The 71,370-nt window shown below is 22.6% G+C and overlaps 6 protein-coding genes across 7 annotated transcripts; 4 read left to right on the top strand and 2 right to left on the bottom strand.

Annotated features, from left to right (window-relative positions):
* The first annotated feature begins 7,889 nt into the window (after positions 1–7,889).
* LOC105361715 (homeodomain-only protein) lies at positions 7,890–8,712 on the top strand. Its single transcript, XM_011498966.1, has 3 exons — positions 7,890–7,959; positions 8,120–8,300; positions 8,617–8,712. Exons 2-3 carry the CDS (start codon positions 8,124–8,126, stop codon positions 8,710–8,712), a joined length of 273 nt encoding a protein of 90 aa, XP_011497268.1. The 5' UTR covers positions 7,890–7,959; positions 8,120–8,123.
* A 6,305-nt stretch (positions 8,713–15,017) lies between these two features.
* On the top strand, positions 15,018–24,852 carry RpII140 (RNA polymerase II subunit RpII140). 2 transcript variants are annotated; one of them, XM_011498785.1, is made up of 13 exons: positions 15,018–15,180; positions 15,545–15,943; positions 16,029–16,183; positions 16,245–16,403; positions 16,924–17,335; positions 18,744–19,011; positions 19,483–19,830; positions 20,906–21,097; positions 21,494–21,716; positions 22,062–22,523; positions 22,841–23,030; positions 23,553–23,964; positions 24,503–24,852. In XM_011498785.1, the coding sequence occupies exons 1-13, from the start codon at positions 15,162–15,164 to the stop codon at positions 24,786–24,788; spliced, it is 3,525 nt and encodes a 1,174-aa protein (XP_011497087.1). In that variant the 5' UTR covers positions 15,018–15,161; the 3' UTR covers positions 24,789–24,852. The 2 variants fall into 2 exon arrangements, with proteins under 2 accessions (XP_011497087.1, XP_011497086.1); XM_011498784.1 differs by having other exon boundaries at positions 19,465–19,830.
* A 450-nt stretch (positions 24,853–25,302) lies between these two features.
* Positions 25,303–27,582, bottom strand: LOC105361562 (E3 ubiquitin-protein ligase TM129). The gene is made up of 6 exons (XM_011498783.1): positions 27,293–27,582; positions 26,688–26,934; positions 26,424–26,613; positions 26,154–26,348; positions 25,875–26,017; positions 25,303–25,433 (listed from the first exon to the last, which is right to left on the bottom strand). Exons 1-6 carry the CDS (start codon positions 27,495–27,497, stop codon positions 25,310–25,312), a joined length of 1,104 nt encoding a protein of 367 aa, XP_011497085.1. The 5' UTR covers positions 27,498–27,582; the 3' UTR covers positions 25,303–25,309.
* Positions 27,583–32,236: 4,654 nt separating this feature from the next.
* kra (basic leucine zipper and W2 domain-containing protein kra) lies at positions 32,237–36,551 on the top strand. The gene is made up of 8 exons (XM_011498781.1): positions 32,237–32,584; positions 33,051–33,122; positions 33,399–33,679; positions 34,675–34,979; positions 35,067–35,310; positions 35,601–35,820; positions 36,055–36,213; positions 36,503–36,551. The coding sequence occupies exons 2-7, from the start codon at positions 33,062–33,064 to the stop codon at positions 36,201–36,203; spliced, it is 1,260 nt and encodes a 419-aa protein (XP_011497083.1). The 5' UTR covers positions 32,237–32,584; positions 33,051–33,061; the 3' UTR covers positions 36,204–36,213; positions 36,503–36,551.
* A 191-nt stretch (positions 36,552–36,742) lies between these two features.
* SerRS-m (Seryl-tRNA synthetase, mitochondrial) lies at positions 36,743–39,037 on the bottom strand. The gene is made up of 5 exons (XM_011498965.1): positions 38,954–39,037; positions 38,145–38,872; positions 37,738–37,905; positions 37,105–37,398; positions 36,743–36,749 (listed from the first exon to the last, which is right to left on the bottom strand). The coding sequence occupies exons 1-5, from the start codon at positions 39,017–39,019 to the stop codon at positions 36,743–36,745; spliced, it is 1,263 nt and encodes a 420-aa protein (XP_011497267.1). The 5' UTR covers positions 39,020–39,037.
* Positions 39,038–40,575: 1,538 nt separating this feature from the next.
* Positions 40,576–53,308, top strand: LOC105361560 (tumor protein D54). The gene is made up of 6 exons (XM_011498780.1): positions 40,576–40,949; positions 47,794–47,924; positions 48,233–48,381; positions 49,267–49,326; positions 51,116–51,278; positions 52,924–53,308. Exons 1-6 carry the CDS (start codon positions 40,928–40,930, stop codon positions 53,059–53,061), a joined length of 663 nt encoding a protein of 220 aa, XP_011497082.1. The 5' UTR covers positions 40,576–40,927; the 3' UTR covers positions 53,062–53,308.
* The last annotated feature ends 18,062 nt before the right edge of the window (positions 53,309–71,370 follow it).

Below are 71,370 nucleotides of genomic sequence, written 5' to 3'. Positions count from 1 at the left end.
CATATCTTTATTGTATTATTATAATATCCCTTCCACTTGTGACCTGTCATCGCTACCACACAACACTCGTGGTCTCTGAGTTGTCAACGGCATCAAATTGTAACCGTCCAACCGGCCTTGATAAAACAAGTCGGAACGACGAGTTGCATTTTGTACAGTACAATAATAGGTATTTCACTTAAAAAATGTTGTGACAATTTGTTAATAAATGGGAAAATATTAAATAAAACATTTATTATATATATTTCCAATCTATAAACAAACTAAAAATATATCGATTACTACATATTCATTAATAACACTACATATATATTTTTTTAGATTTTAGATTTTTATAGATTAATTTTTATCGGTTTAAAAACGTAATATTCATCTTTGGCATTTTTTTCAATATTTCTAGATTTTTGCTTTCAACTATTATGTATTTTTGAGATGAGTTAAATAATTTTTTAATATCATGTGAACATTTTTATTCCAATAAAGAATGTAGTATAGTAAAAAATTAGGTATTATATCAATCATTTTTTAATTATAATGCAATAATCATATTTTCTCTATTCATACACATGTTTATAATTCATTTTAATTTTTGTATATTTATCATGTATATTATAATGTATTTTCCGCTAGGTAATTGTCTGGGATCAGAGTAAAAACCTCCTTAGATGTTGGGTGGAGTTGTTGCTGGCAATTGGACGGGACAATGCCATTATTCAATACTACATGCAGTGTTTCTTTCCTTTATTAAATATAATAATGTAATAAATAGGTAATGTTACGGATTGCAGGAGTTTTTAAGCAGAATAAAAAGTGGGAGAGGTATGAGCGCGCGAGCATTTGTTTTGTAAAAACTGACTAACGAATTCAAAGAATGCTTATAACAGAAAACTCGAATATACTACTATAATTCTAAAAGTAATAAAAAATGAACTCTACGAGTCTATGCCCTGTTAACGTCACGACAAATATCGGCATAGCAACGGCCACCGATGCACTATCGGCGCAGCTAGTTTGTACGAGAAAATTTAAGAAGCTGCGCATGATGCTCTCGACCTCTTACTAGTTCAATCAAGCAATCATCAAGATCAAATCGCTGTCCTACAAGTCAAACACTACTTACATAAAGATCACCTCCAATACACAACGATCTATCTCCACACACGTAAGCTACGCTATTACACACGTTCTTACGAATCACTAACACATGGCTCCATGAACTAAGTAAGCAGCAATACCTAAACCACGGCATCATTGCCATTCATCAGTGACGTCACACACCAACGCCACCACCCAGGCCTCTCCAGCTTATCGGTAGCGGCAACGGCGGCGTCAATACTCACCTTTCACACCGCGAAACTCTTCACCGCATCATCATCCTTTATCAGCGCACCTCCCACTACCACTACGAGTCCTAACTACGCGTAGGAGAATCTCGCGCCACACTCAAGAATACACTTATAAGATTATCATCACTTATATTACCTGAAGAAACTCTCACCTCAATGGACCACTGATTATTTATTATATTATTATTTTCAATAAAGGGAAAACCAATTCATACAAAGGCAGTATTGAATTATTGCATTGTCCATTCCACTTGCCAGCAAGCCTCCCACACACCATCATAGGGAAGCTGTTAGTCTGATTCCATACAGGTAATAATCATAAAATGTGAGAATGAAGGTGTGAGCGAATAATTAGAGGAAGTTTCTTCAATAGAGTTACGTGCTGAGGAGAGTGTATGTACTTTCCGTGATGTGACAGGTGATTATTTCCCTTCCGAGAAGTGCCGCTGTAGTAGTATGCATATGAGCCGCTGCTGTTGTACCGCTGCTGCCTAAGTGAGACTGGGTTGATCCTGCCTTTTTGTCGGTGCGTAAGAGCTGCTGCTGTTGCACGGAAGCTTTCTAAAGGGGGACCACTGCTGCTATCTTAGGGTCGGTGTAATCCGCTAATATATGTAGTATGATTCGATAATTTCACTCTTGATTAAGTTAGCACTATCGCGTTATTCGTTAAGTTTGATTAGCGGATTCTGAAGTGTGCATCACTATTTTATAGTCGAATTGCTGGCTGGTTGAGCAATTATGTACGTGTGTATCTACAGTGAGTGATGACTGTAGAAAGAAGCTTGAAGACTGAATAGTGAGCTGCTGTGTTATTGCGTAATGATTATTACGCTAAGGTAAGTCAAAGACTGACTGGCGCGTGGCACGCGCAGTCCTTAAGTTTCTCGTAGTAATTTTTAGGCGCCGGTAGAGATCGAGTGTCTGTTACTATGCCGGTATTTGTTGTGACGTCAATAAGCATAGTTTTTGTGAGTTTCATTGTTATAATTCTTCGAAATTCTAGTCCTATATTCGGGTTTTCGGTGTAGCAATATTATTCGAGTTCGTTAGCTAGTGTTTATAAACAATGGTTCGCGCGCTTATACCTCTCCCACTTTTGTATTCCGCTTTCAACTGTTCAATCCGTAACAGTAATTAATAATTTTAGATTTATGTTTCATTAATTTACATAAATCTATATAAAAAAATAATAATAATTTAATTATTTTAGAATTACTTTATATTAATGCATTTAAATAGATTTTAATTTTCAATGCATTGAAAAATATTCACAATTAAATATTTTTTTTATAAATTAAAATAATAGAAAAATTTACTTTTCTTTATTATAAAAAAATTATTATGAATAATCATTACGTCATGATAAATAAATGATCGTGAAAATTCTGTTACGTGCAAAAAATTGAGAATATCATCAAGTTCATTGAACATCATAGATATGGATTATCATTAATATATACAAAGTCTGTAAAGAAGTCTATATTTTTCGAGAAATTAAACATATAACCTTCAATGATAGCGGACAAAAATTTTATTTATCAGTTTTATAAAATAGAATCATATTTAGAAAGTTATGTATTTGATTTTTACGTATTAACAAATTGATTTACTTATCAAACTATATCCACTATGGATCAAAGTATATTTATTAAATTAAAAATGATTTTAAATAATTGCATTATTACTTTATGAGAATTAATTCAATATTTGAAATTTCAATTTATTACTTCAATAGAAATATTATGTTTTCATTGTATATACAATTGTTTAAAAGATCGATGAACAATTAATTGGAATTATAATTCACACTTATAATAATTTGTTGTAATAATATTTAAATCTAATTGAAATAATAATCATAAGGCACAGTATTTGTAATATTCGAAGGATGGTACGAAAATAGATTATATTAATGAGAATAAATTTTTTGCCATTTATTTGAAAGTAGCAGTTGGTAGTAAGTACTGTAGATCGTGTAATTTTTTTATAGATTATGAAAGAATTTAAAAATTTAGTTTGATCAAATTATAATGGACATTTGAATGAAACCTTATAAATAAATGCACTGAAGTCCAAATTTACGCTTTATGAAATTTCGTTAATTACTATAAATCGTTCGAGCGTTTTTGTAGATCAAGTTTACAATAAAACTTGGCTTTCATTCAACAAAACTTTTCCGGCAATATATCTATGTCTCGAAGAGACGATTCGTGTTGCGTAGTTTGCGCTTCATTAGCGTGACTTTATATTTCCTTCAGACCATTCATTTGTAAAACCTCGTTCTGTCATTACTTATCATTGAAAAGCGACTTTTTAAATATTAATTGTACTTTATAAAACAGTCAACTTTAGAAAAGAGAAGAATCAACAAGTTGCCACTGTCGCGTCTGCTTTATTTCAGCTGATATTTTTAATTTTGATTCATGTAAGTCTCCTTTAAAACTCTTCATTTTATTTTAGCTTATATTCAAAATCGACAACAATTATATTATAATGACTAAGTAATAAATTTAAACATTTTATCATCATGACAAAGTTGTAGAAAAATAAAAAAAGTGTTAATAAGTGTTAAGTTAATAATTCGAAGGGCAAAATTTTTAAATATTTATAATTATAAAATTTTTTTTTCTTTTTTCTTTTAAGTCTTATAATAACTTATGTTAAAAACATGTACATAAACTTTTTATCGATTAACATTTAATATTTGTTAAAATTTATTGTATAAGTTATATTTGTCTATATAAAATATATTTTTTAAAAATTTATTTATAGTATATCGCAATATTACATGGAATACATTTTAATACTTGTAAAACTCATTTTTTATTTTTATTATGTATTTTAGTAGTTTATATTAAATTTTGCTACAATGTAGAATAAGTTGGTAATATTATCTTAAAAATACTTATGTCTATTATTTTTTTCAAAAATATATTATTTAAAATGTTCAATAGATCTATCAAAATAGAAGTTTATGACAAATTTAAAATATTTATATAATTTAATAACAGTATAGCTTATGAAAAATATTGGCAACTATGTACGTACTTACTAAATATTATTTCTATTTATTAAATGTAATTGTTAAGTAAATAATTTAAATTCTAAAAAATTGTGTTTTGCATTCTAAGTACATGAAATAGAAAATGTTACTCTCTTTAGAAATTAATTTATATTATATAATACAAATATTTTTCATTGACAAATTTTTATGTAATCAACATTATTAGTCTTATATCGATTTTTTTATTTGATATCTTACATTTACTACTTGTATTATATCAGTTTAATATTTAATATAATTGCATGTAAAGACAATGTATTACTTTAAAGTATTAGATTTCATATAATTTATTCAAAATATAAAATTATTTATTATAAGACCAATAGTAAAATAATAATCACAACATTGAAGTATATTCAAATGATTAAATAAAATAATTGTTAATTTAATTTAATTTTATTTGTTATTAAAATTTCTCTTTAAAATTACGTTTCAAACTATTTTATAATTATGGAAAATTATAACTATTTTATAAAAATATCAAATTACTATTTAATAAATTATTTTATGTATTTTATTAATTTAATCATTTTTTCTGTATTTTCCTTATTTAATAATTTTTCTATGTATTTTCTTAATTTTATCATATTTTTATATATTTTCTAAATTTAATTATTTATTATATATTTTTTAAAAAGTTTTTGTGTATTTTAAAGTGATTTAAAACGTATAAATAATTTTAATTGTAGACTTTTAAAAAATTACAAATTATACAGCCTTTAAATCTATAAAAGCAAAAAATGTTTAATGTATATATATATTTTTTACATATTATGTTTATAATCTAATATTTTGATTCTTCTTTATATTTGGATTTATTTGTCAGATATTTAAAAATATTTCATTTATTTTTATTATTCAATTTTTATTTACATTTGTATAGTAGTTAAAATCCAATGCTTTAGAAGCATTTAGTCTGGTAATTTTTTAAATTGGTAAACTAGTATTTTAGTTAATACAGTTTATAATCAAAATAATTCTAGTTTAACCTTAAAAATTCGAAGTATAAGTAAAAAAATTGTAAGTACTTACAAACTTTTTACAATATTTCAAAGTCAAAAATTGAAAAAAAATTATTAATAATTATTATAGTATATATAGTATATTATAATAATTATTGATAAATTATTATTAATAATTCAATTATTTCCGAAAGTTAGTTCTTATATTGAGAATTATTGTTTGTTGTTTAACATGAATTCATTTATAATCAATTTATCAGATTTTACACAATTTCAAATTTGTTCGTCCCTTTTATTAATTAAAATAAATTATAATTATAACTAAATTTATAAGAAATAGGAACTATTATTTAAGTATAGTTTGCATTTAACATAAAAGATTAATTTTGTAATTAATTTAAAAATAAAATTTCTTGTATTATTTAATTGTAAAAAAATCACATAAATTTACATATATAATCTCTTCCTGTCCACATGATTTACATTTTGATACTAGTCACAAGATACGTGCATGTTTTCGCACTGGTGAATGATATTTGTAAAACATTACCAATTTTATTTCTCAAGTTTAGGTCAATGTCAAGTTAATATTAAATACTAAGAGTAACCAATATCATTGAGACTATTATTTATTTTGGGACATTTTATAATGGTGTTTATTATAAACACTAATGTGTGTAGCTTAATATTAAAATGATTTATTGACAATTTAAATTAAATTTATTTTGAAATGAAAAATAAATTAAAAAAAACTGATTAAAATAAATTTATTTATTTATAAATATGTCGGTTTATCGAATTAACTAATATTTATATGAAAATAGTTTTTATGTTTAATTTAATATTATACTAGTTAATTAATATATATGCAATAGCATGCACTCATTCATTAAATAATAACAGTAATAACTTAATTTAATTGGAAAAATATAAAATATAATTATTAAATCACTACTTTAAATAAATTTATGAATAAATTAAAAATAAAATTTTATTATATAATTTTATTTCGTAATTAATTTTATCTACTTAATTAAAATATTATCTTATACCCGACAATACAATGATAATTTATTACATATATATTGTGTTTTGTGTTTAAAAATACGATTTCTGCAATAAAACTACAGTTATTTATTTAAAATGTTAAGATAAAATATAAGAATTTTAATGTATGTCAAAGGGACAAAATTCAAACTTAATAAAAAATCAAAACAGTTTGATATATGAATACTTTAATTAATATATGATTGGATTATTATCCATTATATTACCTATACATATATTACATAATACAAACTTAAAAAATCATGAATTATGTTTTGAAGAAGCATTAACAATATTTTGAGAACTGCTACGTTGAATTCTATAATATTACATAACAATAGTTAGAAATCAATTTCGTATATTATATTGGCCATGTCTTCTAGATAATTTTTTATATCATACTGGGAATATATTTTAATGGCTAATAATAATTGATATTGTAAAACAATTATTGAAAATTTAAGAGGTTCGATATAAACAATTTTGACATATTAAATAGATTTGAATTATAAGTTTTAGAAATATATTATAATAATACGAAATAAATAAAAATGATAAAATTAAAGATTATTATAACATAATAATCTTACATTGATATAGTATATTGTACATGTTCGGGATTGAAACAGTTGAAAGCGGAATTCAAAAGTGGGAGAGGTATAAGCTCCCGGACATTTATGTTTATAAAAACAATGTAGCGAATTCGGGCAATTTCCTACGCTGAAAACTCGAATATACGATAGTTTGGCATAGCAACAGGCACCGGTGCGCTGCCGGCGTCGCAAGCTTCTACAAAAATATTTGAGCAGCGCTTGATGCGCGGCCGTGTGCTAGTAAGAATTACGCAGTCATCACGATGGGCTCTCTATTCCTTCATCAAGCATCCAAACTACAGTTATCATTCATTGTAGCTATACAAGTATTTAATCATCAAGTAACGAGCAATCTAATAACCAATAGTGATAGCTACAACGATCAAAATACATTAAACTTATATTCAAGAAGCGCTAGTGCAAGCATAAATCAAGAGTGAATTTAATGAAAGTATAACTCAAACACATATCAACGTATCTCAACATAGATACACAGCAACGGCTAAACAGTGGCAGCTCTCACGCTCACGTAAGCAGAACGCTAAGTGGCTACGCACGTTCCTTCGATCACACCGACGACTAAAGCAGCATCGTCCCAATCGGCCCTTCAGTACGCGCTGGCTACACAGCGACACTTCTCATGAAAGGAAGGAATCACGCCTCACACTATTGAGAGTACACACACTCTCATCAGCACGTAAAACAATTGAAGAAACTTCATACATAAGTCACTCATACTCTCCATTCATACACTTCTATAACCATTAATTATTATTATATTATTGTATTTAATAAAGAAAGACCAAAAAATACTGTGTATAGAATTGAATAATTGCATTTGCCTCCTCCACTTGCCAGCAACACCTCCATTCAACGTCACAATGAGGTTTTAAGTCTGATCCCAGATAGTACACCATTCGACAAATTTCTCTAACTAATAAAAAGTTATTTAATAAAAATATTAATAAATAAGATTTATTATCGACTTTAAAAAAATTTTTTTAAATCGTGTTTATTTACGAAATTAACAGTATTGGTTAAATCTACTTCAAAGTTAAATTAAATGTAATGTACATATAACAATTTAGTTTTCATTACTCGTAGGCAGATGATAAACTCAATGTTACCGCAAAAGTTGTCGAAAACTGAATGCCGGATCATTCATGTCACCGCAAATCAAGAAACTGTTTTGCAGGAACAGTTCAATAAGTGGCCAAAAAATCCTCATAAAGCGGATGTCGTACTTCTAGCAGCTGAAACAGGATTATCGGAAGAAAATGTACAGGTAGATAAATTTTAAATTCCTTATAAACTATAAATAATGTCCAGATAATATTATATTGATTAAATACAATAAACGCTTTACATGTTTCTCAAATGAAACGTTAATTTTCTGAAAAGAATTTAGTTAATATTTAAAAATTATTTAAGTACACAACAAACAAAAATTATGTTTATAATTTCAATGTATTTTGTTATAAAATACTGATTTTAAGATTTATTTTCTTTTAATTATTTATTTGGTATTTTCTATCAACATATATATAATAACTTTATTTAAATTGCCTTAATATTAAAAATACTAAAAAATATTGTTACAGGTTTGGTATTCATTAAAACTAGCACACCTAAGAAAAGAACAAGGATTAGGTGGTGGTTTTAGACTAAACTGTAATTACCAATTATTAAACTTGTAATACATTTTGTAATACATTATTTAATAAGTTTCTAAAATCTATTCTTTGTATTAAAAAAATGTGAATGTGTTACCAATATGCAGTATATTTACTTTTATTTCTATAGTTCACAAAATTAAGTATTTTGTAAAAGAATTGTTATTTTAAATGGAATAATCATTAGATCAATAAAATAAAATAATAATAACTAATAGCTAAATATTATTATTAATTCATAAAAATTTTAAACAGAATATTTGTTATTTATGATTTTTATTGATTTTATAATACATCATGATTTTGTCATGTAAAATGTAGATAATACTATCTTAATGCAAATGCATTAGTCTAGTCATTTATAGTATGGAAAATAAATGGATGAAACGTTGTAATGAAATGTTGAGAAGTTTTGTGATTAAATATTAAAATTCCTAATTAAGTATGTAATCATAAATAATGTAAACAATATGTATGTATTTACAAAGTTAAAAAATATTTATTTTTAAGTTTCCAAATTTAATAAAACTTTTCAACAATTAATATGTGTGGGTGTATTTGTAAATATATCTTTATACATAAATATATTTTTATTATGTTATTTCTCAATAATACATAAAATAATGTAATTCTCAAAATTATAGAAAATTGTATGGAAATAATTTAATATAAACGATGCTTATCTTTATCAATAACATTGATAATTAAAATTTTGTATTTTTAAGTTAGTAAAAATATTAAATAAGAATTAACACATAGAATGTTTACTACGAAGTTTCTATAATTATTAATACTTTATTAAAAAATTTATAATGAATTTACTAAATTTATAAAATTATTTGTATGTTTATTCTTTTGTTCTGAATAAAAAACACATTTTTAAACAAGCGTTTATTTTATTTCTTATATTATTAAGATGTATTACTAAAATTGATTTTATAAATCAATGAATTATGTGATTAATTATAATGTATGAATAAATCAGCATCTTACGATAAATAATTTGAAGGAAGTTAAAAAAACACAAGCCTCTTAACTCCTTCAATATCTATATTGTATTCTATATTGTAATAATTACACAGAAATGTAGGCTCTTATTTGATTATTTATATTTCATGAATTTTTTATTTCTCTATTTTTTCTCTTTGTTGGAAACACAGATTTACTTACTTTTGGTAACATTAAATATGGTTTGCAATTTAGATACAATTATCGTGTGCAAATAATTTATGCTTATAATTGAGTTATAATAATAAGACAATATTAAACTATGTTTAGAAAAAATAAACGCTTTTATGATAATTCCATTAATTTAAACAATGTCAATATTATAAATATGTTAAAAGAAATTATTTAATTGTATACATATTTTATTATGTATAATATGAAACTTGATTTCAGATAATAATTTTATGAAAGGGGAATGCTTATATAATTCATTGAAGAAGTATTGTACATCTGAATTTTTTATTAAATATCAAATATTTCTTTTTTAATTGTTTAAAATATATTTTATTTTTAACTCAAAATAATTGATTTTTGTTGAACTATCAAAATTTGTACATTTTACATCATTTTTAAATTCTTGACTACTAACTTTTGAAAAATATAGTTGCAAAATTATTTTTTTCAAGTTAAACATATACAAAATAATGAGAATTTTAATTTGTAAAACGTATTATTTTAAAATCAATTTAGATCAATCTTGTTATTCTCTTTTACTTTTCCATTACAAGTTTTTAAATATTTGAATACCAGTAGATATAGTTACATCCTGACAAATTTTGCATACTTCAATTATATAATATATTCTAAAATTCTAAAGGCATTGATTTAAATTAAAGCAAGAAAGAAAAAAAATTAATATTTTTTATTTTTATGAATTCTTAAAAATATAATATGAATTTATTGTGCTTGAAATTTAATTTTTTGAGCTTGCATTTTTGCAAAAAATGTAATATGTTTGAGTTTTGATGCCTCAATGAGGGCGAGTATGATGAAAACCGGAAATTCGGAATAAGGATACTACGATTATTAATACTGCATACCTGGATAAATCACTGGAAGTCCGAACCTACTACAAGTAGATTTTTAAATTCCGATACAACGAGGTTTAATAACATTATTGTAATCAGAATGTACTATCTATATGTTGTTTTTATAAATGCAAGATCTATATATAAGGTAGGTTATTGTTAATTCCAAAAAAGTAAGGGAAAAAGGAAACAAAAGCGTATTGAAAAACAGCACTGCGATCACGGCTATGGTGCATAATCAATTAACAATCTTTGTCAAAAACTTAGTCTTAGAACTAGTTCCGACCCAATAGCCTTATTGTTTTGCTATGTAATACTTCATTTGGATTACATAATTTTGTTGATATCCTGATATAAATTTTTAGTGATTTGGTTTAATTCATATTGATTGAATTTATAAATTTACTATAAAATTTATTAGTATGTATTCAAGTATAATATTCATTTATATTTTGTATAATTTATGAATTCATTTTATTTAATATTTGATGTTTTACATTTCTTTTTATTTTTATATCACATAGAAGTTTATACATTCGATTTTGTTCTTGATAGAAGAATTTTATTTAACATACTTAAAATTTGATAATTTAGAGCGCGACTTTAATTTAATCAACCCCTCACTTATTATAATTTGGAGTAATCACCAATTCTAAATATTTTATATTTTACAATATTGTAATTTATTTTAATAGTTTATTCCTTTTTTATTATTTTATCGTGATCATAATGTTGCATTTGGATCTGAAGCTTCTTTTGTAGTTAAAAGAATTTTTATTATCATTTTTTTGTTTCAAGAATTATATAATTTTCTGTACTATTTCTTATCTTGAAGTGCGTTATTTTTAAATATTTAATTGTACTTTATCATTGTACTGTTAATTACAATATTATTTTATTTAAATTTAAATTATGAGTAATCAATAAGATTTCATTAAAAAGCCTGCAATTCTATTTATTCTACTTAATATTTATTTACAACTTTAATTGGATATTTTATAGAAAAATATAATAAATTAAAAACAAAACTATTATTTTAGAATTCAAAAAAGTTTCTATATCTATTTGAATAACTAAATGTTATTTGTATTATACGCTCTAATTTTTAAAAATATTTATAGTTAATAGTTTAATAATGTTTCTTCTAAAACTCAATTATGTATCTAAAAATTGTTATTTTTTCAATTACTTCGGAAAAGTTTTTAGTAAATGGAACTATTTTATAATTCCAAATAATAAGTAGGTTTTTACTAAAATAAATTAAAAAAAAATTAGTAATATAAATTTTTCCAATTATATTTTTATTTTAAGACCTATAATATATTATATAAAAGTTATATATTGTATTAATGACTAGATTATAATAAATCAGTATTTAAATATGTAATTAATATCCGAAGTAATCATATTTCGTAATAGAAATAATTATGATATATTAAGAATAATTTAAAAATTGATAAATTTATCAGTTCATGTATCGTTTCTGTTATTGCTGTTATTTTGAAATCATTACTATCATTTCAATTTTTCAGAATTATCAAATAGTATTTAATTAAAAATATTTACAATTTTGAGTATAATGTCTTTACTTAATTTATTGAGTGTAAAATTCTAAGATAGAAATAATTATTGAATTATTGAATTGAATTTCGTTATATAGTTATAATAAGATGATTAATATGGAAGAAATATAAAATAGAATTAGTTTTCTTATTATTAATATTATTTTTACTTATTTAAATAATGTTATGTACATTTTTTAATTATGTTTTCTATTAATATTGTAGATATAAAACAAATTCAACGTCAATCTTAATCATCTGTTTTGTTCATACTTTATTGTACTATATTATCATTATAAGTGACAATCATTTAATCAAATTATTAAAGAAGTAATATTACCGATATTTAGTATAGCTACAAAAATCTATTATAAATATAATATAATTCTAAAAAGAAAAATCATGTTTCTGTTTCTGTCTTCCATCATGAAAAAAGCATGTTTATTAATAGTTATAAGTATAGTTTTATAGAAATATATATTACGGTATTTATGTTAATATTTGTTCTAGTCCATTGCAAAAAATAAAAATATTTATTAATAAGAATAATTTAAAGTACTTTTAACAATATCATAAAAATATTTGTGAATAAAAATACTCTAACCACATCTTGTAGCATTACAAAAAATGTAAATTAAGTTTTTTTTATTACATTGATAAATTATAAAGTATAAATAAAATAAATTTTTATGTAGTAATGAATTGAATAGTTTAATATCACAAAATATAATCACAATATAAACAATTACCAATGTATATAATAAATCTTATTTAACTATAATAAACGTATATAAGGGTATAGTTAAATGAAATTCATGAACACAAATATAACAATCTAACTTTTTGATATTAATTATAGTATGTTGTTCGGTTTTAAAGGGTTAACTTATGGCTCGAACTACCAATTCACTAGTTCAGTGGATTAGTCTCTCGGCAGGATAATTTTAAAGGAAATCAATAACGGACAAGGCTGAAAAATATAATATATTTATTTAAAAACAAGGTTAATGATTGTAAACAATTATTATAATATTGCACTGTTGTGTAGAAATAAATAATTCTGTTGGATTATTCAAAAGATGTGTTCTTGTGATTTTTATGCTATAAGCTATACTTGATGAGTTGTTAGATCTTAAATGGAATTTATTATGTAATCGATTATGTTTTTGATTATGTACAAGGGACAGCAGTAGAATCTAGTCACAGGAAAAACAATTAGAAGTAGTATTTCTAATTCGTGGAGGATTTGATAATCCGTATCTGTAGAGTCTATTAGTCGATCTGTGTTGGTCTTGTGTAACCAATGTGTGTGAACCACAGTGACTCTTGCGTCAGCTGTTCAGGGCCTGCACGGTTCCGAAGTGTTCTTCGGGAGAGCGCTAGTGTGCCCTGTTTGTGCTAGCGGGCCTGTACGATGTCGAACGGTTAGTTCGAGAGAGCGTAAGTGTGCCCTGTGTGTGCTAGCGGGCCTGTACGATGTCGAGGGATCAGTTCGAGAGAGCGTAAGTGTGCCCTGTGTGTGCTAGCGGGCCTGTACGATGTCGAGTGGTTAGTTCGAGAGAGCGTAAGGTGTGCCCTGTTGTGCTAGCGGGCCTGTACGATGTCGAGGGATCAGTTCGAGAGAGCGTAAGTGTGCCCGATCGACAATAGCGAGAGATGTGACTTGTTTATTTATTAATATAAAGATGTACCTGGTGAACTGCAGGTTGGATGGATTCGATGCTGTGTATGTAATGTTTCCCTTGATTACAATTCCATTGGCTTCACTGTAATCACTTATTAAAAGATTGCTGATTATCTTTTCTATTCACGCGGGTACTCTTTGCTATGCTGCTGAAAATATGGCCACGCGGCGTCTTTACAGTATACTTGCACTGACCGGCAGTTACGCTTGATGGAGAGCGAAGTGAACTTTACGAGTGAGCTTATGTTGTCGAAAATGTGGCCACGCGGCGTCTTTACAGTATACTATGCACTGACCAGCAGTTATGCTTGATGCAGAGCGAAGTGATTTTACGAATGAGCGTCGCCTCATGGCGCGTTGCGCTTAAATGTGCATGCGGCGTCTTCAGCGCCGGCAACAGTGTCGATGCGCGTCCCTTCCAGAAATTTTCCTTTGGCGTGAGAAAACGAAGCTTCTAGTAGTTTCGAAGGCGTCCCTTTTTTGTGTGTGCTGGCAGTAAATTATATTTCATATCGTAAACTTGCTCGGACTTACCGAGTTTTGTTTGTAAACATTTTTCTCGGGTACCCGTCCCGGTCCGCACGTGCGGGTCAGTCTAGGCGCACATGCGGTACGCCGGACTGCGTATATGACCTTTCTTTTGTTTGAAATTCATGGAACTGCTTCAATCCCGAACATATGTAAAATATAAAAACTATAAAAATAATTATATGAAATACATAAATAAATAAATATGAAAATATATTGATAATTCACATTGGAAAGTTTTTAGTATTATATTGAATATTTTCTGAAAATAATGGAATATGTAGTTTAAATAAAAGTACATGTTGCATTAAGCATTAAAATAGAAATAGCAATATTTGTATTCTCACGTAATGGTTTTTATTGTTGTTTTATTATTCATTTATGTAACTAATCATTTTAAATTTTGTATTAAAAATTCATGGACTGTCGTTAAAATGAAATCGGTTATATTTTGATAATATGTATATTTCTGCGCATTGTATTGCGCATTCTATACTAATAAATAGACACCGCAAAAGCGTGATACTTGGCAGTGCTGCTTCAGTCGTTTAGTGTAGGAGTTGAAATTCTGATTTTTTTAATATTAAAACAATTGGTTTTACTTAGTATTTTGATAGTTCAAATATTTATATTTATATATCTTCACTTTATTAATCAATAGAAATGTACGTCCTCGATGAAGGTAAATTGCACTTCAGCAATTTCAATTTTTAAAGAATTATGATAATATATTTTTTCACAGTACGTAATCTTATTTTTAACTATTATTAATATCTTATATTTAATGTAAGTATACGATATTTATATTTCCATTTTCATTTTGTTCGTGTATTTTACGTATATTATATTTAGTGTATAAAGAAAACAAACGCATATCGGTGTAAAATAAAGAATATTCCAGCATTAATATTTATATAAAATGCAATTACTATATTTTTATTGTTTACTGATATTTTATTATTAGTGTAAGTTTATAGCTAGTCACATTTATCCTAAATATAGTATATATACAATAAATTAGTATTTCTGAATATAATTGTTTATAGAACAATATAAAAATGAGAATTCTGAAGAGATTTCAACAAAACTGTGGCAAGAGGCTTGTTGGATTATTATTAATGCCTATTTTGATGAGAAAGGCCTTGTTCGTCAACAACTTGATAGTTTTGATGAGTTTATTGAAATGTCAGTTCAGCGAATAGTCGAAGAATCTCCTAGAATTGATTTGCAAATGGAAAATCAGCATAAGACGGGTCAAATTGAGAATATAACAAGACACTTAGTAAAATTCGAACAGATTTATTTATCAAAACCTACCCATTGGGAAAAGGATGGTGCCCCGTCACCAATGATGCCAAATGAAGCTAGGCTTAGAAATCTGACTTATTCTGCTCCACTTTATGTAGATGTTACAAAAACAGTTATTAAAGAAGGGGAAGTAACAGGTGAGTCTGATTCAAATGTCTAATATATCTTGTAAATAATAACTAAATTTATTTCATAAAATGGATTTTTGTATTTTTAATATAGAGACTCAACATCAAAAAACATTTATTGGTAAAATCCCAATTATGTTAAGATCTAAATATTGTTTGCTCTCTAGATTATCAGACCGAGATTTAACAGAACTCAACGAATGTCCACTAGATCCAGGTGGATATTTCATCGTTAATGGATCAGAAAAGGTTTATTAATAATAAAGTTATGATGAAATTAAATCAAAATTGATCATTGTATTGTTAACAGGTTTTAATTGCCCAGGAAAAAATGGCAACTAATACAGTATATGTATTCAGTATGAAAGATAGCAAGTATGTATATAAAACTGAAATCCGATCCTGTTTAGAAAATAGCTCTCGACCAGTGTCAACATTATGGATCAATATGATGTCAAAGAGTGGAACAGTAAGCCCAATAATATATTGCAAATAAATATAAATCTTTATTACAAAATTTTAAATATTAATAATACTATAAAAAATTATTCAATTAAATATTTAATATAAATTATCTGATGGTAATATATTTTTTGTCAATTTTTTTTTTTATGTAAAGATATAATCTTTAAAATGTATTAAAAGATTACATTAAAAAAAAAAATTATATAAATAAGAATTATAATTTAAGTATTCATTAATTTTTTTAAATGAAAATTCTGTATTAAATTATTTGAAATTTCTTTAAGTAATTTAGTTTTCCTTAATGTTTATTTTTAAATACTTTATATTTACTAATAAAAATTTATCACAATTGTAAAAAAAAAGGTAACTTGTAATTTATTATTTGATGATTTGAAGTAATTTAAAATAATAGTTCATATATTTTTAAAATAAATAATTTATTATACATAATTTTAATACATATTTTCGATATCGAACGTAGTAATATAAATAAATTTTTACGAATTTGATACTTGGCTGCGTAGAGTTTCAAGAAATCTACGATTGGTCAGCGTATGATCGCAATTTTACCTTATATTCGTCAAGAGATTCCAATTATGATAGTTTTTCGTGCTTTGGGTTTTGTTGCTGACCGTGACATCCTTGAACACATAATATATGATTTTGATGATCCAGAAATGATGGAGATGGTGAAACCTTCACTAGACGAAGCTTTCGTTATCCAGGAACAAAATATTGCATTAAATTTTATTGGCAGCAGGGGAGCGCGACCCGGTGTTACTAAAGAAAGAAGAATTAAGTATGCTAAAGAAATTCTACAGAAAGAAACACTACCGCATGTTGGCATTAGTGACTTTTGCGAGACAAAGAAGGCTTATTTTCTCGGTTATATGGTTCATAGACTGCTATCGGCCTCTTTAGGACGCAGAGAATTGGGTACGAACCAAGTATAATAATTTCTAGTACTGCTTAAGAGCGATAATTTTTATTTTTAACATATCATTAAAAATACAGATTTTTCCATTTTCAACAGTGAGGCGAAGTAAAAAAAAAACATTAAAAATTGTTCGATTAAAGACTTTTTTCTAGCCAAAATTAAAAAAATTTTTCTATTACATTTTCCATTTGATTTATAATGCTTCTATTTTTATATACATTCTGATTATAGGCAAAAAAATACTTTTAATTTTATGCGGTTTTAATATGATATTATAAGTAATTAGTTTATTAGTAAATATATTAAAAATTCATAAAATTTGTATTCATGAATAAAACTTATTATGCAGTTTTATAAGAAATAAAATAAATAGTTTTGTTTCTTGAATATTATTTTATGGTTATTAAAATTTATAAAAAGATAACAAAAAATAAGTTAATTGTGGTTGAAGAATAGTATCCATAGCGAGTCTCTCAGATATTCAATTTTGAAGAGCATACAATAAATATTACAAGGAAAAACCTTTTTTTACAATTATGTATTATTAGCATATTTCAATCCTATATATATTATTTGTAATAGAAAAATATAAAAAATAGAAAATACCTTTTTGAAAATACCTTTTGTAATTAAACATTAATAAGAATATTTAAATGTCAATTGTACCTTTTATGGAATACTCATTTGAAATATAAATTATATTTTAATTCGTAGGGTTTAATTTAGAAATTATATTTCTAGTAAATTTTTCAATTAAAATATACTTATTAAAATATTTAACTTACTCCAACTACAATTTATTATTTTCTTTATGTGACTACATATTTCTTTTAATATTTCATGTTTCTGAAAGTTTAATTTTAGTTATATTTTAATAAATAATCTATAAAATCAATAATATATAATTTATAAGTATTTGTTAATTGTACTAAATATATAAAAGAAACAAAAATATATTCATCATTATCCTAATTTTTAAATGTAGTAAAACTTTTAAGATTTAAATATATTTTGCTATATTAAGGTTCAATTTATTTAAGAATTTTATTTATTACGAGAACGTTATTTCTTATTTATATTGAAATAATAAAATACTGAAAAAATAAAAGTTTATAAAAAATATTAATTTGATTACAGGAAATGATTTATAATATTACTAATGTGTTATTCAATCATTTATAAATTATCAAATTTTGTTTACTTAATATATAGTACTATATTTGTGTAATGAATTGATAAAAATGATTAATTATAACTTATATTTAGCTGTCACAAAGAGAATAAAAGTAATTTATTTTTATAAATTAATAATTTTTAACGGTGAAAAATGCAATGAAATGGAAATATTTATTACTTACTTAAAAATACCTGGAAATATTTGTATTTTATTATTTTATTATTCATCAGATGATCGTGATCATTACGGCAACAAACGTCTTGATTTGGCTGGTCCATTATTAGCTTTTTTATTCCGCGGACTATTTAAAAACTTAATGAAGGAAGTAAAATTATATGCGCAAAAATTTATAAATAAAGGAAAGGATTTTAATTTAGAGCTTGCCATCAAAACAAAAATTATAACTGATGGCTTAAGATACTCTTTAGCGACGGGTAATTGGGGAGATCAGAAAAAAGCTCATCAAGCCAGAGCTGGAGTTTCTCAAGTTTTGAATAGGTTTGTAAACGAAATTTATTCAATTTTGTTTATTTTTTTTTAAATAAATTAAATTAAAAATATTTTAATTTATTCATAGATAAATAATTACATTATTTACCCAAACTCCTTACTTTAATCTTATTTTATAATTCTACTATCTTGTACGAAATTTGAAAACGAAGATTAAATTAATTCCGATTAAATTGTCTTCTAATATTAATTATGAAATGTTTCATATATATTATCAAAATTTTGTGCGTAATTATAAAGTTTCTTTAGTGATATGTAATACCATGTAATTTACAATACAATTTATTAAATTGTATTTATGTACAACAGTGATTGTGCTCGTGAATTTCTTTAAATCTAGTACAATTAAATAATCTTTAAAAATTTTTTAATGCTAATAATATAAGACAGCTTAAATAGTAACTATTATAGATAATGAACTGTACAAACATTTGGTAACAGTCATTACGTGATTCTCAGATTAACTTTTGCTTCGACGCTGTCGCATTTACGCCGTGTGAATTCGCCGATCGGAAGGAATGGTAAATTAGCTCGTCCACGACAGCTGCACAACACTTTGTGGGGGATGTTATGTCCAGCTGAAACACCAGAAGGTGCCTCGGTTGGTCTTGTGAAAAATCTTGCTCTCATGGCCTATATTAGTGTCGGTTCACAACCCTCTCCCATTCTTGAATTCTTAGAAGAATGGTCAATGGAAAATTTAGAGGAAATAACTCCAAATTCGGTGGCCTATGCGACAAAAATTTTTGTTAATGGATGTTGGGTAGGCATTCATCGAGACCCTGATCAGTTAATGACAATATTAAGGTAATATATTGATGTAAACATTCATACGACGTTTCTAAATGAAAACCCTGAATAATTGTTTTAAGAATTTTTCTTGAACTTTAGATAACATTAATTGAAATTTAAGATGTTATTTTCTAACAAATTTGCAATGCATGTTTGTAAAACAAAGTATTTTTAGTAATAACAATATTAATAATTATTATAGATAAAAATTTTGACATATAAGAGATTTTTATTTAAAAAACAAATAAAAATGTATATAACAAAGTACGATTATTGATTACAAAGTGAATATGTTTTTATGTCGTATTTTATATTACGCAGTAGTATTCCACTATTATCTGAAAACTTTATATACATTTTTTTCAGATTGATTTATGATTTAAATAAGTAGAAATAATACGTACAACAAATATTTATTAATTTTATCAAAATTTAAAATTTTAGTTTGAAAATTGTATAATATATTAATTTACATAGGAGTTATTTTAGTTTAATTTCTTATTTAACAGTATTTATAAAAAAGATTGACCTGTTTTAAAAAATTAATTTTTCAAGGAGCCTTTGTACTTTAGAAATAAAAATCCGATAAAAATCTTTTTTGGCCTTCAAATTTTAAAATGAAATTAAATTGATTATCGTTACAATTACAATTGATACAAATACAATTGATTGTCGTTATTGATTGAATGTCAGTCTTATATTATTGATAAAAATTATTATTAAATAGTATAAGATTTTTTTTTTAATAAGATTAAAGTTTTGTAAATTTTTCACATTTTTTGAATAATTTCCATATTCGAACTAAATTTATAGATATTAGTAAAAGTTCTGAATTTTAAAATATAATGAATACTGCTTTTATAATAACTGATAATTGTAAATTAATATTTATTTTAATATTAATAATAATGATTGGTGCTAAAAAACACCAAATAGCCAAATTGAAATATTTTAAATTTAATGCATATAATTTTTAAAATATTCATGAATATTCTCGATTTTAAATACATTTTTTCCATAATTGAATCATTAATTTATTTTCAGTATTATTTTTATGAATTTTCATATAACTTTGGAATATTATGTTAAGGAAACTGAGAAGGCAAATGGATATCATCGTTTCAGAAGTATCAATGGTTAGAGATATTAGAGATAGAGAGATTAGAATTTATACAGATGCTGGCAGGATTAGCAGACCATTACTGATTGTAGAAAATCAGCAATTATTACTAAAAAAGAGGCATGTAGATGTACTCAAAGAAAGAGATTACAATAATGATGGGTAAATATTAGTTAATTAGTAACCATTAAAAATTAAGATATATCTTATATGATGGAATGTACAGGATCAATTTTTTTATCTGTATATTTATATAATTAATAATTTTTTAAAAGAATATATAATATATATTAATAAATAAATAAATAATTTACAATGCTTTAGTATATCAGCTTAGAGAGAGAGAGAGAGAGAGAGAGAGAGAGAGAGAGAGAGACTGATAGATAGGCGGACGGACGGACGGACGGACGGACGGACGGACAGCTACGTGTACGCGTCCATGCTTGCATGTATACAAAATATAATACATTTGTATGTTATATTATCAATTCTATATGCTCAGCTTATGTAATATATATTTATATACATTATATAATCGAAAGTATTTTTGAAATGTAGATGGCAAGAACTTGTTGGAAATGGAGTTGTTGAATACATTGATACTCTTGAAGAAGAAACTGTGATGATAGCAATGTCACCTGAGGATTTAAAACAAGACAAGGAGTTTGCATACTGTACTACCTATACTCACTGCGAAATTCATCCTGCAATGATTTTAGGAGTTTGTGCTTCTATCATTCCATTTCCTGATCATAATCAAAGCCCCAGAAATACTTATCAAGTACGTAATATGATTTTATTAAATGTAGTATTAATTTTGACAGATGAATTTTTTACTATTTTATTGTTAATTGAATTAGAAAATATAAATAAATTAATTAATTAGTATCCATTTTTATAATTTGTGACAAGGTAATTAATAATTTAATATTTCACGAATGAAAAATGTTTAAACTTAGTTAAATCTGTAATCATAACAATTGTATAAAAATATGTCGACAATAAACTCAAATTTATTATTTAAATAAGTAAAATAATAAGTTCAATCAGAATAGTTGAATGAAATTAAAATACAAATTACAAAAAATTAAGTCCATTAAAATTGTTAAGCTATCTGTTTGTGCAGAGTGCAATGGGCAAGCAAGCAATGGGAGTATATATAACAAATTTTCACGTCCGTATGGACACCCTTGCACACGTTCTCTACTATCCACATAAGCCTCTTGTAACAACTCGTTCGATGGAGTACCTACGTTTCCGTGAACTACCAGCTGGTATCAACAGTATTGTTGCCATCCTTTGTTATTCGGGTTACAATCAAGAAGACAGCATCATTCTCAATACGAGTGCTGTGGAACGTGGCTTTTTCCGATCAGTCTTTTATAGATCATACAAAGATTCTGAAATAAAACGCCTTGGTGATCACGAGGAGCAATTTGAAAAACCCCAGAAACAGAACTGTCAAGGTATAAGGAATGCTGTTTACAATAAACTTGATCCTGATGGGATAATCGCTCCCGGTATTCGTGTCTCAGGAGATGATGTTATTATTGGCAAGACAATGTCTTTACCTGAAATTGATGATGAGGTAAGTATCTGGCTTTTATTTCTACATTAATAAAATTTAATGATTTAAGTGAGATAATTATTTTAAAAATGCTTTACTTAAATAATCATCTAAAATAGTATGGATGATATTTAATTGCCTCTGCATGTCTTCTGAATATTATAATTTTTATTTTTAAAAAATATAAAATAAAATAAACCAAATTGTTTGAATTTATAAAATATTTTAAATTTTAAATAAAATAGACATTTCATTTTTAAAATTAAAAATACTTTTTAAAACATTAAATTTAATTTCTATTGCTGTTGGTGTAAAAATTGATATTTAATCATTTACAGTTAGTTAGCAGTGTAATACGTTATACTAAACGTGATGTTTCAACGTTTCTACGAAATAGTGAAACAGGCATTGTTGATCAAGTAATGTTAACCTTAAATAATGAAGGTTATAAATTTTGTAAAATTCGTGTGCGCAGTGTTAGAATCCCTCAAATCGGAGATAAATTTGCTTCTCGTCACGGACAAAAAGGTGTATATAAAATAAAAATTTGACTTTTATTTAATATTGCCAAATATAAGTTATTTAATAATGTATTGGAATAGATTATTTTAATTAAAATCTGTATACATGGTACGTTATACAATAATTTTATCTTATCTTTTTTAATCATTTTCAATACTTTCAAAACTTAACATATTTTCCATTATTTAATACTTTAATAGTTTTAAGAAATGTTTAATTATTGTATAAAATATTAAATTTCATTAAATTTTCGTTAATAGTTTGTTAATTGTTGAAGTTGTAAAATAATACTTATTACATTTTTAAAGAAAATTATTTTAAATATTAAATTAATAATTATTTAAGAGAAAATTCGTAAATATACTAAAATATTATATTATTAAAACTTCATCATATAATATATTTACGAGTTCATTTAATTAAAATTTGTTTATAAACAAATCAAAATGACATAGTTGTAATAATTAGAAATATACTGAGATGTACATTAAATTTACTTTTGAAAATTATATTATGATTATAATTTAGGTACTTGTGGTATTCAATATCGACAGGAAGATATGCCCTTTACATGTGAGGGTATGACTCCTGATATCATTATCAATCCGCATGCCATCCCTTCACGCATGACAATTGGTCATTTGATTGAATGCATTCAAGGTAAGGTTTCTGCGAATAAAGGTGAGATTGGCGATGCAACTCCATTCAATGATGCAGTCAATGTTCAAAAAATCTCATCATTGCTTATGGACTATGGCTATCAATTACGTGGCAATGAAATTATGTACAATGGCTATAGTGGACGTAAAATCAATGCTCAAGTTTTTCTTGGCCCCACTTATTATCAAAGGCTCAAACACATGGTAGATGATAAAATTCATAGTAGAGCCAGAGGGCCGGTACAAATCTTAGTAAGGCAACCAATGGAAGGAAGAGCAAGGTAGAGAATAATATTTTTTTCTCTCTACTCTATTATGCATTGTAATGTGTTGATTTGTACAATGTTCTTGTAATAAATATTTATCATTTTTATATTATGAACCTATTATATATATCAATTTATATGTATCATTGACAACTTTCTATTTTCAATATTTGCTTTAGTATATTTGCATATCCATATTTCTTAGAATATATTTGACGCACAATAGAATCAAATCAATCAAATCAATTAAAATATATATGATATTTCAAATTTTTAATCAAATAAATATTGAATACATGAAGTCTAAAATTCCATATTTAAATTGAATTTTTTATATTTTTAGTATGTTTAATTATGTTCACAATCTTCTATGTTTAGTAACATTTTATTCTTTAAGTAAATATATTACGGATCAATATTCTTGTACATTTATTAAATTTCCATGTTTATTGTAAGAATTATTTTGTTACTATTTTGAAATTATTAAAAACAATTTTTAAATATATTTTTAACATTGTATCTAAGAAACTAAAATTCAATAATAATTTTATAGGGATGGAGGTTTACGTTTTGGAGAAATGGAGCGTGATTGTCAGATCAGTCATGGAGCTGCTCAATTTTTAAAAGAACGACTCTTTGAAGTATCTGATTCTTATAAAATACATGTGTGTAATTTATGTGGTTTAATAGCCATTGCAAATCTTAGAAATAATACTTTTGAATGCAGAGGATGTAAAAATAAAATACAAATATCTCAAGTAAAGTTGCCTTATGCAGCAAAATTGTTATTTCAAGAACTTATGTCCATGAACATTGCACCACGTCTCATGGTTACTTAGAAAGATTATTTTTCTATGCATTGTTGAATTTATAACTATTATGGTATGTTTTATTATAAAGTAAGTTATTCGTTTAAAACTAAAATTATTTTATATAAAGAGTTTCTGTTTTAATGAAATTTAAGATATTAAGTTATATGCATGTATTATCATAACAGATTGTATTAGATATTAAATTATATGCAATATTATTCTAATGAATTTATATTTATTATTAAAGTAGGTACATTTTAAATGTGGATTATACTACAAAATCATATGCACTAATTTACTAAACATCAATCAATTTTAATACATATAAAACAGGTTTTAAGATATTTCGTAATTTATTATAAAAACAGAGTAACACATTCTATATAAACTGAATTAAAATATAAAAAATGAATAATTCATTAATTAATATGAAATTGGAAATATTAATTAATAAAATTCATTACATTTAATCTTCACATTAATTAAAGTAATATAGACATTTTTGTTAGTATTTACACAATATTTATATTTTGAATATAATTGCAATATTATGAATCTACTTTTTTAACATAACTTACATCTAATATACAAAATTTTGCTCTGCACACTGGACAAGTAGATTTAGAAGATAACCAAGTTTCTGGTGCTGTTTTATCTTGTCTAGAGGCAAACCTGATTAATAAAGTATTATATTATTAATAAGTTTTAATTATAGTTTAAATTTATAGTATATAATTATAGTTTTAATTATAAGTTAAGTATTAATAATTTTAATTCTGTATAAATAGTAAAATATTATGATCAATTATTAATTTTACTGTTTAATTTATCTACATAAATAATTAATATCATTAATATATAGTTGAAAAACATTTACAGATTTAAATTTATACTTTTTACACATTTGAATGATTTCAATAATGAGCAATAATTAATATGTGTAATTTAAAAATTAATTGTATAATTAATAATCTAATATCAATCAGTTTCTGAAATTAAAAACTGATTTTGGTATTTTCTAAAATAAGTTTAATGGTAGTAATCATAATTCTATGTGCAAAATTTGTAACATTGATCAATAATCAATTATTGCTTAACTACAAATTCACTAACCATTTTGCTATACAATCGACACACCATAATGGACGACAATAACAGGAAACACATGGATCCTGTACAAGAACGTTATTACTACATAGCTTATTTAATTTTATATTAGGAATGACCTGCATACAACCCATACATTGATCTAATTCCTAAAAACAATTATAAATATGTTTACAAATTTAATGATTAAAATATATAATTTTGTTTAGAAATTTTTAAAATAACTAATATTAATATCCTTACATATAAATTTTATTACAGATATTGTAATATGAATTATAATACCTGAGTAGTTTCAAATTCTGGATTTTGAGCTATTTGTTCTTTAAAAATTTCAATAAATTTATCCAATAAAGTTCTGTGAAACACTACACTTTCAAGAACAATAATTGGTCGAGTTATTTTATCTTGTAAGTTTTTAAAATCTAAAGCTTTCAATCTAATATTAAAAGCTCTGGCACCAGATCGGTTTGGAGTTATCTAAAATAAAAAAAATGGTACAAAAAAAAAATATATATATAACTTCTCTATTTAAAGTAAGATTAAAAAAACTACTTTAATACTAATGTATTGAATCTTTCCTCTTGTACTTGATGATAAATTATGAGTATCACTTTTATTGACAATTAATGATGTATCACTTTGGTGAGCAAAATATAATTGATAAGGAGTAACTTTTATAATCCAATTATCTGTAGCTACCACCTTTGTTATACTATTTGTATTGATGGTAATTGTATTTACCCTATAATTAATCATAGAAGAAATTGTTTTTAATATAAATTTTATATTTAAAAATATTTAAAATATTAGTTTTACCGGGAAAATTCAATATTTATATCTGTTGCAACAGATTGCCATGTTGTATTGTTACAATAAACTGCAAGACTTTTAGCTATTGGATAAGTCGACCAATTATTTGAAGACCATTGTAAAATTTTATATAGTAAAAACAAAGGACCAAGAAGAGTACAGACAATAAGAATCAACCACCATGGATTTCCATTATCCACCAAAACTTGATCAGCATCAATATTTCCAGTTAAAATAAGACCCAATAAATATCCTAAAAACGTTCAAATTAATTTTATAATTAAAAAAATTGTATAGTTTATAATTGATCAAATACATAATATTCTTATTTTATGTATTAAAATATTTATGTTTTTATTTATAATATACACAATTTTTTTAGAAAACTAAGTAAATAATAATATTAATAATTAATTACTATTTTTTATTTGATGCTTTATAAACAATAAAATAATGAATAAACATAACCTTATAAAAAAATGCAAAACATACTTTCTTATAGTTTATATAATGTTTTTTAAATTATTTCAATTTTATTTTCAATTTAGTTAATACAATAAGTAAGCATAGAATTATTATTATTGGTTATGAATTAAAAATAAAAATGATACCAAAAGGAAGTACTGAATGAACAAGTACAGTAACGATACTTCGTTTTATGTGATATTGTATAAAAAATTCATTTTCGTTGCCCAATAAATTTGCAAAAATATTCTTGATAGTTAATCCAGCTGATACAAATTCACTAGGTGGATAGACAACACAACTCGAAAATAAGAAATATGCAAGCGAATAAAAGAAAAACGTTGACATCATTTAGACACTAATTTTGTTTTACATGAAAATTAATATCTAAAATAATTTTTAGAACTTTAAGTATTACGTAAATATTCGTGATTCTAAATTTCGTTTTTATTAAAATAATTACAATATCATAGATGAAATGGAAATGGAATTTTAGAGTGTAAACAATATAGGCTCTAAAATAATATAAGTAATAAAATATCAAATCTAAATGAATTATCAAATTCTTTACTGTGATTTTTTAATCTAAGTATAATTTCGATAAATATGAATCTTATGTAATTTATCATATTAATTAACTTGTAATTAAATTTTTTTATCATAATTCTAATAATTTAAAATAATCTTAATACATTCTTATTAAGTTTTTAAACATTGTCATAATTTTATACTAAAATATAAAAATAATATTATAATAAAGAATTCAATAATGAAAGGGAGTACAGTAGAATTTTATTAAATTAAATTTTCTATTGCGAAATGTTATCGTGTCTTAAAAATATAAATGAACCTATATTATATTAACGTGCGTGAAATGTAAGACTTTAAGTTTTTTTAATTATACAATTATTTTTTTCTTAATTTTGGAATTTTTATTTATAAATGTAAATTTTGAAGAAACATATTTAAAATTTCTCTTGCACAAAGTATGCTTTTTAAATAATGTAAATTTATATAATACATTTATATAAAATATATATTCTTTTAAATAAAAACCTGTTTAGAAAAAGATATTTTTTTTATTTATTCCTCACTTTACTTTTATGAACATGTATCAGATTACATACGCCCCCATTGAATATAGAATACAAGAATAGTATAAAATCTTAAAATAGAAGAATTATCAATGCTTAAAGAATTAAAGAATATTTTTGAAGTATAGACAAAATTGTATATTTTTATGTAAGTAAATTAATATTATAAAACTGATAAAAGCGTATAAAATACTAAGGATTTTAAACATTGCTTATTGTTTCTTCCATTCTTATGCACATGGAAATTATCAATAGTAAATTATAAATGTAATATTACAAATTTATATATGTAACTATAATATTCAAATATACAAGTAAATACATTGTTAGTCGAGGCATAGCATAGCATCACTAAATAATGTTTAAGATCACGCGTAAGATTTACGTGCATTGTCTAAAAGAAACAAACTTTACTTGACATGAATTAGTAATCAATTTAACTTTAAATAAAAAATTGTCTTTAATGCTAATTTTTTTAATGACCCAAAAAGTGCTCGAGGTGACAAGAATATTATTTTTATATAATGAAAGACGTGTGAGGAATGATAGTTATATGATAATTAATCATAATACGAATATCGACATAATAAATAGAAAACACAATATGATATGAATATTTTCATGATATTAAATACTTGTTTATTAAATATTAATTATTAAATTTATCATTAAATATTAATTTATTTTCTCATGAATCTTCCAAAAATATAATCCTGTTTATTTATCGTATAAAAAATTACATCGAGTTAAACTTATGTTGTCCCAATATAAATTTTTATAAAAAACAAAATATTAAATATTAATGTATTGTATAATGGTAAATCAAAATTAATAAACTTTCTTTAAATTATATATAATTAATAAAATAAAAGATAGTGCAAACTCGTTAAAAAGGAAATAATAAATTCTATTAATTATATTATGAAGAAGAAAAAAAGCATATCCATTACTAATTTCAAATACTTTATACGGAATCGCTTAATTTAATTTTAATTTTACTTGTCCTGGTATAAGTTTATTTGAAAATAGAAAATTTAATGAATTATTTTTGTAGAATCAGCAACCTTATTAAAATATATTTTTTGCTATTTCATGACATCAACAAAATATTACAATCTTTGCATTATGTAACCGAGAATTGAGGAATATAAATAAACATATTTTTATAAATTTTCATTTTAAAAAAATTCAAATGTACAACAAAATGTTAGAAAAAAGAAAAAAAGATTATATTCATGGCAAATAAATCTATTATTAAAGATTTTTGGAAATTTGAAAAAATATCTTTCAATAAAAAATTAAAGTTAAAAAATTTTAAAAATATAAATTTGCTTACTATTCAATCGGTTATTTATTATATACATTTAATAAAGTACAATATTTTATGTAAGTCTGTTGATATATTCAAAATAAATATAACTTCTATACAAATATCTATTTTTATGTTCCTTAATAGGTAAATTATGTATATATAAATTGTACCAGTAATTTATAGTAATTAATAAATAAAAATTCTTTTTATTTGTACATTAATTGGAATATTGTTTTGTTTATTACCAAATAACTCATACTTTAATAAAACTGAAAAATGTGATTAATTATATTTATTTATTTAAATTGATACTATTAAATAATGCACACAAACAGTAATCAAGATTTTCATCTTAAATAATTTTATATTTTAAAACTTAAATAAAGTGAATGTTATTTATATTACATGAATATTAATTCATAAAGAAAATAGAATGGAAACTAAATAAACTTAATAAGGACAAAAAAATATCAAATCAAGGAATGATATATATATATATATATTTATTATCAAGTTTCTATTATATATTGCATTTCTTTTGTGATACCGGATAAAGAAGAGTAATATCTTTTCTCTCTGATTCAGTTCTGTCTTATAGTAATAGATTATATACATAATTAATTAATTGTGAAGTGTTAAGTAATAGTCTATTTGTTTTAAAAAAATCAATTAGTTTTTAAAGTTGTTTATACAAATTAAATAAAATCGATAATTTCTTGTTAATTAATTAAAGTATTAAGAATTTTATTTTATGTTTTTATAAGCAAATACATTTTACAAGTAAATGATTTCATACATTTTATATTTATATAAATATATTTTATAATATGCCAATTCGGTGTCCATAATTAAAAATATAGTACAAATTCCAAAAATAACTCGTTTCACATGTATACAGACAATTAACGAACAATTAAAATGTTCTTATTACATTGCATACTTTCTCAAACATGCATTCACGCAGTTTGAGTTTATTGGCGCTTTTAAACAAACAAAATTTTTTTAATTCCAAAATGTTATATAAATCAATATTATGAATAAATATTTTTGTAGCATATTTTATTTATAACAATATTTGTGATTCAATATTTATATAATAGATCAAATATTTATAATACAATATTTATCTAATATATAAAATATTTATTTATCAAATATTCATTAAGTGATATATTTAATATATTAATTACAGTACTCAGAACAATTTTTTATTTTAATTTCCAACAATCAAATCTATTATATTAATTACATTAATCATTTTTTAAATAAATTTTTCATGTAGTATAAAGAGAATGAGTATAAATTGATCATTGGTATTTATATTAATTTTGGTGATTATAATTGTTTATAATTACACAATGTAGTTGATTTAATATAATATACTAGTTGTGTAATTTAAAATTATTCAAGTATAGGCTTTTTCATATATATTAATAATAATTAAAAAAACAATTACCGATGAAAAAATGTTATCATATATTAAATATAAATAAACCGTATAATATACTTAATAACATAATTTATATATTATAAAAAATAAAATTGAATTTGGTACTAACAATAGTTATAACTATGTGGATTAATGTAGACACTAATTTCAAATTGTATAATTTTTAAATAACAAATATACTAATAATAGAAATAACATAATAAATTTCTTGGTCAGAATATTTTTTAGAAAATAGCATAAGAAATCCCAAATATTACTCTATATTTATTTATATAATAGAAAAAAAAATATTTTCCTTAATACATATATACTGTATAATGTAAAATTATTATTAAAATCAATTATTAATTGTCATTTATTTTTTATTTAACATTTATTATTCTACAATTACATATTAAATAATTTTAATTAAATGAAGTATGTACATTGATTATTGTTATATAATTAACATTAAATATTTTAAGTAATAGATAATCAATTATTATATAAGTAATACATAATAAATATATTAAAAGTATAATTTAAATCTACGCCCTAAAAAGAACTAGAGGAAAGAGAACTAAAACCTAAAATTTGTCTAAATCTCTTCTACGAAGAAAAACATTAAATTTTGCCGCCATTGGCTTCATCCATCGATATCGTAACAGTCCATAATTTAATATATTAAATAATATATTAAATGTAAAAATTTATACATTTTGAACAAATTTATGAATCTCTCAAACTTAGTTTTGTATTTATAAAACTACTCATTACTAAATTAAATCGTGATAATGTAAAAGCTAAAGTGCCATCTACTAAATAAAATGTCAACCAAAATGATCCTGATATTCTTCTATTTTTATTTTTTAAAAATACTTACCACCACATTTATCATTTAAGGCTCAACAACTCTTTTCCAAATTCACTTTCATAAAAAATTCTAAACAATTATCAAAAAAATAAAATAAATTTATAATTTAAGAAAATTAAAGCGATTTAAAAATTTATAAATTATCAACTTCCTGTTTTGTTGATTGGTATGCTTTAGTAAAATTTAATAAAAATTATCACTTTTTTAATTATATTTCTTAATATTTATTACATAAAAATAAATCTATATTTGAATTATAATGTATTTTTCTATATGACATTACTTATCTAATTTATAATTGAAATCAGATTGTTAAAATTAATTCATTCAAAAAGCATCGAAAGAAAACATTGAATTAACAAATTTTAAGTACTTTAATTCTATATCTAAACTCGTCTCTAGAAATATTTCATAAATTTGTGAAGTTTTGAATTCGATTTAGACTCCATGTTAAACTAGAAAAGAATTTCATGTTTGTCAAAGTTACGATAGGGCGAGTGTAACATAGAGGGGGGTATGACGATCTAAGAGAGAAAGAAAGAAAGCGGAAGAACAAAGTATAAGTGGCCCTTTGTCGGTTCTTAAGCATAATTATAATAGCGTGTCGATAATATACAGTGAAAAAAATTAGAGGAATATCATTGATACAGAATAAAATACCTCAAATTTAATAACTAACTTGAAAAAACAAGAATCATATAAAGAGTTCTTAAATCGTACGTGTAATAAGTAAGTAGATGCAACAATTTTTGTAATCAATGGTAACGAGATATTAAAGTTGCAATATGCAAATTCAATTGTATTGATAATTTTCTCTCAATATTTAAATCTTGTTTTCTCTGGAATTTGTTTTTATACTTCCATTCTTGTTTTCTCCATTAGCGTTAGAATAAATTTTGTCTTTTGGTTGCACATTTTTATCTATTTTTTAAGTAAATCTTAACCTCTGTTAAATAACTTTGTTTTAAATCTATTCATTTTGAAGATTTATAAGATATATACTATTTTATTTTTGATGTAACTGTTATTAAATTACCTATACCATTAAAAATTTTCCACATTTATGCATATCAAACAATATTAAAATTGTTAAGAATAAATTAAAAAATGAACATTTTGTGCTATTTACTTATATTATGCACATTAATATTTTAATAACATATATTTTTTAATAACTTATTTAATAATATTATAGAGGAATATTGTATGAGTCAAAAAATAGAAAAGCCAGTGTTGTCAGGTCAACGCATAAAGACCAGAAAAAGAGGTATGTTGGTTCTATGCAAAATTAATTACTTTTGTTTTTATGCATTGGTTAAGTTGACAATTTTTAGTTCTCAAAAATTAGACTTTGTTTATCAATATCTTTTTATTTTTATATTTTATAAAATTATTTGTAATGTAAACATTTGCATACTTAAATATATTAAATAAAACCATTATATAATTATAAAATTTATTTAATTATAGTTATAAATAATAATAAAACATTCTATTACAGTATCTTTCATTTTTTGTTTTATTTGCTGCTTCTGCTTTATAGATGAAAAAGAAAAATATGATCCAACTGGATTTCGTGATGCAATTCTTTCTGGTCTTGAAAAGGCTGGCAATGACTTAGAAGCTGTTTCAAAATATTTGGATACTGCTGGTTCAAAGTTGGATTATCGTCGTTACGGTGAAGTTCTTTTTGATATTTTAATAGCAGGTGGTCTTTTAGTACCTGGTGGATCTATTGCTCAAGATGGAGATAAACCAGTCAAAACAATGGCATGTGTTTTTGAACAATCCGAAGATATGGAATCAATGCGCAATTTTGAACAGGTAGGATTAATTTTTATAAATTATATATAAACAGTTAAAATTTCCATTTCTGCATATGGTATTATACCTTTAAGTGTATTCGTTATTACAATTATTAAATTAAATAAAAGCTTTTAAAATTGTAATTAAATTTAATAAATACTAGTATTTAATTTTAATGCATATTTATAATGAGGGTTAAATAAAATTAAATTTTAACATATTTTGAAATTCTTGTTTGTTTTTAATTTGATACTATTATGATTTATCATCAAATATTGAATTTAATATTATAGATGAAAATAATATGTTTAGTTTATTAGTTTAATTAACTCATGCTATTGCATTATGTAAAAGTACTAACTGAACTTTATCAAATAAAACTGTCGAATAACATTTTTAATTTAATAAAGGCTTTAGAATAACAAAATTAGTGTTAAGTATAATAAAATACAAAATATATTTAATTGTTGAATAAAATTTTTATTTGCTTTATACATTCTAATACTTTTAGAAATTTTTATATGCAAATAAATTAATTTATGAACAGTATTGAACATTTTACTTCAAGTAAACTTATCAGAATCATTGTTAATAAGATTTTGTATTGTAAAACCATTAGAACAATAGAATCAGTTCCTGTATCATTTGATTATGTATTGTAATAACTCTATTTAGATGTTTTATTTCATTTCATATATTCCATTCTTAGTAAAAAATTAACAGTATGATATACGTATCAGTTTTAGATTTAATTTATAATAAAAAACTATTATGGGTTCGATTTCTAGTACATTAATTATCAATAAATTTTTTCACATCTTTTTATTTACAAATAAAGCATAAAAATTTATAATTGTATATTTTATAATCAAATTATATAAGAATTTTTAAATTATATTTTTTAATTGCAGTTTTTCAAAAGGTAAACTTTAATAGAGATTAATTCTATATATGTTCGGTATTGAAATATTGAATATTTGTCTTTTAAACATATTACTTGTTTATTTTATTAGGTTTTCATTAAACTTACACGACGATACAAGTATTTGGAGAAAATGTTCGAAGAAGAAATGAAAAAAGTTCTAGTATTTATGAAAGGATTTACTCCAACAGAAAGGATTAAGTTAGCAAGAATGACTGCATTGTGGATTTCTAACGGAGCTGTACCACCAACTGTTCTGTCTGTTTTAATTAATGAACATCTTGTAAAGGATAATCTTGCATTAGATTTTCTTCTTGAAGTATTTGTTACATGGAAACAAGAAAAAGGCTTACCCAGTTTAATGACTGCACTTAAACGTGGATGCATTGAAGGGCGGTAATAATACATTTAAAGTTTTTATTATCGCATAAATTATAGATTTTTAATCAAATTATTAACTTTAAATCTCTTTTAATACTACAGATTGATGGAATTTGTGCCACCAAACAAACGAACAGATGAATATTTTAGATCTGTTTTTGAAACTGCTGAATTGGCTGATATTGTAAAATTACATAAAGCTCAAGCAAGCCAAGAAGCGAAACGTGACCTACAACAGTTACTGCTGGATGATTTAGCTGATAACAAGCCAATCAAAGATATTGTAAGTGATCTTAAAGAAATGGCTCAACGATGTAATATTCCTGAACATGATATTATTGGATTGGTAATTATATTATATATTTTACTAACATTTTATAAATTTTAAAATTGTTTCTATTAAAGTAATGGACAAAATTTATTAAATGTGATTAATATAAAAAATTTCTTAGTTTAATATAAAAATGTAACGTAATTAAAATAAAAATAAAATGCTGTGATAAAATTTACAGATTAATAATATTGTATTAATAATATTATCTTCATCAATTAAATTATAGGAAATATTTTTATTTAGAATGAAAATTTAATATTTATATATGCAGAAATTATGTAAATTTATTTGTGTATATGTAGATTTGGAATGTAGTAATGGGCCAAGCAGAATGGAACAAAAAAGAAGAGTTAGTTGCTGAACAAGCCTTAAAACATTTAAAGGTTTATACACCATTGTTTGGAGCATTCACTAATTCTGCTAAATCTGAGCTTGCTCTAATTCTTAAAGTTCAAGAATTTTGCTATGAGAATATGAATTTCATGAAAGTCTTCCACAAAATCGTTTTGCTCTTCTATAAAAGTATGGAAATTAATTTTTTATATAGTGTTTAAAAACGTTTTATATGTTACATTATTTTAAAACATTTCAATCTATAATTTAATTTTAATATTTATTTAATTGAATAATAAAAACTGTAATGGGTGAACCTATAATGTAAATTAAATATTATTACAAATATAATAACAATCATTCTTATAAAAAATATTTACAGTTATTTATAAAACCAGTTAATAATAATTTTATTTATTATAGCGGACGTTGTATCAGAAGAAGTGATTTTAAGGTGGTATAAAGATGGGCATTCTGTTAAAGGTAAAATGCTCTTTCTAGACCAAATGAAAAGATTTGTGGAGTGGTTACAAAATGCAGAAGAGGAATCAGAATCTGAAGATGATGACTAATACATTTAAGGTATGTAAAATTTATGCATTAATGATTTTTTTTATTAAATTATATAATAAAATAAAATGTAAATTTTTTTATTTGTATATTAACTTCTTTTAGTTTTACTAATTTATTTTATGTTATACTTAACTATGTAATTGGAATAAAAAATGATCAAAATTAATTTTAAATATTTCATATATATTTACTAATTTTTATTTTTAACGTTTGACTACTAATATAAAAGGAGAAATTATTTATTTTAAAAATAAACAAATTATATGATTTATTTTTAATTGTAATATTTTATTTTTAGATACATTCAAGCACATTGCCAGAAAACAGTTCATATTATTCTACCAAAATTGTAAAAAATTAATTCTGGTGGATATTTAGTACCTTCTGTATTAAAAAAAACTTTGTGATTTCTAAAAAATAAAATGGAATGAATTTGACCAAGCTTCTGATTTTTTAAAAATATTATCGTAAATGGACATACAATGTGAATAATTGATAATAGAGTATTGATGAATGTGTGGAAGATAATTGTGAATATTCAATATCTCTGAATTGTATTATGTTATAAAAGAGTATTTTGTTATGATTTTTATAAATCCATTGTAAACTTATACAAAATAACAAAGAAAACGAATGATGCCTATATACGTATACTTTTCGAGATCCTTATTTAATAATGTATAATTTATTAGTTTATAGAAATATACTGTCAGGTGATGTTTGATATTCATCAAATATTTATATCAAAATTCCTTTTCAAATTTTTATTTTCTTTAATAGAAGTAAAAGAAATAAAATTATAAATAATTTTTAGTAATTTGTATAAACATTATTCAACTAAATATTTATTAAACAATTTTGGTTATAATATATTATCTTTTATAATGACTATTGAATATATTTACAGATGGTATATTTTGTTTTCTAATAATACTTTTTTTATTCATAAAATGTTTTAAATATTCTGGAACCATAATATCACCATTAGAAAGTTGATATGTTTCACAAATTGCTATAAGCATCCGTGGTATTGCACAAGCAGTTCCATTTAATGTATGTGCATGAATTATTATACCATTACTATTTTTATATTTTATACTAAGCCTACGTGATTGATAATCTGTACAATTACTACAACTTGATATTTCTCCAAATCGTGCTCTACCTGGCATCCAAGCTTCAATATCAATTTTCCTATAAGAAATTTATAATAAATTTTTAATTAAATAATGGAAACAGTTTTATTAAGATTATTTAAAATAAATATACAGTCGTTAAAAATAAATTAATAATAGTTTATGTTTATAAGTAAATGAACATCCTTTAATTATTTAATTTCATTTAAGAATTAAGTATTGAAATGTTAACTTTATGAAATATGAATTAGCAGAGTATTTAAATCAATATAATGTTCATATTTGTTAATTTTTAATTTACAAAAATATTTTTCTTAATATTTACAATTTTTATAAAAATATTTAAACATGTAACATGAATATATAAATTTAGTTCAATCTAAATAAATGATATTACCTATAAGCTGAAGATCCTAATTCATTTGATGGCATATCTAATAATTTACAATGTAAATTCAGTTGCCCAAACAACTTTTCTTGAATTGATATAATTTCTTCCATGATCTTAATTGAATGCTTTTGTTCAGAAGCAACAAACATTTCAACTTTTGTAAATTGATGAACTCTGGAAAAATATATTAAAATACATTTTTACACTATATTATGTTATATGTAAATATAAAAATTTAGGAATTAATATGAAATATTTTTTATTTGATATTTATGAATTTATACAAAGTATATCTGTATACATTATATTGACTGTTAATATTTAATAAACAAAAATACTATTTTATATTGTACATACTTCTAATTTTTACTTTATTCAATATATAAATATGTAAAGTATTGTTAAATTATTACCTATAAATACCTCTTTCTTCAACTAAATTAGAAATTTCCGCTCTATAACATCTACTCACAGCAACTAGCTTAATCGGTAGTTCATCATAAGAAAAAACTTTATTAGACAATTTATAAGCTAATGCCATTTCTGCTGTTCCAGAAAGACTGAATACATTTCCATAATATGGTTCAATTTCATATACAAGTTTTCTGTCTCCATCATTAATTAATCCACATCGTTCAAGAATCTGAGAAGGTAAAATATCTGGTACTGAAACTAAATGGAAATTATGACTTAATAATTCTTTTATAGTATACATTATTAAAGCTTGTTCTAACTCAGCTAAATCTCCTATTAGAACATAACTTCTGGATCCAGTTACTGGTCCTAAATGATTATTTATTAATAAATTTAAATTGGTTGCTATATTAGAGAATTCTTTAGCTTTGAAATCATATTTAGGCAAATTTCCTATTATTCTAAGAATAGTTGGTATATTTTCTAAATATTTCATTGTTGTTGATTGTGTGAGATTAGGTATCTTGCTTAATTCTTCAAAAAGTTTTTTTGAATTTGCCTTTCTATGAAATTCAAGAACTTTGTCTATGTTTCCAGAACTTTTCCTCTTTTTAATATTATCAGCAATTAGGTCCCGATTTAAAGGATTACAAAGAAATTCTATATTGTATTCTGGTTTTGGTAAATGAATTTCTGGTTCAGGAATTGAATGAATTTTTTGTTTAAACTGTAAATAAATTATTCTCTACAAATTTAAATATTCATTAAAAAAAAATTATTTATAAATTGATTTGGAAAAAGTAATTACGGTAGTGTTTGTATAAAATCTTGTCATATTCAAAATTCTTATTATATATTTGGTAATTTTTTTCATAATAAATTAGTATCTTTTATATTTAATTTAAACAGAATGAAATGAGTAAATAAGAGTTTAAGAATCAGAGATTAAGTAAGGGATGAGAAATCCAAAATCGAATAGTTATTTGAATTCTGCGCATGGAGAAATTTGTATTCACTGGGTTTGTATATGCGCGCTCATTTTAATTTTAAAGAAGTATACTAATTATTGAATCTATAAGATAGCAAGCATAGAAACTAAAAGGATTTTCAACGATCATTAAATATTAATGAGTAAAATCATTTTTAATAACTCTATAATATTATTACAAATTTAGTTTCATTCTATTGCCATAATTATATATTAAGAAATACTTTGTCTACTAATTTCATTAATTTAATAATAACTAATAGTACATATTTATTTATTATCTATTATTAATTAATATTAAAAAATATTATTCTGATATATTTGCGTTTATATTCTAGTAAGAATTTATAAAATTATTTTATATGTTATATTATAACTTAGTCTTTAATTCAATGCATTTAAGGATAAGTCGTTCCATTTGTTATACAAAAGATACGCGGCGAAATGAAAGGAGGGTAGAATTGAAGATTAGCGAGTAACATAACATAACATAACATTTTACAATATAATATTATTTATCGAATCAAATTAAAAACTGTTTGTAAATATTATTTTTAATTATATAATTTATGTAGAATAATTTTTTTTATACCAAACACGTATAATAATTAAGGAAAACTTGAAATTGACAATTTACATAATTTACAAAATATTCTTTTGGTCTAGTTAAACATATTGTAATAGAAAGTCGTGTATAGAATCTAGATATTTTTTATAAACAATATATTTTTACTATAACCATAATATATTTTTTAATATATTGATACAAATATTTTTGCAATTAGAATATTCTATATAAAAAAGTTTTTTAGAATAGAATCTGAAAAGAATAAATGTGTTTACTTTAAAATAATGTTTCAAATTTATTTTATTTTAATTATCAAATTATAATTTTGCCTTGAAAGTTTATATTATATTATTATTTTAATTTGTATTCATTTTTTAATGTATTCAGGATGACAAGATGATTAATTTGATTAATAAACTATGTATGTACAATAGTGTTTTCAATTATTCAAGAAAAAATATTACCGTTCAACATATGAAATAATGTTTCAAAAATAGAATTGAAAAACATATAATAAATATAAAAGAATTGTTTTTATTCTCAAAATAAATTATTTTTAATTTAAATTATATTACATTCATTACAATTGTCATATATAGCAACTTTATTGATGTTCATGTTAGTTTTTGATAATTAACTTATATAAAAAAATAAATATATATATAGTATCATTTCGATAAATAATTTTTCGAATGGTTTATTTCCTACACTCTATTACATTTTAACGTATTCATTGATATTTTTCTTCTATTATCTATATTATCTAATATACCTGTTTTCTCCTGTTCTTTTTCTCTTCTCTTTTATTATTATGTGACAGCTTCTATCATTTACCGCAGGGGGCATTAGCGTATTGCTAGTAAGAAATTTTTTTACGATCAGTATGGTTATTAGCAATTTTTTTACTAATTTCTATTGTCTTACTTGCGTATTTCGTATGCTTTAATGTAGTACAACCACGTCATCTTTCACATAATTTACAATAGGAAAAGTATAAAGGATTAAGTCATAGGAAAAAAGTAAAAAAGCTTGCTAAATACTTAAAAAATTGTGTAACAAGGAAATATTACTGAATAAATTTTGTAATGGACTAATGAACCAAAAAGTCTATAGAACTGTATAATTTGTATTATAATAAGTACTTGTTTTATCATTTTGTATTTTTTGTACCAATTTATAATTTAAAGAAAATAGTGTTATTGATTCTGAACCACGATAATATAAACATGATGAACAATGTACCAACAGGTAAGTACCAATAGGTGTGCGTGTTGTTCGTTCTTCAAGCATTGGACATTTACTTTATATAAATTAGTGTCCCAATTTCAATTGTGTTTTTTAGGTAGGTTATGATTAGGTAGCTTGTGACAATTGGTGTAATACATTTTACACTAATGTTTACATGCAATAATAGCTTTATCGATCCATCTCCAATTATAAAGTAACTAGATAAATAAATGAACATAACCATGTCAACAAAATCTGTGTATAATATACAGTTTTAATAATATACTTCCAAATGCTTATTTTATATCTTCATATTTGTTTTGTTTACAAATATTTCTATTTATGTAAAATTAATTATTATGTTATGACGATATTCTATATATCCTCTAATATTTACTCTATATTTAAGTTTTTTATTTTTGAAAATTACAATATTACCAAAATTTGTTCCAAAAAATGTATTATATAAATTTGTTATAAACTTTCATGAAATAAAAACTAATATTAAATTTATTAAATATTAGAAGAGATCATTATCTATGTATTTTATATTAATTGATACAATTTTATAAAATTTATATTTCTTGAAGAAAGTCAAAAAGATGAAGTATCTAATAAGTATATAAAAAAATTTTTTTATGTATAAACTCATAGTCAGTAATAGAAGTGTAATATAAATGTTTAGAATAATATTAAGAAGTTTTTTAATGAAATTTTCATTTATTTGTATTTTAATAACATTATAATATACATTATATATATATATATATGTATATATAGAATTTATAGGCAAATTTATTAAATATATAATTATTTAATATTTATTCATTTAGAGATTTTTAGTCTCAATTAAAATTATTTATACTTTAAAATCTAATCTTAATAATATTTTGGTGCAACTTCTAACCTTTGTAATAAGATTTGTAATAAGATTTGTAATAAAATCAAATTTTTATTTGATTTAAAAGGATTATATGCATCAATTACTATTTAAGATTTTAAAAATTTAAATTTAATAAATCGCTTAACTTCGATTAAAATTATAAAGCAATAAATATTGAAAAAAATATTTATACCTGTTTCTATGAATCATCAAAAGACAAATAGACAGATATTTTTATTAAAATATTTTCCAAAATTTATGAAACTTTGTTTAATGTTTAATAAAAATAAAATCTATAACTTGACTTAGGTTAAATTTATCTAATTTAACTTAAACAATGTTTATTATTTTTATTATAAGCATAGTTTTTGCTAAAAATTTTCAGTTAATAAAATTTTTAATTTATTTACAACAGTTTATCATATAATATCTTTTAAATAATTAAAATTGTTCTTACTGTTAAATTCTCTTTAATAATGAATACTGTCAGGCTTCTAGAAGAAAGTGTTTAAAAAAACAAATTTGCGCCTGTTTGATATTTTTAGCTCAATGAGTTTAGAAAGTATGTGAAAGGACAATAAAGTTAATATTTTAATATTTGTTAATTTGATTTTATCAATAATAATATTTTAAGGCTTCTTATAATAAGAATTTTTTAAGTATATATATGAATTAAAGTTCTAATGTATATAAAAAAATTATTTAAAGCTTTCTACCACCATTATATATTTTATTTCAATAAAATATTTTCATATACTAGATTTGTAATCATATATGTGTACAGTAGCAATACACTTAATAAATTGCAATCATGAATAATTTTACAATATAACGTTTCTGCTATTCTAACTTGTATAGCATTCACATGGTAATGATATACAGAACATTAGACATTCGATTGTAGAAATCATTCTCTATTAGGCACCAAAACAGTAGAATTATATAATTATATAATAAATCTAATACTACTAATAAATTATTACTAATAACTATAATAAATTACTAATATAATTATATAATTAGTATTTATATTTGTTTATCTGTATAGAATCAATGAAGCACTAATTTCCAAAAATTAAAACAGGTTTATTTTAAGTAAGCATGCATGGTTTTATTTTTGAAAATAAAATTTAATGTATAACACGTTTTATATATAATTTTGAAAATAGTAATTAGTAAATAGATATTATTTAATAAAACCGTATAAATCAAGATCATTTAATATAATTTTTAATAAATAATCTGGGAAAAATTTAATAAAATTTAATAAATTATACTTTTATTTATTTATAATTTAAAAATATTCTGTCAGTTGTAAGAGTAATTTATTTAAATCTTTTCTTTAAATTCCTTATTAGTTAATAAATTTATTATTAAATTAAGCATTAGTAAATACAAATTAAATATGAATTTGTTATGATTAGTAACATTAATAGTATTTTTATGTATTTTATAATGTATTATAATTATTTTGAAAATATTACCGCAAATATTGTATTTATAATAAATAATTACGTTTATATTAAATACATTTTATTAAGTTCAATACAAATAGAATTCACATTTAGTATTATTATTAATATATTTTCAGAAATTTTATAATAAACACTTTATTCAATATATAATGATCTTATTAAAAATGATTATCAGTCAGCATAAAAATAATTTTAAAGAATTAAAATTAAATAGAATTAATATGTAATAAATACTAGAATTACTAAGTAATTAATAAATGAATTAATACTGGTATTATGCCCTCACATAATTTAAAACTCAGCAAATCTGGCAAAGTAGAACAGCCTTAATATACAAAACAAATATATCTTTAGCCAATCACCGTCAATTAAAAATTTTGTATTTACATTGAAAATTAAAATTATTTTGACTTAGAACAATAGTTAATTAAATATTATTTTTAAGTTACACTAATATACATATATCTCAACAGGATCCGTATTTTCCAAAACTTTAATACTAACTTACCAAAATATTTAATAAACACTTTGGGTCGTCATTAATAATGAAAATATGAATATATAATTTTACTTGTACAAAACAGAAATCTATAAAAATATTTTTTACAATATTTTCTTGCTTGATTATTTATTATAACGTTTCGTCCCTATCTAAATTGTAGTAGTTCATTGTTAAAAGTACTTTTTTAATTTACTATATGTATTTGTAAAATTTAACTTAAAAAAAATAAATACTAAATAAATATTTTTAATGTTTATAAATATGTATTATATAATAAGTAATAGTAACAATAATATAATAATTATTTTATATTCATATTTCGCACTGTAGATTCTATATTATTATTAAATAATTAAGCAAAATATATATTATAGTAGTAAGATTTTAAAAATTAAATATATACTTGTCCAAAAAATTTTTGTTTAATATATTTCATTCTTTGTACTTATATCTCCTATAGGATAAAGAAATCGCAACGAAATGAGATAACAATTATGTAAACTTATGTCTCATAACACACCTTTAACGTGAAATAAAGCAATTAGTAAAGCAATAAATATTAAAGAAATATATTTATATAGCGGATAGAATAAAAATTTTTTCATTTAACCAAACGATAAAAATCTTTAAAAAAAGTGCATTAACTATTTATAGTTATTAATATTGAATATTGTGAGGAATTGTTAATTTTTTCTTCAAGTTAAATATTAAATTGTGTTAAAAATTTATTTGCATACTCACTAATAATATTTTTAAAATAAAATCAATAAAGAATAACTGAATTATATGATTTATTGATGTCAAGAGAGTCAATACTATTAGTTCAGAAAAATTTAAGATAATATATGTGTAATACAGTTAAAATTGTAAATGTTTATTTAATATTATATGCGAAATTCAAAAAAATGTTCTCAAATAAGGCAAAAACTATAAATTTAGTACAACGTCATACATTAATACAAAGATGATGGGAAAGAGAACTTGGAAGAGTATGTAGAAATTAATATTTAAAATAAAAAATGTTATACCTTTTATTCAAATCATTTTAAATGAGGTAAAATTATAATTCCATTCTATTTAATACGATTTAACAAATTTTGTATTCTAATATTCATTATTTTCAATAATTTAATATTTTAAGTATATTAATATATATTTATAATATTGAATAGTTTATGTATTAAATATAATTTAATTTTTTTATTTTGAAAAGAGGCTTTTCTAGAAGAATTTTTTTGTCTTGTGATTTTATTTATGTTCTTTTAGTTTAATTTATTATTTTTATTTGATTACTATAGAATTTTTTAATGTTACATTCTGTAAATTTATAAATATATATTGACAAAATTAAATATGCAATATTTAAAATGCATATCAAAGACAAATTTACTTAATTATGTTGTAATTGTTGCAGTTTGAAGACAATTTTTCGTATATCATTTCGTCTTCTTATTTTGATAATTTATTATAAGCACATTATCGTCAACTTTGAGTAGATGTAAATATAGCTTAAATTGTAAAGATTAACAGATTAGAGAGCGAAATTGCAAATAATGATAGTCTATTTTAATATGAATATTTATTGTTGTATATCGGCTTGCTGCAAGTGAGAGAGACTATACACTATTTAAATATTATCAGAAATTATGAAATTCGAACAAGTGCGTTAGAAGAAGTGAAAGAAATGGTTTATAACTATTTCCGATACTTTTTATGTAAATCGTTGAACGTGTAAGGTTAACAGTCTATACAAATTTTCCATTATTTATATAACGTAGTATCGAATAATTTATTAGTTATTGATTGTTCACATTTATAGAAAATATTCATACATTTAATAGTTTGTCCTGGAGATTAAATATTATTTCAATAAGAAACTTAATATTTGTTATATACAAAAAATTGTTTAAATTGTTTGTAATGTACTTTTAGATTTTATATTATAATTTCATTCAATTGTAATGGACAAATATTAAAATTATTTCAAATATTAATTCTTTTTCTTGCTTAATCATTCATTTGTATTACTTTAAATAGGTTTCTATAATAGATTATGTAATCCAATAAATTTTAAACGAAATATAACTATTTATTCTGAAGTTACTATGTTTAAAATAAGATAAATTCAATTTTATCTAATGCTTGATTGAAAGTCTTTTTAACATTTTTAATCGACATTGTAATATTTTTTTTTATTTCCTTTGTAACGTTTATAATATGTTTTCATAAGACTGATTATCAATTTACAATATTTAAAAATGAATCCGTGTAAACAACTATAAATAATAATGTAATATAAATAAACGTAAAATAAACATAAATTTAAATAATATTAAATTTAATTAACAAAATTTATGTATATTAGATATAAAATATAATCAATTAATATGACATTCATTAAATTTTAAGTCAACTATAACTAATAATTTTGATATATTTGATAATATTCTATACATTCTAAATTAAATTGTGTTCAAATAAAAAAAGACTCAAGATGTTACTTTAATAAAATTTTATTTTATTTTTATTTTAACAATAATTACAGAATGTACTGAAAGTAATTTAACATCAATAATCATAATAATCTAAATACAGCTTGTAAAAGTTAATAATATTTAAAAATTTTACAATTTAAGAATTAATATCAAGCTATATAAATATTATTACAGAATATATACATGAATTTATAAACTTGAATTAATTAATTCAACTAGAAAATATTTTCTATATCAAAAATATTTTTATTATAATTTTTTTATTGAATAATAGAATTTAAAAATATAATGATTTGCCTTTATTAAAAGCATATACTTCGAAATATAATTTATTTTATTTAACCGTTCATAAAAATAGGTTTTTGGAATATATTAAGCTAATATGTGCTAATTATGTATTATAGAATCTATTTTGTAATATATAATTAAAATCATATATTGTTTGCCAGTAGTGTAATGTACTAGTAAATTTTTTAAATAAGTTTGAAATAATTTAACTTATGGAATAAAAATTATTAATGTTAAAAATAATAATTAATGAATATTATTAATATATTATTTCATTAGTAAATTTTTTTCGCAAAGATATGATATTATATGCGAATTAATTAAAATTAAAAAAAAATGCTTCTGATTATATGACAAATTTATTATAAAGAATTTAATTGTAAATATAAATATAAATGTTATATAAATACAGATAATAAATTGATTTATAAATTTTAATAAAATTAATATTTAAATTATTAAATATAATCGATTAAAAATGGAAATATAAAATGCAATAAAATGTACATATAGAAAATAATACATCTTAAAATGTAATTTATGTTTGTGATAAAGTTTTAAATTTTGATTATCTCTTAAATATATATGTACAACATATATAATAAATAAAGTTGTTAAAAATACTCATGAAAAATGAAGTAAAAACACATATTTTAAATAACATTGTATTTATAATTATAATAACAAAACAACATTATAATGTTGTTAGATAGAATTTATTTAAATTTCAGTATAAAATATTAATTAAAATATTTTGTGCCAAATTAATTATTTTTTAATAATCTTTTAATATGATTGTTATATTCTATTACATATACAATATGTTATGTGTATATATTTTTTTATTTTTATTTACTTAAATATAAGATTATTAATACATATTATCAATGCTAAAACGATAAAATGAAATCCTTTATTTTCAAAATCATTATATCTACAGTTAATTATAAAGCGTTATAAAGCATATCGATTGATTTAAATAAAATAAATCGATACACGATCGGTACACGAGAATTGCCTGAATGTTCTTGTAAATTTGTTGAATACATTTCATTTTACTGTTATTTAATATTATGCAATATATGTTCATTTTAATAAGATATTTTTAAAAATGAAAAAATAAATGAAGCCTAAAAAACAGATTTTTTTTAGTTTTCAGACATACATATTGTAAATAGAATAAAGAAAATTATGTATATTAAATTAAAAAAAAAAATTTCAGGTGAAGATGCTTCTCTTCATAGAAGTGAATCTCTATCACAAATCCATGATAATGTGACGGATGAATTTCAAAAACTTCCGGTGGAAGAACAAGAGCGACAAAAGGTTGAATGGAGCGCTGAACTCGCTAGGGTAAATTTTTTATAAAAATAATTTAGAGATTGATTTTAATTTAAAGTTTCCTTCATTTGTTAAAATGTTTTAATGTTATTGTATTATTGAATGAAGTAAATCTAAAGCAAAATTTCATGCAACTTTAATTAATTTAATAATAAATAAAGTAAATCAATCTTAAATATGTATAGGGCAATATAAATTGATACTTAAAATTTATGTATTTTATCAGTAAAATGTAAAAGTTATACTTGCGAAAACTGAATACTCTAGTCAATTATATGTTTCAGTACGGTATTTTTAATTCAATTGTTTATACTTTACAGATTGAAGATGAAATTCAGACATTAAAAGAGGTCTTAACTAGTAAAATGCGAATGGCCCAGGAGCTAAAACGGAAACTAGGCATCAGTATGTGGAAAGAATTAACTGAAGATGTCAATCAAAGTTTTAAAAATGTTAAGGAGAGTCAAGTGTATGTGCACATACCCTTCTGATTTTTATTTATATGACTGAGTTTTTATTATTTATATATTAAACTAATGGATAGAGTACTGATGATTTATTTACTATTTTATTTATTTTGTTTTCATTTATTCAGTTTTATTCTGTATAATTGTTTTATGATTTAAAAATTTAACATGTAAGAGTATATTTTTTTATTTCTTCATTTATAGGTTGTTAAGAACAGTCAGGCATTATAATTAAATATAACCATATTATATAATTTTATATAAATGAGTATTCATTATTTCATAATACATAATAAAATACTTAATTAAAAGTAAATTGACATTACAGTTTAATCTACATTAAAATTATATATGTGTGTGTAAAAAAAAGTTTAATGAAATTATACAAATACATTATTTAAAGTTTTATAGTTTTGTAAAATTAAGACAAATTTTATTCATTTGTTAAAAATTGTAAAGTTATATTCTTTTCATGTATTTTTCCAAGAAAATATGAATTAATTTATTAATTAATTATTTAATTAATTTATTTAATTAATTTATTAATTAAATTAATTTATTAATTAATTATTTAATTAATTTATTAATTAATTATTTAATTAATTTATTTAATTAATAATTAATTATTAATCTATTGAAAATAATTAAATTAAATGTTAGCTAAGCAGTACCTAAGCTTTTGTTATTTCTGAAATTAATTCACTATCTAGTTTAATAAGTTATTCATTTGATGTAATTTAAAATTAATAGAATAAATATTTAAAAAAAACTAAAAAGCCGATTAAAAATAATACTATTTAATTCATATAGCATTTGAAAAATTAAAATATTTTACATGATGCAGTTCTTGCTTTATTTGTCATTTTTCGTTAAGTTGTTTCATTTAGTTATCAGAATGTTGGGGAGAAACTTGGTCGGTTCACCAGAACGGTCTCCGAGAACAGTTTGTGAGTATAAGAACATAAAGTAATTTTTTTTATTTAAAAATTTAATCAATTTGAAAGTATCTCTTATTTTTTGAACTTGTAATACTCAAAATTGAATCAATTATATTTCATATATATCCATAACAATCTAATATGATAGGAATTTTTTTACTTTGTTTAATTTCATTATGTATTAAAATTTTATAGTAAATACAAAAATACTCTTAAAAAGCTTAAATATAAATTATTAACAAGAAACTGAATATATTTTTTATGATACATTCTTCAAAAATATTATCCTTTATTAATTCTTTCATAATTATTTACAATTAATTAGTATTGAGGATATAATTATTCACTACATTTATTGTTTACTTTGAATATTTTTAAATTTTATATTAATGCATGTTTTTTTTATGGAAATTACTATTATGTAATGTATTCATTACTAATCATTCAACCTTTCTCAATTATACTTTTACATTTTATTTTTATTTCCGCAATCTTGATATTTTAATTTTATAATAACACTATAAAAATTATTACATATAATAAATTATTTGTAAAGTCGAATAATTGAATGATTTAAATAACATATCTTAAACTTTAAACAAATATTATATACTTCACGTATAGAATTTTTATGTTAAATGTTAATAGAATAATATATATGTAATGATTATAATAATAATAAAAATATTAACTTGCTAATTACTAATACTTAATTTGTAAAATCCTAATTTATTTTTATTTTATATTTACAATACTGATATGATAGATAAATTAATGGATATAGGTATTGAAATTTCTTGAATGTTGCGTCTATTATAAAAATTTCTTAATTTACGTAACATGAAACCATTTATTATAGACTTATAACATTTCATTTTATTTTAATTCATGAAATATTAAATAAGTTAAATATCTAATCAACCCTGCAGTTACCAAATGTAATATTTTTAAATAAATATAAGTCAAAAAATATATTACGGTAATGCTATAAAGTTAGATGGTTAATAAATTAGAATAATTAAAAAAATTACGCTTTTGAGTTAGTCAAGATTTCCTTGAGAATATTTTATTTATAATTATATAGATATTTATGTATCTTTTACAAGAATATTAATATGAAAATATTTCAAACAAATAAAAATATATTCTATATCTGTGCATTTTAAATAATATTCATTTATATAACAATTTAAATTGAAAGTTATTTATCGTATTAAAAATCTTAATAACAATAAATATATAATAATAAATATTTTTAGGATCGTAAATGACACTTATTGTTCTCTGATGTGTACAATATTATTTACAAATTTTAAGACGATGTTGCATAAAAGGAACATGAAATTTGTATAAACTGACTTTTAAATTAAGAGAGTATACTTTATTCGAAAAGTTCTATATTAATTGAATAAGTGAAAAAAAAAATTAGTTTTAAATTCTAAAACTTACTAAGCCATTCAATTTTCTTTTTTTGATTTTGTTTTTTAATTTTTAATAATCATTTTTCTTAAAACATCATTTGAGTAATTCTTGAAATAATTTATTAAATATTAATAATAATGGAAAATATACATTTATTTAGTTTAAATTGTGTTTTAAATATTTTTTAATGTCATAATTATACCAAAATCTGATAGTTAATTGTTGTGATGTAGTTTTACACTAATTATTAAAATGTAAATCATTGCAAATATGTCAAATTAAGTAATTAGTTATAAAGAAAACTTAAATAATGTACTGTGTCCAAAATAATTTCGAAAATATGGATAATTAATCATTTCATTTCTTCTTTAATTAGATTTCAAAAAACCGAGTTTGTCTTCAAATCTACTGCTGAAAAAACGACTAGTATCCTAGGTGGTTTTGGAAGTGGATTTTCGACAAAGATCGGTCAAATGAGAAATTCCGATAGCTTCAAATCTCTCGAGGAAAAAGTCGGATGTGCTTACGAAAATGTAAAGGTGCGTTTTTTTCATTACACTATTTATTAACAGGATTTTTATGTTTTCATTAACAAATCTAGAAGTGCGATATTGGAGATTGTGAAAAAATGTTATGTTTATCACTTGTTAAAACAATTGTAATTTGAAAGAATGCCTTAACATTACAACGGCAAAAATAAATAAGAATATTATAGATAGTTTTCGACCGTGCTTAATTAATGCCTAAGTATCCTATTTTATTTGGTTTAGATAAAGTATAAATATAAAACAAAGCTTAAATATATAATTGAAGTATATACCTTTAAAATATTTTTGTTTTTCTTTTAAATTTGTATGAAGAAATGTAAAAAATAATTGATTTATTGCATCATTTTACAGCTTAATACAAAATAAGAACTTTTATAACAACTGCGCAATTTTATTAATTAGCAGCATAAAGTAATTTTCAAATTTTCTTACGACCAATAGTCAACATTTTAATAATATTATTAGTATAAAAACCAATGAAATTCCAATTATAAAACTAATTTTCCCAATTTTTAATTTATAATAAATATATTATTTATTAAAAACGGAATCTCTAAAATATATATACTTATACTTATAATTATATATTTGTATTTTTAATAAAAAGTAAATACAAAATAATAATATAAAATAAATAAGGTAATGGGAAAATTTTGAATAATAAAATCATATATATTATACTAATAATATATAAACATTTATTATCTAAGTAAAATTTAAGCTTAATCTTTATATAATTAGTATTTTTTGGATACTTATCTAGATTTAGTTACTCCAGTTACATGCCATAAAGTTAATTAATGGAATCAGTGAAAAAATATAACGTTAAGTAACGAGTTTTAGCAATATAAATTCTTAAAAGAAAATTATTTTTATTTAAAGATTAAAAAAAATATTAATTTATATTTTATCTTTATACAAGTTAATAAAATAATATTGCATATAATATGTACATAATTTTTTATAATTAGGTCCAGAGAAATATATATTATAGAGATCACTATGATATTATTATTTATTATTAAGATATTATTGTTAATAAATTATCAAATATCATTCCGATTATGAAAAGTTGCAGAATTCTTATAAAGTTAAAACAACTATTGCAGTATAAATTAAATATATTGCACAAAAAAACATGTATTGCAGTATCGAAACGTTACTTACAAATTCTAAACAAATAATCAAAATTTCTGAATAATAATTATTAAATTTTAATAGCTTTATGAACTTTATTAATAACTGTTCGTAATTAAAGTTAGATCAAAATTAGCACGATTCAGAAAACATCGAATGAAAAAAATTAATATATAATATGGGTGTAATTGATTAAAGGTAAAAATAAAAATTCTGATTAATGATTAATATACAAATAAATTCTATGCAAAAATATGTACTGCTGAGATTTATAATTTTATAAGATATAATTAAAATATTGTAATTGTTACCAACATAAGTGTTCAATATGATTAAGAGAAATTTTAAAAATTTTATAATCAAAGCTAATAATAAAAAAAGGTTATTTAAATAATAAATCTATTTAAAATGATAAAGTTAAAATAACGAAAAGATATAGGATATTTAAATTTCTCCTGCAACATAAATATTTTATCATTTTAATTTTTATCCACACCAGGGTAGAGTTACACCATCTCGCAGCAATTCATCTCAAAGCTTCGACGAAGCTTTACGAGAAGTTGAAATTTCTAGACGAACTTCCACTACTTTATCTGCTACTAGCCCGACCATCCCTGAAGAAAAAATGATCTCATAGAAGGTGTAATAGGTAATTACCGATGCCTCAGACATACTCTATTCAAGCCAATTACGTAATATACAAGCATTTTTGAAATCCGGATCAATGGAAAAAGCTAGCAATTCAAAAAAAACGGAATTAATTAACTAAACTAATTAAACCTTCGATCGTGGACTAATGTTTACGCATAAGCAAGATAATACTATAGTACTGTCTATCCATATAAGCTACATTCAAACGAAAATTAAACGTCTTGTACCCAGAATATTAGCAATTCAATTCTCAACCATTATTTTTATCTAAATTATTATTCAATGTAATTGGATTGATTGTATCAGTAGGATTGGTTACACTTTATTGTTCGGACAATACAGACTTTAAAAAAATTTATCTCGTTTTTGCCCTCATAAATTTTGTTCTCAATTAAACATCTTATAATCTTTAATGCACCATCTAATTTTACCAGTTTTTAAAGAGTAAAATCGTATTTATTATATTTTGCATGTTAGTATAGATTTGAGAAATAATGTAAAAACAAATAAAAAAATACATCATACATAAATATATAAATATACATTCTTGTTTTGAAGAAATTTTCATGTACATCAATTCTATATCCATTTCAGTAAATTATAAATATTGTTTCATTTAAAAGCTTTTAAAACATTTAATATTTATAAATGGTTAATGTAGGAATTTTGTTTTTAATATATAAAAAATATCTTATAGAAACAGAAGATTTATGAATTATGAAATGAATGGAATATTGTCAAATAATTTTTATTTAAGTAATAAATATGTATATCTAAAAAATGTAATTATAAATAAAATGATACTAGATTAAATTAAAATATTTTAACAACAGAGTGAAAATTTGAATAGTAACTTGGCATGAAAATATGCTTATAAAGGCGTATTAGAATTTTAAATATAATAATAACTCTGGTATTTGGTTTGCTTTATTAATTGATTAATTATCTAATGAGAAATAAAAAAATTCAAAAATAAAAAATTTTGTTTTCATTAATTTGACTGAATGAAAATTTTCAATTTATTTTAAATAAAATTTTTATTTACGTACTTTCCATAATTACTTTTAATACATTATTATAAAGTATTTGAATATTTTATGTTTCTTTTTCGGTTATTGATTTTGATTTGAAAATCCAGTAACATGTTTTATAAAATAATATGCAATGATAATTTAACTATCCAATAATATTATTGCTATGATTACAATTAAAATATAATTTTTTAAATGTTTCAGAATTTTGGAAATAATATACTAATTAAGTTCATTGCACTAATTAATTGAAGTAATATAAATACATATATTCATATCAACTATAGTGTTGTAATTTTGAAAATTACTTTATATTCTGTTATAATCTATAAAAAATTTATAATATTCAATCTAATAAAACTTTAAAATGATATACATTACATTTCAGCATTAATAATTATATTATATAATTATATGATTATAAATATTTTATAATTATAAATTACAATTGTAAATTGTATAATTATTTTTTATTTTACAATAAAAACAGTCAAGTATTTAGTAAATTCATTTTATGAAATGTGAAATTACAAGATTTTATTAATTAATATTTAACAAAAGAGTAACTTTACCTTCTCCTTTTACATAATGTATCACACTAATGTAATAGAAATTTAATGATATGCTTTTTACTTTTTTTATAAAAAGATGTTTATGTTAGAACATTTAGATTTATTGTAACATAAAAAAACAATTGTTCTTTTAATTTTCTTTTCAAATTAATAGTTTTCCAGCTTGTTATGTAGGAACACTGATAGATATATCAAATACTCTTTAAAATTAAAATTTTATATATATCAGTTATAAAGTATATGATCAAGGTAATTTAGATTTTATCAATTATTATAGAAATACTTAATATAATATAACTAAAATATTATTTTTAGAATAAAGAGATCTAAAGAATTCACTTCACATCTTGTCTCAATAAAATTAATATTTAAATAATTTTTTAGATTTGTTTATAAAAGCTATTATAGTTATATTATACGAATAAAAAATATAATATAAATTAATGAAAAATATAATATAAATTTCATTTATATAATATATCTTTAAAATAGTATTTTATTTACATTCTTTAAATCAACAAGGAAGAAGTATTTCTTACCTAGTTATGATTATACTTAAAAGAAAATAATAACTATTATAAATAACTACTTAAATAATACTTAAATAACTATTATACCATACAAAATACTTTGTATTATAATTAAATTATATATTAGATTAAAAATTAGAAATAATAAATAATGAAAACGTGAATTAAAATATTTTAATTAATATTAATTCGTTTTAATACTGTTTGACATAAATATAATATACAACCATGTACTATATAATAGAACTTATGATAGAAACATAATATCAGAGAAAAATCAAAATGGAATCCGACATCAATATGTGATATATTGAAATCTGCGCATGCAGAATAAATTGCAGACTAAAATTGAAACAGATGATTTTACTATTTTTGTTTTGACGTTAATGGATAGTAAAGTTAGTAAAACAAGTATTTATCATTTCTGTGCGTTTATGCTGAAATTAGTCTATATCTGTATATTTAACATCTGATAAACAGTTTTATTTATTCCAATAACTCAAATGAGTGAACTAAAGGCATAGCATTCAATTCTAGATTCAAACTGCTAAAAATTGTCATATTTCTACTTTTAGATTCCGTTTGTTTTATATATAAAAATTTTAAAAGTATAATCGATTCTGTTTTATTAAATAAAAATTAATCAATTATATTCATTTTCGAAGAATGAAAATTATCAACAAAAACAAAATTGTTTTCCGAAGTTAGAATAATACTACTTTTACAAAAATTTAGTTACGAAAGTAAAAAATTGAGTTTTCGTAATTATTAATGATATTTAAACATAAATATAAATGAATAAGCAACTATCGATGAAGTTTTTGCAATTATAATGTATTTGTCGCCTAAACTATCATATAAAGAATCTAATTATATTATTTAAAATCAAAACAATGATATAGATAAGGAAAAATTTAATTTATTTAATTAAAAATTCACTCAATTTAATTAGGATTCATACTCATGAATTAATTTTTGTAGATAATTATTTAATTTATAAAATGTTGTATTTATTAAAATTATTTTATAAATATTTTATTTAATTAATTTTTTATTTATAGGTTTTAAATGATAACCATACTTAATACAAAGCATCAATAATTAATTATATGAATTTATTTTTATAAAAATAGTTTAGTTCTATTATGTTTTGAATTATATTTTCCTCCTGCTAAATTTTTTCCCAGCGTGATTCTGTAATAGTGAAAATAATCTAAACTCTTATAAATTATCATATGAAAAGTATTTAAATATCTTAGATACTGTCTTAATATAACATTAATTTAAAAACAAATATTAGATAATAAAAATATTATTCTTAAATATTGCTATTTTTTAATCTAATTTATTAAATTCTAAAAAATTTAATTTATTTACATATTGAAAAAACTAAAAATATCTTTAATGAAAAACAATTTATCATTTCTAAATCTATATTTTAAAAACTATCTTTTATTTTTTTATGAAATGAAAAGTTATATAATAGCTATAATTATATTTACACAATTTATACGTAACTAAGTGATGAGATTATTTATTTAAAAATATTACTTCATTGCAAATAAAGATGTATTAATCAAAACCATTTATATTATACTCTGCTACTTTTATATCCAGTAGTAAAGTATTTGTAAGGTTTTCCAATTTTTTTTGGAATTATTAATAATGTCATTAGCATAAAACTATGAATAAAAAGGAAATCATCATAAAACATATTTAATGTTTTGCTATGTATACTATAACGTAAGGTATAAGTACAAACCGGAAATTTTATATAAAAAAGTGATATAATATGAGTAATTGAAGATTTAAAAATATTATAAATTAAAGTTTTTGATATTTTTAAATTTTAAAATGTTTAAATGTCTATGCCAATATTTTATTTTTATTAGTCCATCGTTTAAGATGTTAGATCACGTATAGCACAAGGGTTTTCTTCGTTTATTTATATCTATATAGACCTTAAGAGAAATTGATTTACAAGAACTTAATTTCTTAATATCATAATTCATTGATATTTTGAACTAGTGACTTAGCTTAATTATACCATGAAAATGTATTATATACAATTGGTAAGCTTAATATCTGTAATTAAATGCAGTTATTGCGTATCTGCAATATGAACTGGTAATAGAGAATTTGTATTACTAACTTCAATCTAAGAACTCCTTTTATATTTTATTTAATATATATAGTCATTATATATTTTTAATCCATCTAATGATTTAGTGATTAATTCAGATTTTATTACCTGTTCAAATTTTATTTCGTATCAAGCATTATTAATATTTGGAATCAATATCAGCAGTCTCAAAATTTATATTCAAAATTTACTTCAAAATTTATCTTTGTTATTAACTTTAATCTGTAAAATTACTGAATTATTTATAGAATATATATTTTTAAATTAAATTGAACATCAATTATATGGAAATACTTTTAAATTTTGTGCAGCGTCAAAATGAATTTACACAAACTAGTCTATAATAATAACAAATCACATTATGTATGGGTTATCAAAAAAATATTACAAACAATTAAAAAATATATTGATTATATTAGTACAAAGTCAGGATCTAGTTTTTCAATTAATATTGTAATTAACTTACATTTTATTTCTATTAATAATTAAAGTTGTTTTAATGCTTCACTATAAATTAACGTTAAATTTTGTTTAAGATTTTTTAATGTTTAAATTTATTTAGAACATACACACGTTGATTAAATATAGTATTTCCAAAAAATAATTTTATAACAAAGTTTAAATAAAAAACAATAGAAAAAAAGATTTAAACAAAAATATATTTTGCTTCATATATGTTTATAAATAAAAAAATAATAATCAATAGATTTAAAAGTTACATAGTTAGAATAATTTATATCAAATAAACTGAAAATAAGTATTGATGATGTAGAATTTTTTATTAGAAATAAAAATACTTAATCGATTGCAGTTTATGATTATTATAATTCAGGTGATACTAGTTAATGTAGGGAGTACTTTAATTGTTGTGTAAACAAGTATTTAAAAAGTATATCAAAATCTATAATGTTATTACAAAGAAATATTCAAAATAATATAAAGATAAATAATCTTTTTAATATATTTACTGAATATTAGTATATATTATAGAAAGCAAGGGTGTTGAGAACTGTATTTAAGATTTTTCCTAAATGTATCTTGAAACGTCTAAAGTATTTATTAATTATTGATCAGGTGAGGTATTTTGGAACAAAATCCTATAGATATCCTCTTACATATTAAAAGTGATTACATAAAGATTTTAAAAGATTATGGAAACATATTAACAAATTTGAATGATATTGTTGAAAAAATCGATATTATATTAATTAAAAATTAAAAATTAAAAATATTTAAATTAAGTTTAGAATATCTTTAGATTTTCTGATATTTTTTCAAGACCTTATAATATGAATTAACTTGATGTTTACTAATTATTAGATATAATGAATATTGGTTAGTAAAGAAAATTATTTAAAATTATATAAAAATTCTATAAAATTATTTATCTAAATTATATATTTACCCTCAGAAAAATATTAAATATCTACCATATATTGTATATGTGACATTAAGATAGAAATCATGAGTAATTTATAATCATTTGATACTTGAAAATTTTATTAAAAATTAACTTTCTCTATTTAACATAATGGAGTATATAAATAAATCAAACGGGTTTCAGCAGTTTTCTAATTAAAGTATACTATTATAGCTTGATAGCAGGTAATCCCATGAACCATGTTAAGTGAAAAATAGAAAATAATAAAATACACAGAGGAACTTGGTAAAAAGACGCAGCGGACGAAGATACTGTATAAATGTTTAGTCATTAATTTTTAATATACTCATCACTAGAATACTTATACTTTTTTATTTATTTTTTTTTTACGTATACTAGATTTTGATTTATGAGTGACACGAGTATAAACATTTGATATGCAAAGACAATTTTTAAAAAGACTGTTCGTCATTTGTAGTGATGTAATTCTTGGCTCGAACTGCCAATGCTTCAATAGCTTAGTTTGCCGCCCGCCCTAGCAGACGCTCGGGAAGGAGTGAAATGTAGGGGCTGTACAATAGTCGTGAGAGTTGGTTAATTATATTTATTATAAAATTTATTACACAATTTACAAATGGATGTGTAGAATCTTCTTGAATCTTATATGAAGATACGATTTCTTGATTGGCTTCTTATATAGGTGTCACTACACAAGATGCCTTGAGATTGTTGAATTGATGAAAAGTACACAGGTAAATAATTACTGCACACTTCTGGTTGGAGAGTGTGAGATAATCTTGATGTTTGTCTCCGGTTCTGTCGCCGGCTGACAATAATTGAAGAGAAAATATGTATCAACGTACTTACAGCGTTGTCGTAATTTAATCTTTGATTCAGCGGTGAGAGGGACACGAATCATGTGTGGCGTGACTCCTTTACTCACCAGCATGCACTATTCTGGTTTTGAATTACAAGCACTTGTTTCTGTGTTGAGTGAATTTTTAGGCTTGGTTTCCTTGGACAATTAATTTCTATTACTTGACCTTTCCGTAGAGTGCTCACGCTAACTCTGTGTGATTTGTCTTTTTCAGAAGAAAAGCACTTGGCTGCCCACGCAGACTGCGTATTCGAATAATCCCTCGCGAACAGCGACTTTTCGCTGTCTTGTTCCCATCTTTAATGCCTCTTGCCATGAGTCCCCACTCAAGGAGCTTCTGGTCTTAGTTTTCCAATCAGGGCGTGCCGCTTTTCGGCGGCATGATGAATGTGCACGCCCTTTTCCCACTTCATAAGAAATTAGGCTTAGACAATGAGAATATCGAAGGAGTATCTTTGGCGGCAATGCGTGAAGTGGAAGATTTGCCCCTCTCCGGGACTCATCGTGGTGGGGGTGATTTTTTGTCAAGCGTCTTCGCTTGGCCTATGCAAGCAGCAACGGTTGTCGTACTTGACAACAATGCATGCGCATGCCCTTATGGCATTGAAGGCACACGTGCGACGCAAATGTCGAGAGTCGCGCGTGCCGAGTTTCGGGTTGCAACGGATTTTAAGAAATGTTTTTCATTCAATTGTTTTGAAATATTTTAATCCTCAAAATATACTCTTGTAAACAAGCTAGCCAGGTTTTGATGGTAAGTCGCAAGGGTCTTCATTGTATTCAAAACAATTACTACGTCTTTAGTACAAAAGGCAATAAATGGCTGTTTACGAGTTCACAGTGTACAAACCTTTTCGAGTCTCATGCAACCTTGGCGAGACTTTCTTAGTTTTTTGTATCCGTTCGATGATTCCCTTTTTATTAGCTGTTGCAGGTTTTTCTAATAAATATAATTCGAGAGATTTTCTTTTCACTCTCAAACAAAGACAAATCCTCTATTATTACAACAGCACAATTTTCTGAATCGGGATCTCAAGTGGTAAATGTTATAAATACATTTATAAACCTTTTTTATGTGCATTACAACACTCATCTCAAAATATTATTTCGTTCTTTGTTAATGACCTTGAATTAAAGTAAATACATTTTTTGGTATAATTCTAGACATCCTTCAATTACTAATATATTAAATAGTATATTTAAATTTAATAATATACATTATCAAAAATAATAATATAAGGGGAAATTTTTTATTATCAGTATTAACAAGAGAATAGAAAAAAGAGAAATTCTCTGTGATTGTTTGATTCCTGCTCAATAATTTATAGACTAAAAGATATTTCTTTATTATTTATTTTTCTAAATCTTCTCTATATACAAAATGATATATTTTCTTAAATATACAAAATCTGTACAAAAATTAATGCGCTATTTTACGATATTGTGCGCGTATTGTTTTATTAAAAAATACATTAATTTTGAAATTATCTTTTGTAAATTCGATATTATAATTTTGGAATTGTACTTAAAAATATGATGATGGAAAAGAAATAAAATATAATTCAACTAAAATTACAAATTTATATATTTCAATTTAAAAAATTTAAATTATTATTATTTATTAATAACACTACTTTGATTGTTATTTGACTTATTTTAAATAATTATGTTTGAATACGAATTTGAATGAATATAAAGCAACAGATTATATTGTATACTTGAAGATTCCAGTAACATTATCATCAGATTTTTCAATCTTTAGTCAGTTATCATTAATTATCATAAAATTGTATTGTTTTATAGATAATAACAATTAAAGATGTTTATGCAGGTTAGTATTTAGGTTTAATATTAGAAACTACGTATTTTTAGTAAATTTTGATTCTAAAATAACAACATATTTTCTATTAAATAAATTATAATTTAGTCAACTTTAGAATAATAAAATATTATTCTTACAGTGGAGATTGTTTCATTCATGTCCATTCTATCATTCATCTAAATTAAATATCTAAATTTATTAGATATTTTTAATGATTAAATTAATTATTTATAATTATATAGATAACTGCATAGAGAAATTATTAGTAATTAAAAAATGATATAGTATAATAGAAAAAATAAAGCATGTCTGAAAATTGATAGTTAAAATAAGAGTAATACAAAAATTTATTATTTACAAATTTTTTATAAAAATATTAATTCTTAGAAGTTCGTTTACAAAAAAGATTATTATATTAATATTGATAGCAATTTTATTTTATGTTACATTTTATTTTATAAAATATACTATTTAAAAGTTGTAATAATACAAATGAATAAGCCTAATATAAAAAGCAAAAGTTAACAAAGTTCTAAACATTTAAGGAATAAAAAAATTTTTTATGAACTTTAATTGTTTTCGTATTCACAAAGAAAAATTAAAAAAAAACATACAAATAATGTCAAATAAGAAATTCAAGGAGTACTGTAACAACATAAGGACACTTTTCAGTAAGTTTCAGCATCTTTGATATCATTTACGGTGGGAAAGTTGAATAGCGGTACCTGCGGAACTCACATTTAATTCCACGTATGTTTTGGTATCTCTCTTTGATGCGCTTATGTATGTATCTCATTAATCCCGCGCCGCGGCAGATACGCATGTTGAATGTAGGATCCTATGAAAAGGCGAAACAGTAGGAGTAGGTAGGTAGGTGGCGGAGGAGGAGGCTGTATGTAGGTCTTGAATGGCTATTGGGCCGAGCTTGAAAATCGTGGACCATATACGCAACAACTTCGTCTTTGCTCATCAACATTCTTATACTTCTTGCTCATTTCTTTTTTCTATCTTTTTTATTGTTTATTCTTTTTCTTTTTGAATGTATATATAAATTATTTTGTTTTTGTTAGATTTTTTAAGAACATTGATTAATATATATTAATATATACATAATTTAATGGCACAGAGTATATTATACAATATCACTAGAGTTTTTGTTTAAATCAGACATACAGAAATATCATTTTTTTCTAAAAATAAAAAAAAATACAATTTTTCTTTAAAATCTGTTTTTAACAAATATAATTTGTAATTATATATAATTATGTATAATTATTTTATTTATGATTTTTGTAAAGCTATTTTTTATTTTTATTTATAAGAAAAAAATGATTATAAATTTATTTATTGGTAGATACGATTAATACTAATGGGATATTGAATCTATTGGCATCTTATATTAATATAAATATTATTTACAAATACGTAATTATTTTATTAGACAATATAAATGATATACATAATCATATTACAAGATTGTATTAAAACAATTATAAAGATATTAGTAGTCAATAATAATTATTAGATTTATATATAATTTTAACCTCTTCTTTCTCTTTTGTATTACTAGAATCTAGAACAAAACTATCGTAGTAGAAAGTATGCTTTAAAATAGATTTATTCTAAATGTTTCATTTTCTACATTTAAAATATGATATTTCACGATTAAAAATTGAATACAAAAATAACTAATATATATTTGCATTGCTTTTGACTTTATTTTGACTTTATGTTTGTATTATTTATTATATTGTATTCTTTACGAAGTATCCTCACTTAGTTCAGTTTCTTTTATTAGTTCAAGTATAGTATTTCATTGGCAATAAATGACAAATATAAAATATTAAACATAGATTGAAACGTTTGAAAATAGTGAAAACGAATTGATTTCTTATATAGATTTGTAGCAGTCTATTAATATAATAAAGATTGAATATTAACTATGTATTGTAAAATATAGCTCTTCAAGTATTTTTTTTTAATTATTAAATTGTAACGAATTTATATAAATATATATTTTTACGAAGATAAGCGAAAGTATATTGTTTTTAACTAATGCAAGATTTATTAATTTTCAAGTTTAATAAACTGGTTTTATAAGCTAAAAATATTTTTAATACATTTAAGATATTCTGGCTAACTAAAACATTCTTCGAAAATAAAGAAAAAGTACAAGAGTATATTATAATAATATATAAATAACATATAAATTTATTATATAAATTTCAATTTAAATATAATGATTTGATTATAATGATTTATTTTATTATACTTGGTATATTATTTAAACCTTAAAAGAAAAGAAAAAAATTCTCAAATTCCATTTAATTTTATTAAAGTCCAATAATTATTATTTTACTTTATTTTTTGATTTTCTATTTAACCTTTAACAACATTTATTCATATATTGCAAATTAAAAGTAATATTTTATTTGCAGAATTCAGTATGTATACAATATATAACATATACATTGGCTTATATTATAATATAATTTTATTTTAATATTTTATAGAATGTATTAAAGGTTATTAAATTTAATTATTGAACAATGCATAAATAGTTTAAAAAACACGCACTATATTTACATACAGCGATAATTACATGGACATTCTTTCTATAACATTATATTATTATTATTACTCATTTATACTGTTAAAGTTTACAATTATTATTTTTGTGTTAATATGACAATTATAATATTACGGCTTTACCAAATCGTGATATTTAATATTTTTTGTACAAGAACAAAAATACTTTACGACATTATCACATCAACTATATACTAAAATAAAATAAAATATAAAAAGAAATATAATAAAAAATCCAAATAAATAATTGTATTATATAATTTATAATTGTAATAAATATAAAGATTATCTTATTTGCATAATTTATTTACAAAATGTTTTTATATATTTTTTGTTTTATTTTATCAATCTGATTGGTATGACAATTTCGAAAGTATTTTTGCTATTGTATCAAAAATATTGAATATTAAGATTTAGTAAAAGGATATAAGAATAGACGTATTCATGATAAATTTACAAAATGTAACAAATGATCAATTTTATTCTATAATAATAAAAATAAAGAAAATGCAGAGTTAGGGTTTCCAAGTGAATGTGCATATAATAATATATTTATTGAACAATACTAGTAAAATAATAAGATTGCTACTGATAAAGATAACTACTAAAGGCAATGACATTTTTCTCAATCTCATGAAATTATGATAATGAGAAGAAGTGAATTATTTTATTATTTTTATCTGATTTAGCTAAATAAACGAGTTTTTCATTATTAAATTAGAATCTGTAAAAATATCATTTGCGTTGTATATATCTTTTATCACTTGTAAATATATAACAATAATGTCAAAAAATGCTTCAACCTAAATTTGTTTTTGTATAGCATCTAATTTTCTTTCTCTATGAAATGAATATCTGGATTTCTTAAAATCTTTGATATTTGATTGACGTTTTTTTTTATTTTTCTTAGTTCTCCTCTTCTTATATTTCAAACAATTGTTCCTAAAATTTTTAATACTAAAATAGTATCTTTTTTTTATGGTTAAACTAATATGGTCTTTTATGTGGGAATCAAATTTATCTTTTGGTTCTTTACATTATCAACACATCATTTCTCAAGTTTATTAGTTTGCTATTCCATATTTTCTTCCTATGGTAGATTAAATTTGAAGATCTATTAATTAAAAAGTATAACATTGTATTTTTAATAGTTTTATACTTTTAATGTATTGTGGATTGTGTCTAAATAAAATGTAATGGCATTACAAGTTTCATCTTTTTTTAAGCAAACTGTATCCACATTTGCCGTCTTCATTTTTAAGAAATGTTCATTTTCCACAGAAATTATTATGTAACGTATCTTCATTAATAATATTAATTATGATTACATCTTTATTCATGATTTTATTTGATAATCCATCCTTACACAATTTTCTTCACCTCATTATTAGTTGTCGTGCTTATTAAGTATCTACTATTATTGTTCTATTTTATACATTCTTCTTCATAGTTTTTCTTTGTATTATTTTGGAATTATTTATTTTATGCATTACAGCCTGAAAGATATAAGCTACACAATAATCATGTACTAAATAATATAATAAAAAATATATGATAAGTGATCGTTATTATATTATAATATATATAAATATATTTTTACATATATGTAATGTTTTTATTTAAAGTAAACTAGGGTGTCTCATCAAATCAATGAAATTTTCGATTTTTAATGACAAAAGCAGGTAACCTTTCTTATTTTTTCATTTTTGATTTTTCTGTGTAAATATATTTTCAGTATACTTCATCGAATTCAACTATGACATGTACGATTTAAATAACGTAATTGTGTAACAAATCCTCAAGTATTTTAAAACCATGTTTCCTTTCTTATAACATAAAATAATTTAAATTATCTTGAACCTTGCCAGTCAATTCAAAATCAAAATCTCTTATAATTTATATAACGCTCATTATATATTTTTTATAATGTAACATTTCATTAAAAAAAATTATTTTTACAAAATAAATGTGAATAAAATAAAATTAAAATCTTAAAATTGAATCAGTTTTTTATAATAAAGAGACAGTTACAAACTGATAAATAACAAAAAATTAATTTTTTGTCTACAAGAGGTAGTTCGATTGTATTGTTCCTCTATAAACAGCTTAATGTAATTAAAAATAATACATTCAAAGGTTTTTGAAGTTACAAATTAAATAAATAAATATATTGAACAGTCAAATATATTGATCTATCGCTTTTGAATTACTCGTTTTATTTAATTCATATATACACTATATCATTAATGGATTCCATTATAGATAGATAGATAGTTATATAGATACTGTAATAATTTAGTTTATACAAGCATTAGGATCATTAAATCGAAGGTTAGATGCAACATCGCATCAAGTTTTATATCTTTATTTAATAACGAAAATATCTATTATTAAAGAAATATAGTACATTTGGATATCATAAACGTACATAACAATATGTACATATAAATAATCAACGCTACTTTAATATGAAGTAGTAATTTAAATTTTCAATCTGTAAAAGATATAGATTAATTCATGTTAATGAAGAAAGTGATAATGTTCCGGTCAAATAGGATAATTATATATTTTTATACTGTATTTATTTTTATAATAATTTAAGGTAATTTTTTTTAATTTGCCCAATTAAATATACTTTTGAAATTGAAATTACTAATAAAGACTCAAATTTAAATAACAAAATGTTGGAAGAATAATTAAAATTATATTAATAAAAAAATTATATTTTGAAACAGAATACTTTGTAAATAAATAATATATACGTATTTGTAAATTCAGTTAGGTTTTGAAAATTCAATGTATTAACTTATTAATATATTACATATATTTTCGTGTATTTTTATATAATATAACCGTGTACTATAACCGTTTTTTACTAGTAGTGATTTTGCATGTCATATGGTATAAATAATATGTCAATATATACTCGTTTTCTGGATAGTTTAATACGAAGGCAAGTATATAGATACGTATACATGCATGCACGAACGTGAGGAAGTAGGTAGTTGAAGTAAAAAATGTTAAGAGAACAGTGCACAAAAGTAAAGAAATTATCACTATCGCTGCCCTAGTGAGAAGTAAAACACTGACATCAATGACTATGATGCTATTTTTTGAAGCAAATTTCAAATCAAACAGCATGAGACAAAATTCAACGGGGTCTGGCTAGGGATGAACGCAAGTAAAGGAAATTTGAATAAACGGAGTAACATAGAACGTAAGAGCAAAACAAGAGATAAAGGAAGACATGTATAGATGTAAGTACCGCTATACCTGATGTGGCCCCATATAATAAGATACATACCTATCTACGTACCTATGACTTTGCGCACTTGGTTACGACTCAGCTTTTAACTCCCAATTAAGCCCTCTCCCTACCTCCATATATATGAAATATAGAATAAAAAAAGAACGAGAGATTTTATTAAGCGCCTAGAGAGCAAAAACCTGTATATAATAAAAAAGATTAAAAAAATATAAAATATATCACTTAGTATATATAAATAAAAAATTACATATTGATCATTTTATGTATGATAGAACAAGTTTCAAATTTCTTTTGTCGAAAAAAGTGAAATTATTCAGTAAAATTAAATATATTAAATATACAAAAAAATTTTTTTTAAAAATCTTCTATGAATTACCCAATGTGTCAAATTATTTAACAAATCTACTCTAAAAATGTATTGAGCGAAGACACTATTGATTATTCAGGCATAATCAGACTATATTTATTTATTAAATAAATGTAGATTTGAAATTTTTACTAAAATAATGATTCAAATAATATGATATATTTTAGCAATAATTATAAGTTAAATTATATAATACAATATACTATACAATATATATATATATAAATATATAATAGACAAAATTACAAATTACATTTCAGTTTTACTATTCAGAAATTATTATCAATAAATTAAATATATTTAAAAATATATTCAAAAAATTTATATTTTTTGACAAATGAACAATGTTATTCGTAAAAATTAAAAAATTATTTAAAAAACGTCGAAAATAGCTTCTCATATATTTTTCAATAAACAATTTATCTTTTAAGATTGATTTTCAACATTATAAAGCTATGATTTGCTTTTTAAGAAATAAATTTATCACTCTATTAAGTAGATTTTTTTTTAATTTCAGTTAGCTGAACAATTAATTGCAAAATATATAAGTTGGTAACTACGACATTTATATTTTGTATAATATGTATGAAATATATTTTACAACAGTTGTTGCAAAATGTAATATAATTAACATTCAGATTTATTTGCAACTATTCACTTAATAAGTCGGTTCATTTTTGATAATGCTAATGAATAATAACAATAAATAATGGTATTCAATATTAATTGATCAAATATATAAACAAAAGAATAATGCATATCTAATTAATATATAATATATTACACTATAATTACTAAGTTACACTTATTTAATAACAAATTAACAGATTCAATTAAAAATTGTAAGTTTATAAAGTATTATGATCTGTTTGATAGATCAAATAAGTAAGTAAGTAGAGTAACATTGGTTTTTAAACATTTATTTTTATATTATAAAAATAATATACATAAATAATATTATAACTAACTGATCTATCTTTTATCAACTTCATAGTTTAAATTACTTTAATAATTAATAAGAATGAAATAATGAATTGTTAATAAAGAATTTGTTTGATCATACAATTTAATTCGTATAATTTTCGTTATTTTATCAATAAATATATATTTAATTATTTTATTTATTCTACGTTAATATATTTACATGATATCTATATCATACGAATACATCACTCGTTACTACATTTATTAAATATTTATTTTTAATATTAATAATAAGTAAAATTTAACAAAATATTTTGAAGATTTAAAATACTAAAAGTTTGGAGCAATTATTTAAAAATCTAATAATAATTGCATGAAATTTTTTTATTTAAATTTTATCCATCAATTAATGCATTTGAGGTTTTTTCTTAATAATTTAAATAAAATATTTTTATAAATTAGGAAATACATATAAATAAAATTGAATGTTCTACCCATTAAAAAGTCATAGTATTCTTTAATTTTTATAAAAAAAATGAATTTTTGCTATTTAGAATTACATATTTATCATTAAATATAAAATAATAAAACTATTCAATTCAATTAAAAACTACATTTGTATAAAATACTGTGCATGAAGAAAACCATTGGGAATAAATGAAATACAATGAAGGGTGATTAATGCATTTATTGTTAAGTCCTATTAATATATTTGATAAAATACAAATAATTTCATAATATAATGCTTTTTTGACAGGTACAATGTAACAGCACATTTTTAAAAGATAAATAATACGAGAAATTATATGAACGAGAATAAGAATGGAATTACTGCAAACTGAAACAAAAGTCTGTGAACAGACGCTGAAAGCAATTTTTAAATTGAAATGAATCATGATACTGTAAATAAAATAATAATAAGAGTAATTAGGACTATCCGCATTAGTTACGTATCTCTTTTGATAATTAACAAAGATGAACTACGGTAATAAAGTAATGAACTTTTTATTACTGATAATTTTGCTGAATTAAGAAATTTTTTTCTCACTGTCCAATTACTCTGCTACATTCTGATATTTTTATATATTCTACCTTGTAAGTATATTCTCCTCCCCCCTCCCTCTTACTCTCTGTTATTCTGTATGTTTCTAAAAGTCTAATTCTTTAGCTATCATTCAACAATAAACCATCTATGTTTTTATACTGTAGATACTATTTTCTTTATTCTTTATCCCTAATTATTTCATTTGCTCATATTCATCGTTTTTTTAATTTTGATATTGTTTTTTATATAGTAATTACTAAATATAGTAATTGGTAATTACTTTATTTGTTAATATAATACAAAATTTGTTTCATTTCTACGTTTTTCTATAACTAAATATTTTGTTTATACTATTCTGTTGTTGACTAAATCGTTGACTCTTGTATCCCTTTTTCATTTTTTCATTCATTTCATTCATTATTTTACTTAATCTAAATTCATTTATTTGTTTATTTGCCAAGATTGAAATAAATAACAACTATTAAAAGCATTTGCTTATTTGTTATTCACTTTATTAATTTTCTAATTAAATTAATTAAATATAATAAAATTTTATTATTTTAAAATTTAAAAATTGCACACATACAATTAATTCCTTTTATTCTGTTGTCCTGACAAGCTCACATCACAGTTCTCGCTTTGTATCACATTCCAAGCTGTCACTATAGTCCATTTATCGTCCTTAAAATATAAACCTCTCTGTCGGTCATGCACGGTTTACCTATCCATTTGCTCGCTTGGTATAGTGTATTTCTAAGGTTCGTCTACCTGTGTAAATGCTTAGGCGTGCACGTGTGTATCTTTTTTTCTCTGTTCATCTATCTTTTTGATTCCTCTCTCTTTCGCTTCTCTAGGGCGAGTTTCAGAACGACACAGAGAGCGCAGTATACAGTGGAAGCAGCAAGGCGCCACGCAAGCGAAGATCTCCTTACCCGTCACCCGTTCTCTCATTCTATCTCTTTTTCATATCACTGTCTCTTTTTATTACCGCTTTCTTAGTTACCTGCTCGGCAGGCTGAGCTCGTGGTTCGTTTGCTTGCGGAGCTGCCGCTTCAGTCTGAGAACTTTGTTCTCCAGTACTAGCAGGCTGTGTGGTGTAGTGTATTCATGAACTTATTTTGTTTCCTGGCGAACGCTATTTTTTATTCAGGCTCTGTTCGATCCTCTTTCATTAGAGCGTTTATAAAGATTTTTATTTTTCAAACTTAATTCTTGTTGCACTGTGCAAATGCAACGTCTACAAATTTAACTATCGAGTATATTTTACATTTGTTCACAAGTAAACTAAGGTTGTTAATGATAGTACGAAGGAAAACAAATCTATGAATAAGTTAACCAGAAAACAAAAAAAGAAAGAGATTAATGATGGTGAAATAATCCAAATTTATTAATATATACTGAAATCAGCAAAAATTAGTGATAAATGGCATTGTGACTTTTTGTGCTAAGTGCTACCGTGATAAATAGTTATGGATGCATTTTAGTGACTGGGTAGTGATTGTGGTGTGAGAGAATGTGAGATGTCAACATCTGTTGCATCTCATTAATTCTTAATAAGATAGAATAAATTATTTGAGAATTAGGTGTGATTGATACAAATTCAAAATAAGTTCTCAAGAATCATGAGGCCTAAGATGACGTGGATGGCTTGGCCATCAATTTTTTGGGTTTCGTGCCATTGCCACTGCCGTCACCATCTGGCTTTCTGACAGGAGAATTTCTCTCTCTCTCTCTCTCTCTCTCTCT

This window comes from Ceratosolen solmsi, unplaced genomic scaffold (genome assembly GCF_000503995.2).
Source record: "Ceratosolen solmsi marchali unplaced genomic scaffold, CerSol_1.0 scaffold30, whole genome shotgun sequence".
NCBI lineage: Eukaryota > Metazoa > Arthropoda > Insecta > Hymenoptera > Agaonidae > Ceratosolen > Ceratosolen solmsi.
Note: the sequence above shows the minus strand (reverse complement) of the source record. Positions and strands in the feature narration are given on the sequence as shown.

What these genes read in the sequence shown, in the direction of transcription:
- LOC105361715 (XM_011498966.1), top strand. Translation starts at nt 8,124, where the DNA reads ATGATAAACTCAATGTTACCGCAAAAGTTGTCGAAAACTGAATGCCGG. An exon ending in TATCGGAAGAAAATGTACAG is followed by an intron (nt 8,301 to 8,616) that starts GTAGATAAATTT and finishes ATATTGTTACAG; the next exon opens with GTTTGGTATTCATTAAAACT.
- RpII140 (XM_011498784.1), top strand. An exon ending in TAAAGAAGGGGAAGTAACAG is followed by an intron (nt 15,944 to 16,028) that starts GTGAGTCTGATT and finishes TTTTTAATATAG; the next exon opens with AGACTCAACATCAAAAAACA. An exon ending in GTTTCTCAAGTTTTGAATAG is followed by an intron (nt 19,012 to 19,464) that starts GTTTGTAAACGA and finishes ATTTGGTAACAG; the next exon opens with TCATTACGTGATTCTCAGAT.
- LOC105361562 (XM_011498783.1), bottom strand. Translation starts at nt 27,497, where the DNA reads ATGATGTCAACGTTTTTCTTTTATTCGCTTGCATATTTCTTATTTTCG. An exon ending in ATAAATATTGAATTTTCCCG is followed by an intron (nt 26,614 to 26,687) that starts GTAAAACTAATA and finishes GATTAATTATAG; the next exon opens with GGTAAATACAATTACCATCA. An exon ending in CAGAATTTGAAACTACTCAG is followed by an intron (nt 26,018 to 26,153) that starts GTATTATAATTC and finishes AATTGTTTTTAG; the next exon opens with GAATTAGATCAATGTATGGG.
- LOC105361560 (XM_011498780.1), top strand. Translation starts at nt 40,928, where the DNA reads ATGATGAACAATGTACCAACAG. An exon ending in AATGTTAAGGAGAGTCAAGT is followed by an intron (nt 48,382 to 49,266) that starts GTATGTGCACAT and finishes TGTTTCATTTAG; the next exon opens with TTATCAGAATGTTGGGGAGA. An exon ending in ACGGTCTCCGAGAACAGTTT is followed by an intron (nt 49,327 to 51,115) that starts GTGAGTATAAGA and finishes TTCTTTAATTAG; the next exon opens with ATTTCAAAAAACCGAGTTTG.
- SerRS-m (XM_011498965.1), bottom strand. Translation starts at nt 39,019, where the DNA reads ATGAAAAAAATTACCAAATATATAATAAGAATTTTGAATATGACAAGA. An exon ending in GATTTTATACAAACACTACC is followed by an intron (nt 38,873 to 38,953) that starts GTAATTACTTTT and finishes ATTTATTTACAG; the next exon opens with TTTAAACAAAAAATTCATTC. An exon ending in GAAGAAAGAGGTATTTATAG is followed by an intron (nt 37,906 to 38,144) that starts GTAATAATTTAA and finishes ATATTTTTCCAG; the next exon opens with AGTTCATCAATTTACAAAAG.
- kra (XM_011498781.1), top strand. Translation starts at nt 33,062, where the DNA reads ATGAGTCAAAAAATAGAAAAGCCAGTGTTGTCAGGTCAACGCATAAAG. An exon ending in CAATGCGCAATTTTGAACAG is followed by an intron (nt 33,680 to 34,674) that starts GTAGGATTAATT and finishes TTATTTTATTAG; the next exon opens with GTTTTCATTAAACTTACACG. An exon ending in AACATGATATTATTGGATTG is followed by an intron (nt 35,311 to 35,600) that starts GTAATTATATTA and finishes GTGTATATGTAG; the next exon opens with ATTTGGAATGTAGTAATGGG.